Source organism: Dermacentor albipictus, chromosome 2, assembly GCF_038994185.2.
Source record: "Dermacentor albipictus isolate Rhodes 1998 colony chromosome 2, USDA_Dalb.pri_finalv2, whole genome shotgun sequence".
NCBI lineage: Eukaryota > Metazoa > Arthropoda > Arachnida > Ixodida > Ixodidae > Dermacentor > Dermacentor albipictus.
In genome coordinates, this window is record NC_091822.1 from 133160034 (window position 1) to 133232122 (window position 72089).

At 47.3% G+C, this 72089-nt stretch overlaps 1 protein-coding gene across 1 annotated transcript; it reads right to left on the reverse strand.

The window, feature by feature from the left end:
• Positions 1 to 19892: 19892 nt before the first annotated feature.
• On the reverse strand, positions 19893 to 40588 carry LOC135917933 (transcription factor HES-4-B-like). Its single transcript, XM_065451575.1, has 4 exons — positions 40374 to 40588; positions 32945 to 33049; positions 24074 to 24164; positions 19893 to 22656 (listed from the first exon to the last, which is right to left on the reverse strand). Exons 1-4 carry the CDS (start codon positions 40452 to 40454, stop codon positions 22034 to 22036), a joined length of 900 nt encoding a protein of 299 aa, XP_065307647.1. The 5' UTR covers positions 40455 to 40588; the 3' UTR covers positions 19893 to 22033.
• Positions 40589 to 72089: the final 31501 nt, after the last annotated feature.

Below are 72089 nucleotides of genomic sequence, written 5' to 3' on the forward strand. Positions count from 1 at the left end.
ACCCAGAGCATCGTGAGCACACGGCACCATTTGTGCAAACAGCACTAACGTGCCCTATCTTTTGACACTTCCGGCACTGAAGCGGCTTTGGAATAAAAGACCGTACTACGTGTCTGAAGTGCCCGACCTTGACATGTGACGGTATGCTGTCTCTCTTAAATGTTAGCTTCACACAGTGCGAACTCCCCAGGCGACGGGCTTGCAATATGGCAATTCCCTCTGTCGCTGGCTTAATGAGTATATGCAGGTCAGCATCGCTAATGGAATTGTCTACATCATACACCACACCGGCTGTAGAGGCACGATCGTCTTGTTTGTAGCAGCGCACGTTGACGCTATCCAGCACCTTAACGATACTCAGAACGTCTAGTGCGCTGCGGTTTGTGACATCTATAGCGAGAATGTTCTTTCGGGCGTTGATCCTTATATGTTTGATCTGACCCGGAACAAGCGCCTCGAGCGATACAGACGTAGCTTGGCGGTTGAGCCGGTTTAGATTGTCGCTAGGAGCCAGAGGCACGAATAAAATTGTGTGGTCCGATGACTTTCGCCTCGGGACCACAGTTGTCTTACTTGTGGATGGAGACGTCCTGACGAGTCTTCTCTTTGCTTTGCGTTTTGCTACGGGCACGAAGTCACTGTCATCCGAGGTTTCATCACTGGTCGTTGAATACATCACAGTGTCCTCGCTGTCGGTTTCACTCGGACGACTAGACCGCTTTCTCGGAGGTGCCGCTGTTGACGTGGAAGGACCCGGCACCCCTCCAGGTGACTCCACGTCCGTCGCCGTAGTGAAGGGAGCGGCGTCTCCCACAAGGTAGCTTGAAATTAGCAGAGACAGAAAAGCAGCATTCCACACAACACACTTCGTCGTCTTCCACCTCAAGAAATACAACATTTTAAGAAAAATTAATTAGGGGTGTACTTGACTTTTTTTCTCCATTTGTTTCTGAAAGCCTGCCATGTTTATGAGTAAACGCTACAAATTATTATGTATTATGTAATTATTATGTATTATTATGTATGTATTGCAGGTTTTCTGTATATCTACAGAAGCATCTGTGAGGTATTGATGTACCTCTAAGATTATGTACCTATCATGGTGTAATCCAAGAAAAAACAAATTACACGAATCTGAACCGATCCTCTGTGGTTCTTCAGCTGTTTCTTCTTGAATTTTGAACACTTGACTTTATTACATTCATTTGCTATAGAACTGGGAGAGCTTGACGACAGTGCCCAGCGAAAAATCTGCATTATCGCGTTCAGATGGGAGCTGGGTTGCAAGTTCTCAAGCCGTGTCAAACGAGTACCTAAAATCTGAGAGTTTACGATTTTAAAGTTTTCAGACTGATCTCAGAAAATTACGTAAGAGAGAGAGAGAGACAAGGGAATTGGAAAGGCAGAGAGGTTAACCAGAGGGAAAGAATATTACGTAAGGTATTACGATGTCCATATACAGTTGGAGGTCCCATGGTTTAGGAACTGTAGGCGGGACCTTCCGTAATAAGGACAAAGGAAAATAAAAGCAGGGAACATTAGCTATAAAGCTTTTGCAAGAGCGTTTGCAACGTAAGATAATAAATTGCAACAACACATCAAAAATAGAAAAAATTCAGAACCCTTCCACTATGCGAATATGGAAGACCAGTGAAGCTGTACTGCTCAATAGCTATATAAAGTTCTACATGGTGGTCATGCTGTCATCATCATCAGCAGCAGCAGCCGCCTATTTTATGTCTTCTGCAGCGGAGGCCTTTCCCTGCGATCTCCAATTACCCCTGTCCTGCGCCATCTGATTCTAACTGGCGCTTGCGAATTTCTTGATTTCACCACCAGCACCTAGTCTTCTGCCATCCTCGACAGCGCTTCCCTTCTCTTGGCACCCATTCTGTAACCCTAATAGACCACCGGTTATCTAACCTACGCATTAAATGACCCGCCCAGCTTCATTTTTTTTCTCTTAATGTATATTAGAATATTGGTTATCCCCGTTTTCTCTCTCATCCACACCGCTCTCTTCCTGTCTCGTAACGTTACGCCTAACAGCCTTCCTTCTATAGCTGTTTGAGTGGTCCTTAAGTTATTTTCGAGCTTCCTTGTAAGTCTCGAAGTTTCTGCCCCCTATGTTAGCACCGGTAGAATGCATTGACTGCACAACTTTCTTTTCAATGATAATCATAAGCTTCCAGTCCAGATCTGACAATGTCTGCCGTATGCGCCCCACCCCATTTTTATCCTTCTGTAAGTTTCCTTCTCATGATCAGGATCCCCTGTGAGTAATTGACCTAGGTGAACGTACCCCTTCACATAATCTAGAGGCTGACTGGCGATCCTGAACTTTTGTTCCCTTACCCGGCTATTGATCATTATCTTTGTCTTATGTATATTAATCTTCAACCCCACTCTTACACTCTGTCAGTTAAGGTGCTCAATCATTTGTTGTAATTCGTCCCCAGTGTTGCTGAACAGGACAGTCTCATCTGCAAATCGAAGGTTGCTGGGATATGCGCCGTTGATATTCACTCCTAAGCCTTCCAGGTTCAATAGATTGAGTACTTCTTTCCTGGTTGCTGCTATTCCTGGTTGCTGCTGGCAACCAGGAATAGCAAGACAACATGCCGGCACTATCAGCACTGGATACGCAGCTTATAAGCAATCATTCGGCGCCGCCCGGCTGGGGCACGACATCGTTTTAGACATGGAGCATTCACCGATGCTTCTGTTCCAGGTTAGTTACCTGAATGGTTGTTCTTGCCTGAAGAGCAGCAATCGCTGTCTTTTTGTGTTGTCGTGCCCCAGCGAGCTGCCACTTGCTATCAAACGCTGTAAGAACTTGTTGTGCTTGTTCATATGTCGGGTACGCGTACTTCTTTCTGGAGACGTCGAATCAAATCCTGGTCCCGTTGACCTAGCTACCATTTTGGAATCGTTGCGACGTATCGAAACCGGTCAAGATGAAATCCGAAATGACCTGCGAGCCCTTAAAAGTTGGCAGGCATCTGTCGACGGTCAACTGAAAGAGTTATCCGTTAGGCTTCAGACTGCTGAGGGTGATCTCGAATCGATTAAAAGCTTTGGCAATAGGTCATCACCCGAGTCTCCTGAAGAATGCCATGCTATCTCGAGGCAGCATAAAACAATAGAGATGCGTTGCGCGGATGCCGAAAACAGACTTCGGCGGTGTAATTTACTCTTCTTTGGCATCCCTGATGATCGAAACGAATCATGGCCGTCATCTGAATCTAAAGTTATCAACTTGTGCAGTGAACACCTTGGCATCACCATGGAACCCACCAAAATAGAACGCGCACACCGCCCTGGTCAGTTCAACAGAGAGAAGAACAGGCCAATAATTGCTAAATTTACGTTTTTTAAAGATAAACAAAGCATAATAGAAAATGGCTATAAATTCAAAGGCACGGAATTCGCTGTTCGCGAAGATTTTTCCCTCCAAACGCGCATCGCCCGACGCAAGCTCATTGCCTTCGCGAAAACCAAGGGCGTACCGTTGAAGTTAACCTTCGACAAACTGCGAGTAGATAACACTACTTACAGGTATGACTCGCTGTCCGATACCGTGGTACCAATTTCGCGATAGCTAGAACTTAACCCGATAACATGCGCGTCTGACAACCCCTCTGCTGCGCAACATACACACATCGAGCCTTCGTACCTAGCTTTATCATTTACTAACATTCGTAGTATAATTTCTAAACGCACCGAAATCGTATCGTACTTGGAAAATAGTAACTGTGATATTTTGGCACTAACGGAAACTTGGCTCTGTGGCGGCGTGAATGACAGCGAAGTTTTTCCTGATACGGAGGACTATGTCATTTATCGCCGAGACAGAAATAATCGAAGGGGAGGTGGTGTCTTGCTGGCAATAGAGAAGCACATCACTTCGTTTGTAGTACCGATACCCTCCGCTATTGAGATAGTGTGGGTTTGTGTAACATCGACACTATGAAAGTCACTTTACGGAGTGTGTTACAGGCCTCCTGACAGCACTGATAACTTCATTTCTAACTTGCGTGAGAACCTTACTGCTCTTCGTTCTAAATTCCCTAAAGCTGATATATTCATTCTTGGCGATTTTAATTTCCCGGACATAGATTGGCCTAACTTAAGAGGCAATTCGCGTGCATCTAATGACTTTGTCCAGCTCATCCTTGATTTTTCTTTTGAGCAACTAGTCCTCCAACCAACGCGCATTACTAACGTCTTAGACCTTGTGCTAACAACAGCACCTAATAGAGTTAGCACCATTTCAATCACTGACGGGTTCAGTGACCACTCGTTATTAGAATTTACAGTTCGCACACCTTCATGTACACGTAATCTTACAACAAAACGAATATTTGACTATAAAAGAGCAGACTATAATGCTATTAACCGAGATTTACAAAGCTTTTCATCTAGATTTATCGCAACATTTTCTCAACGATCAGTCAACAAAAATTGGTGCCTGTTTAAAGAACAACTACTAGGTTTAGCAAATAAATACATACCTCAGATCTCATTTCGCACCAACTGCTCCAAACCATGGTTTAATAAAACTTTGAATGCGTTAAAAAACAAAAAGAAACGTTTATACAGGGCAGCCAAAAGTGTCAACACGTTAGGTTCGTGGAATAAACATAAAGCCTGCGAAAAAGCCTACTGCAGTTCCCTTCGTCGTGCAAAGCATAAATTCTTTTCCGATGACCTTCAGTCACTGATAAAAAGTAATCCTAAGAAATTCTGGAAAACGATATCTCCTTCAAACAGCACTGACACTCCCACACTCGTGGATAGCACTGGTCTTCCCATACCGCGAGAGCGCTGCGCATCTGTATTTAACAACTACTTTCTTTCCACGTTCACAAAGGAAGACCATTCCAATATGCCAAAGATGGCAGACTTTGATTACCAATATATGACTCCTATTACCGTAACAGCCATTGGAATCGCTACTTTGATTACCAATCTCAAATTATCGAGTAGTTCCGGATTTGATGGCATCAACACGAAAATCCTAAAGAATACAGTAGTCCCTTCCAGTATAATCCTTAGTCATATATTTCAGCAGTCACTGTCAACAGGGGAGCTGCCGAATGATTGGAAAGTTGACAAAATCATACCCATTTTCAAGTCAGGTGACAAGAGCAATGTGAGTAATTACCGTCCAATATCACTAACCAGCGTTCCCTGCAAGTTACTCGAACACATCATTTTTGCTAATGTCGTTCATCACTTAGAATGTAATAACTTCTTTTTTAAACATCAGCATGGATTCAGAAAAGGCCTTTCATGTGAGACACAACTAATTTAATTCACTACGGATCTTTTTCAAAATATGGACGACAATGCTCAGACTGACTCAATATTCATCGACTTCTCTAAAGCATTTGATCGCGTGGCTCACTGTCGCCTCATTTCTAAACTCTCATGTTTAAACCTTGACGAACTAACAATTTCTTGGATAAGAAACTTTTTGTCTTTTCGAAAGCAGTCCACTGTCATTGACCAGTACTCTTCCCCTTTCAGTAACGTAACATCAGGCGTACCTCAGGGAAGTGTCCTTGGACCCTTACTCTTCCTGATTTTCATCAATGACTTGCCATTAAACATTACATCCAGTGTTCGACTATTCGCAGATGACTGCGTTATCTACCGTCAAATCCGCTCCCCCGCTGATCATATTGCTCTTCAACGTGACCTTCAATGTGTCACTAACTGGTGTTTGGATTGGCAAATGACCCTAAACACTAACAAACGCAAACTTATGACATTTACTCGCAAAAAGTCCTACTCCATTTTCAGTTACTCACTTGACAATAGCATCGTCGCTCGCACGTCTTCATACAAGTACCTTGGAATTATTCTAACGCCTAGCCTTTCATGGTCATCCCACATTGAGAAAATAACGGCTTAAGCATCGCGCACTCTCGGATATTTAAAACGTAATCTTCGCAGCGCTCCTTCCCTCACAAGAAAGATAGCCTACCAAACATTAGTCGCTTAGATTATTTACTGCAAAAGCCATAATGAAGGTGCACACTTGAAACTTCGCACGCGTATCAGCCATCACCAGTACCAATTGTTGAAGACGCAACATCTTTAAGAGTTTGTGAGAATAATTGAAATGGTTTTTATTTGATGTCTAGATGTCTTTTTACAGCGAAGCTATCTAAGGCTAAGATCTGGAACAAATGTGTCCGAGATGTTGACAAAAATAAATCCTGTGGACCGATCCTGGTGATAGTATCAGAACATTCGAATATACCATCAGAATATTCGCCGACGACTGCATAATTTATCGCCCAATTAAAAACTCAGATGATCATCTCATTCTTCAGCAAGACCTTCAACAAATCAATAACTGGTGCAATAAATGGCTAATGACATTAAATACCACAAAATGCAAAGTAATGTCTTTTACCCGGAAGTCGGCAACCTCACAGTATCCCTACCATATTAACAATTACACTGTTACAACAGCTACACAATATAAGTATCTAGGGGTTCTATTCACATCAAATCTTTCTTGGACAGACCATATCAAGTCCATTTCAGCTAATGCCTCCCAATCGTTGGGGTACTTGCGACGCAACTTAAGAAATGTTCCTTCAAATGTTCGCAAGCTAGCCTACCTAACTCTCGTTCGTCCCAAGCTCGAGTATGCATCTCCCATTTGGTCCCCTCACCAGAAATACCTAATTGAAACGCTAGAACGGATCCAGAATAGAGCAAGCCGCTTCATCATAAACGATTACAGCTACCAGTCTAGTGTTACACAAATAAAACTTAAACTTTCATTACAATCCTTGAGCACTCGCCGAGACATTGCCCTTTTAACACTGTTCCACAAATTCCTTCACTCCACTCGAACACCCGCATGCTTGAAACGACCCTACTCCACGTCACATAGGCTTCATAATCATTTCAGCTATGCCCGCCTTTACGGGTCTATAAAGGCATTCCATTGCTCTGCTCTTCCTCGTGCTATCAGAATATGGAATTCGCTCCCTGACAGCATTGCAAGCCAATCCAACTACGATTCATTCCGTGATGCCTTGACTGAATACATGACTAACGAAAAGTGAAGTTTTACGTTTGTCGCACAATGCTTTCTATACTTGCACTATATTTACAGCTTATTTTCGCATTATTGCTGTTATGTCGCTATGTTTACCGCTTCGTTGGAATGTCGCGTCCGTAACTTTTCTGTCATTGTTTTTCATCATTACTGTTGTTATTAATTACATGACTTCACTGAAAAATCTGTGTGATTTATTCCTTGTTATTATATTATGTTTTTTATGTTTCTTCTTTTCCCTAGTGAATCGTGATCTAAATAATTCTTTTTTCATCTCAGTTGTACTTTGGTTGTAGGTTGTAAACAAATACGGTTTATAGATGTCTTGTATTCAATGTATTTTCTATGTACTGCCCCCCTTACTCAATGCCTCACTTTGAGGCCTGTAAAGTATTTTTAAATAAAATTAAAAATAAAAATAGTGCAGCTATCATAGGTGATAGTGCAGCCAACCGCAGCTCGAATTCGCAGCTTCTATATGGTCACCTCATCAGGCATATGTAATCCATCTTCTCGAGTCGATCCAAAACCGTGCTGCACGTTTCATTGCCAGAGATTATAGCCCATTTTCGAGCGTAACTAACATCAAGCTGTCGTTGTCGCTTTCATCTTTGGAATCGCGCAGGAATATAGCATTACTTTGTCTTCTGCACAAAATCATGCATAATGTACACCCATCTACTTTACCACTCGTTCGTCCATCCCGCACATCTAGACGCCTGCATAATCATCTCAGTTTCCAACGCATCTTCGGTCACACCAATGCATTCAACTGCTCAGCATTGCCACGTGCGATTGCACTGTGGAATGGTCTTCCTGATAACCTCGCTGACATTAATGACCCATTAACCTTCAGACAAAAAATCACTGCATACTTGGCTAGTACTTAGCTAAAAACAAGTATCTGTTCAGTTTTGTTACTTTTAACTACATTGTTATTTATTTATGTAAGCATTTGTTCTAAGGTTGTTTGCTTTACTGTATACTGAAAAGCTAACACCTGTTCGTTTACCTTCCTTGCTTTTTATCGTTGTTTACTACGCGTTCTTTGTTTATTATGTGATTCTCGTTTTGTTCATACTTATGTAACAAAATCTATGTTTTTGCTCCGCATTTGTTATCTGTACCGCCCCCCTCACGCAATACTCCTTCTGGAGCCTGTGAGGTATATGAAATAAAACAAAATAAAGCACACAGTGAGTAGCATTGGAGAGATTGTATCTCCTTGTCTGACTTCTTTCTTTATAAGTATCTTTCTAGTTTTCTTGTGGAGAATTGAAGTAGCTGTGTAATTTCTGTAGATATTTTCGAAGATATTTACGTAAGTGTCCTGTATTCCTTAATTACTTAATGCCTCTATGACTGCTGGTATCTCTAATAAATCAAATGCTTTTTCGTAATCTATGAAAGCCATATAAAGAGGCTGATTGTACACTGGGAATTTCTCGATTACCTGATTGACGACATGGATGTGATCTATTGTAGAGTATCCTTTCCTGAAACCAGCCTGTTCCCTTGATTAACTGAATTTCAATGTTGCCCTTATTCTATTGGGGATTATCTTGGTAAATATTTTATATAATCCTGGAACTAAGCTAATATTCTTATAACTTTCTGTTCCTTAACGTCTCCCTTTTTGTGGATTAGTATACTGTTGGCATTCTTCCAGTTACCTGGGACCCTTGGAGTCGATAAGCAGTTCGTATAAAGGGCCGTTAGTTTTTCAAGCATTATGCCTCCACCATTCTTTTTATTAAATTGACTGTTATTCCATCTTGTCCTGCCGCTTTTCCCCATATTGTGTCTTGCGACGCCCTTCTAACTTGATCGCTACCTATAGAAGGAGCCTCTGTAACCTTTTCATTACTACTTCAAATGGAGGCATCGTGGCGGCTCTGGGTAGAGTACAGGTCAGTACAAAATTCCCCCACTGCTTTTACTATACCTTCGAAATTGCTGATGATATTACCCCGCTTATATTTCAGTACATACATCTTGGTTTGTCCTATGCCAAGTTTCCTTCTCACTGATTTCATGCTGCGCCCATTTTGTACTGCTCCCTCAGTCCTTCTCACGTTTTAATTTTGAATCTGATCTGAATCTGATCTCTTGAGTTGCACTCTTTCAATCTTTGTCCTTTCTTTATTAGGTCTTTTGTTAGTCGGGAGAGCTTGCATACTGGTTGCCTTGGTGACTTTCTTCCTACTTCAATAGCTACTTCTGAAGCCAGCCTAGATATGGTTTCATTCGTTACCTGTATGTCATCTTCATCTCTCTGTTCTAAGGCTGCATATTTGTTTGCAAGTACTGCCCTCAATTGGTCTGACTTTACCCTTACTTCGTCTAGGTTGGCCTATTTCTTCTACACTAATTTTACTCTTTCTCTCTTCAAATTGAGATGAATCCTAGCCCTCACTAACCTATGATCACTGCACTTTACCCTACCTTCACTATGCTGGGATCGGCAGAAATTATGAAGTCAATTTCATTTCTAGTTTCACAATTAGGGCTTTTCCAGTTCCACTTTTTGTTCCTACGCTTCTTGATGATGTTCAGTTTTCACAGCTTATTCCTTTCCGCGGATTCTCACCCGAATGCTCCTAGAATCCGCGCCGTAGTTGCCAATTGCTTGTTCACCAGCGTGCTTTTTTCCCGCTTTTGCATTGAAATCTCCCATGACTACAGTATACCAAGTTTGCACTTTTCGCATCGCTAATTCAAGATCTTCATAAAACTGTTCTATTTCTCCATCGTCGTGACTGGAGGTTGGAGCGTAGGTTTGTCCTACCTTTATTCTATATCTCCTATTCAGCTTCATTACAATTTCTGCTGCACTATCATTAACGCTGTAGAATTCGACAATGTTGCCCGCTATGCGCATATGGATTATGAATCCTACTCCGTACAGCTTCTTATCTGGAAGTCCTCTATAGCCGAGGACGTGACCATTTGTCAGCTCAGTATAAGCCTCACCAGTTCTTCTAACCTCACTAAGGCCAATGATATATCAAACTATGCCTGATAGTTCCTCAAATATTCCTATTAGGCTAGCTTCACTACAGAGAGTTCGGGTGTTAAACGTTGCCAGGGTCAGTTCCCATTGGCGGCCTGCCCGGGTCCATAGATTCTCAGCCCCGTCTGCTGCGTTACAGGTCTAACCGCCGCCTTGGTGAGGTGCTCCGCAGATGCTGGTGACCGAGGCCCATTGGTTGATCGAATGAGTCATTTGGGAGGGAGTGGCCGAATACTGCACCGGAGAGGCCAATTCATGTTCTCGGGAGGGAGTGTCTTTTGTTGAAGCTTAGTGAATTTTCCTAATTTTGTTGTACCTGTATTAGAATAGCCTCACTGGCTCTCAGCAGTTTTGCTGGTGTCAGGCGCCGCTCCAAGCCTGGAGATGTAGTGTACTGGAGGAGGTGAGTTCGAGCTTGCCACCTTGAGATTAAACAAGAAGAGCAAAGATTCGATCTTTTGACTCTGGCAACCGAGCATCTAAGTTGGTTGAAGGGCATTCTATATAGGTTGAATAAATTACAAACATAACTTCTCGCGTATCACCTCTGTTATTAAATGCATCCGTCACGAAAGACGCGGCCTCCCCTTACGACGGCAGAAGTGAAATCCTAAGCAGGAATGACGAGCGGTGACGGAGCCAACGACGCTCGAACCATTGCTAACGATGATAGTTTTTTGTACAACGGAACCAGCTGTTGAAGAAGACGACGACGACGAACACGCGAGCAGTGACACTAGCGCGTTCCTGCGGTTGGTGCGGTTAATTTTTTAACAGCCCTTTTTGAAAAAGTTGTACAAAACATTTTTTTTCAAAAACATGTGGCCCTAGCCTTTTGCCTGGGACCTTTGGGTACCACGTATTACAAGTGCAGTTCAAGAGTGCGTTACAGGTCCCCGAACCCATAGGAATATATGCCATTGAGCGTGGACCCTTTCTGCACTATCACCAGGATCGGTCCACAGGATTTATTTTTGTCAACATCTCGGACACATTTGTTCCAGATCTTAGCCTTAGACAGCTTCGCTGTAAAAAGACATCTAGACATCAAATAAAAACCATTTCAATTATTCTCACATACTCTTAAAGATGTTGCGTCTTCAACAATTGGTACTGGTGATGGCTGATACGCGTGCGAAGTTTCAAGTGTGCACCTTCATTATGGCTTTTGCAGTAAATAATCTAAGCGAGTGCCGAAAGCTTCGTGCAACCTTCGCACAACATATTTCCCATTGTCCTGGGAGAACTAAATGAGGCAGCGTCATCACATCTAGTGTAAATGGTAGGCCTGTTGAGTAACGTTCCGCCAAGGTTGAAATTCGAAGGCTAATTCCGGACTTTGGAGATATTTACCTGTATACTCATTTTTTTCTTATTTTCAAGGTGTAACAAAGAAATCAGAATGTTTTGCCGATGTCCTCGGTGAAATATCTGCGACACTTGCTTAATATTTGTCGTAAATATAAATTAGGCTACATTTGATGTGTATAGCCAAAGATTAAACTACAGCGTTTAATTACGGATTTAGAAGAATAGTTATACAACCATTCGAAAGAAATGACTTCGCGGTGTATTGGGCTGCGATTCTACAAGGTCGAACAAGTGTGCGGTTTTGTATTTCTTGTTCTTTTTTCTTCTTGTAGAGTGCTCGTGCCCCACAGCCGTTCTTACTTCGCCTTTTCTATCCCTACATGGTGTGCGTTTGATGTTAGACCACAAACTTTAATTTGTCCCTCGTCTCAGTGCAATGTCACCTGTGCAATCGACTTGGCCAGCCCATTCAAATTATGGTGGCACGGAATATATGAGTTCAGCTCATCGTGGATCTTAGCTCTGTGACCACGCGGGGTGCACTGATTCGGAATGTTTCGTAGGGCATGGTGTGCCATCTCGTTGCATCGAATACTCTCGTGCGGTCGAGATCCAGTGGATGACGACTTTTTTGTTTACCACTGAATTAATTGGTCGCCTTTTTGTTTGTTTTGTGAGAAGTCTCGATGTTAACAGTTGAACTGGAGCTGTAACGGTACTTAAATTCACGATATGGCCTGCTGCGAACCTGCATAGTTGTTGCTAGTCATGCCACCGTCATTGATCGTGCTGCACGGACGATTGAGCTGGTCGTCTTAAGTCAATTTCGCATGAGCTGTCAGTTACTGTGCAATACATGTAGGTTTTTGGCTTACACTAAGTTTGTGACCCTAAATTCCAATTCATTCGGTGGTACCATACTAATATTTTAGTAATAAACCTTTTCTGAATTGATATTTGTGTCCTTTTCCGTTTCGTCTCGTTCTAGGTAAGAGAGCTGGTTTGAGCGTATTGGCATTTTATTGTGTTGACGTTCCTTTTAACTCATATGCGTGCCTGACTCACAATTTTTTAAAGTCATGCAGATTCGTGTTTGCCAACAACATTCGGCTCAGTCAACGCATCCGAGAAAGGTGTAGGAAACCACTTCCTTTTCGCCATTGCCGCTATCCCAATGTCTAGAACAGACGCAGCGGGAAAGCTCCATGCGCTTGCTCGCGAGCTTACGTTGACCGAGCGGAATTCGGCAGACTAAAAAGCAGCGACTTTGGTCCCTGGGTCCTCATCTGAACGTTCGCTTTCCACATGGCTTACCACGACGAGGGGTAACTCTCAACATTCATTTGTGCTAGATGGTGCATACTTGAATTAGGAAGGAACAGCGCCAACTAAGACGATCACGAGAGGGAGAACGTGATCGTCTTAGTTGGCGCTGTTCCTTCCTAATTCAAGTATGCACAATCTAGCCCAAATGGCTGTTGTCCAGAGCCATGTTGGCGCTTGTCCTGAGTCGTTCTCCCTCTCGTGATCGTCTTAGTTGGCGCTGTTCCTTCCTAATTCAGGTAACTCTCAGTTGTCTCTTACGGCTTGGAGTAACATTTATTATTGCGTACTCCTACCTCATTGGAATGGCCACAAACCCACAGTGTGAAGTTTGCGGGTGCAAAGAGACGATAGCTTACCTTCTGGTGGATTGACGTCGTTTCAATGCACAAAGTCTTCAGCCCGACGCTCGACGACATTGCCAACTGTCCCTTTACGGAAGCCACAATTCTGGGACCCTGGTCCCAGCAGACGCTGGCGCGAAATGTTTTGAGAGCGCTAGAGTGCTTTTCAAAGGAAATTGGATTCATTGAAAAACTATGGAAAGTGCGAACTGATGCGTTCCTTTTTTAATGTTTCTTGTTTCCTTATTTTTTTTCTCCTTACCCCATCCCCTTGTGCAGAGTAGCCAACTAGACACTTAATCTGGTTAACCTGCCTTTCACCTCTTGTTTTCCTTCCTCCCATCCACTTCTTTTTTATTCTTAGCGCAAGAAATACAATAACCATAGAAGCTTCTGGCTTGACTCTTAAAGCGGAAGAGAACTTCCTGTTCGTTTCCGAAAACGGGGAACCGGGTCAATTTCGACCGTTTCCGTCTTCAATTTTGGCCGCATTGTAGCGCGGCTTCTCATCTTCTGTGGGCGGGGAGGGGCACATAAGACGTGAAGCCAACCACCACTTCATTCAAATAATAAGGTTGTTGTTGGTGGTGGTGCCGATGTTTTGGTAAAGTTACAGAGAGCAACCATATATTTTAGTGCTCACTACACACACGCATTTCTAAACCGTACATACTGAACTCGTGAACTATACTTCCAGTTGTGCGTTACTTCAAGTCCGAAGTTTGTACAGATTTTTTTTTTTCGCATTTCTTGAGGATCGACAGTGGGGTCAGCGAGGTGAGGCGGTGAAAGCGATCGCCGATACACTCCCACCTCACTTCACTTGGCCGCGTAGATTGAGTCCGGTCGGCACCACCTCGACAGGCAGGCTCACCGACAAAGAGGCTGTTGTGACTGACGGCAGCGAGAGGTTGATCTCCGGGAACGGGAAACGGTTCCACGTGCGTATACGCAAGCAGGCAAACAGCTTTCAATTTCCGTGCTGAATCGAGGCCATCCGGGGCTAGCAAACTGAGGAAGGAACGGCCGCAGAAAGATTCCCGCTCTAGCTTTGGACGAAAATAATGTGGGGCAGTGGTGGCAAAGCTGCGGCCGGTCACCACCCCTGAACGCAGATTGGGCGGCGTCCCGACCTATGGCTTGGAGACGCCAGCTTCTCTTTACGCGGCTCTTCACCCGCACAATGACGTGACGTGCAGATCGCCGCACAGCGCGGCTTTGACGGGGATAATCCGGCGGGTGATACAGTTGGGTGCCTTGGATACTGTCGATTGAAAGCCGAGTGGAAAGCCTAGTGATGTTTCTCAGCGTGGAGTGGCAGTACTCTCGTGCTCTCTTGCGCGACATATACGAGTCGAGCGCCTCGTTTGATGCTCAGTGCCAAACTTACGAAATAGATAGTGTGAGGAATGTGCGAAAGATCGCGTGGAAAAATAAAACCGAAATGTAGGTACCAGCCCTGATGCAGTTCAACGCGTCACTCGTACCAAACAGCTTATTCTGCAACAACGTATCTAAGAACAGATTCTAAAAATGACTTTTGGGACATTCCGAACTGATTATTATACCTTCTCACATCACTTTGTCTTGATTCCATAGATTTACGCGCCCAACAAGGCTGACTTTCAAGACCCGTATCAGCGTCACAGAATAATAAAGTTTTATTAAAATGGAGAATCAGGTGGGTCTGTTGGGAGTACGCTGTTAGCAAACTGTATTGAAGCGAAAACATCTGGCATTTCGAAAATGTTAGTAGAAGCAGTAGAATTTTCTCTTTGAAACCAATCACTGCCCATCCATTCCTACACCGGTGTACTACAATATTCCCGTATACTAATCATGCATACGCTGCGAGCCGAGTCCGCGGCGACGGACTCTCGCTGACGGCGGCGCTTTCTCCCGTGCCGCTCGAAAAACGTTGAACGGCGCGGGGTCGGAAATGTAAATGGACAAAAAGAAAACAAATAAAGAAAGAAAGAACAGCCGAGAGTGTGAAAAGAAGCGCTTGCTTACAAAAGGAGAGGTACCAGAATGGCAAAACACCACGTTTCTCCGCTGGTCAGTCAAAACTCTCCGGGAGCCGAAAGCTGGCCCACGGGGGAAGAGCGAGCGTAAGCTCTGCGGGGTGCGCGGTGCTGAAGTGAAAAGGTCCGCACTGAGAGTGGAAGCGAGCCAGCACTCTTCGGCACCTGCGCGTGTCTCGTGTTTGCCTCCATTCCGTCAATTCAAAAGCGACGGTGAGCTGTGCGCGTAAAAAAGAAAGAAAGAAAGAAAGAAAGAAAGAAAGAAAGAAAGAAAGAAAGAAAGAAAGAAAGAAAGAAAGAAAGAAAGAAAGAAGTGGGCATTGACGTCGCGAGAGAAAGCCACTGTAATGCGTCGCACTGAAGCTGGAGAAGGAACAAATTACTGCCCCTCGGGCGCTCCTTTTGCTTCCATGTATGCGCGTGCACGGAAGACGATGATGGTGGCTCGCTACACAGCTCTCCCCTCCCACTTTTCTGCAGTGCGCGAGTGCGCGCTCCGTGCTGATCTACCGAGTGCAAACCAATGCGAGCGTACAGTTCAGTGTACACACCGCCCAGTGTATTATGTGTGCTTTTACCATCGTATCACGGATGAACGGTCGGCTGGACAGCGAGCGACACCCAATCAGTCCCAATTCCTACTGGAAACTTGGGAAAGGCCCCCATAGTCATGCTAAACGCGAAAGAGCCATCGAATAAGGCTCGAGGAATGCGGGGCGCTCCTGTGGGTTCCTTCTGGTACTGACCCATGTCTGTTTGGCTCATGTATTGATATATAAAGATGGACTTGTATTTTCGCTGAGCAGCTGTAGCTGTGCACTAGCTTCTGCTTCTGCGCCTCAATGCCACCTGTGCTCAATGTCACACTTACCTGCTGCCGGCTGTGCGACGGAAATTAGAGGTTCTGAGCATCATTACACCAGAACAAAGTTGACACTATATTGTTGTACATAAAAAGGAAGCTGTACTCGACAAATGCAAGCCTGTGAATGTGCGACTAGGGTCGGAATGGCAGGGCATCATGCAGTAATGCTGATGGTAGGCACTATTGGCTGAAGGTATAGCTCTACATTTGGTTGTACTTGAAAGTTTTAGGCGTCTCTTCTTTTTTTTACCCATGTTCCTTGGTGGGGCATGAACGGGAGATGGAGGCGTGTTCGAGGCACACGAGAGAGAGGCTCTTCGTCACTCTCACTTACTAGTATTGAGTCGCTGTGGGTGAACAAAGGAATTCGCGGTCCTTTATTAGTGCCTGCAGCCAACGTCTTGGCTGTGAGACTTGGTAACTCGATCGCGAACGTCTGTTCTGGAAGTCAAAAGGACGCATGTATCCTACGCCAACATACCTGACAGTCGGCTTTCTTGCAGGTAATTGCCAAATTTGAACAGACTAACTGGAAGCTTCCTTTCCCGTATATTTGCTCTTGTTTTCTAAGGGAAATGAGTGACCGGAGTCATGGCATCGAGGGTCGAAATATCATTCGAAATATGACTGAATCTATTGCCTTGGCCCGGCAAAGTTGGTAAGGTGGCGGCGGTCATATTACAGAACACTGTCCGGCAAGTTCTCACTCAAGTAATTAGCGTCCAGGAAAGCCCTAAAAAACAAAGACTTCACTTTGAAGTTTCAGTGCATGGATTTCCTCCAGCATCTATATCACTGGGGTAAAGCTGTTGCTGTTGTAAACTCGGCATTCTTACATCGGACTAAAGTAAATTTCTCAAAGAGCGATGAAGTGACGAAATCAGACACACATACCTCCAACTTGCGCACATTGCAATTCGTCAAATTCGTTCGGGTACAACACGGGCAGAGTGTGATGGTGGTAGCACGTATTTATTTAAAGCTCGCTTTGAGCACGCGCCTTTTGCGGCATACGTAAGCAATTCATTGACTATTGTTAACTTTAGAAAAAAAAAACACAAGCAGGAGCAAATTCGGAAGAGCTGAAATGTTCAAGCAAAATATTGGTTTTGGTATCACAGTAAGTATTTCGGCAACCTTACTGTTGAAATTGCTCAAATATTATTGCGCAAGAAAAAAGACACGGACGTAAAAGAAGAAGAACACACACCAAGTGCAAACTTTCAACTAAATTTATTGTGCCACTTTATCGGTTTATATATACGTGAAGCACTATCGACTGCGCATGCGCACATGAAGAAAATGAACTGCGCATTCATGTAACATGGTTATGAGTCATGTGATGTCGCCACCAAGAAACTTGGTTCTTTTTCTGTGAGAGCCAGTGAAGGGAAACTAACACACTTATCAACAAATTTCGCAATCATCTGTGCTTCAGTTATTTCACAGACGAGCCGCGTCCTGCCAAGGGACACAATCGTGCAATCGTCCTCGATTGGTCCGCTGACATGATCGCAACAATGAATCGCCAAGAACCCAACGGTGCCATTTTTTACGTTGTTGCGGTGTTCGCGGAGACGATCATTGAAGCAACACCCGGTGGCACCGGTGAGTTCTTGGCGATTAATTGCCGCGATCATGGCTGCAAACCTATCGAGGACGATTGCACGATTGTGTCCCGTGGCAGGACGCAGCTCATCCGTGAAATAACTGGAGCACAGATGATTGCAAAATTGGATGATAAGTGTATTAGATTACCTTCACTGACTCTCACAGAAAAAGAACTAAGTCTCTTGGAGGCGACATCACATGACTCATAACTATGTTACACGAATGCGTAGTTCATTATCTTCATTTAGGCGCATGCGCAGTCTACACTGCTTCACATATATAAACCGATTCAATGGCAAAATAGTTGAAAGTTTTCCCTTGGTGTGGTGTTTTTCTTCTCTTACGTCCGTGTCTTCTTTGTTGCGCAATAATACTTGAGCAATGGATTACCAACTTGCCCAGAATGCTGCTTTTATTACTGTTGAAAATATCACCTGCTTCAGGAATTTGTCTGCATCAGCTTTGCCCGACGTAACCGGCCCTCTTGCACCCTCTTACCATAAGAAGACTTACAACGAGAGTTTGAGAGACTGATGAGCGAAGCGTTTTCGCGAGCAGCAGTTTTTGTAAAAGTTGCCAAAACATTCGTGCAATCATAAAACGATCGCGAATTTGTAATTTATACAAAGGATAATGAAGAGTTGGCACGTATGGACATACTTACACTCCCTTTCAGCCGCTTCGGTTTCTTTCGCATGCGCTTTGCATAACCCAGACGTTTTGTCGACAGTAAACATCACTATTGCGTTGTATAAGGACCCGACGGGGCGTACTGATTGTCTAGTCCGTACTTCACGCAACGATACAGGACACATCGAACGCATTCTGTTGTCGTACTCAAGCACGACAACAACATTCGCACACGTGTCTGTATGAACAACACGTTGTGTTTCAAACGTGACTCGCTGTATACCCCGCAAGGGAGCTTCGCATTTTTGTTCCTGCATTCCTAAAGAACAGCGTTTTGTTGAACGTGTGGTAAAATAGCCTACTGGTATTGCAATTGCTGCTCAGAGGTAGCAGTTGCCTGCCTCGCTCACCAGGGTAAACACGTCTGTTGAAAGGGAAAAGCTACGAACATACCTGCACGGATTTTTCAGAAAGAATACATCGCAGTTGAAGATAAGTTTTTTCCAGCGCCCTTCCGCAGGACTGATTTGCCACATGCATTGCCCTTTTGCCTAAATGACTGGAAAACATAATCTCTGAGAAATCGGCAAGGGTATCCTTTGCATAGCTTTCTGACAATCGAGTGGATGACAATTTTTCCTTTCATGTGCCTTGTTCCATCTCGCGGGATATTGCGGAACTGATTTCCTAAAACGCGCGTTGCTATACAATTCGCCATCACCACCGCCATTTTAAGGGGTAGGATCTCAGTGCAACGCTTATGCTGGCTGAATTCTTGGAATGGAGGCCCTTTCTGCGTGGCCCTTTAGTTGTACCTTTCCGTATCTATCTTCAGCTCAACAGAAAGTGTTGCCCATATGCTCTTGTTCCTATGCTTTACTCTCTGGTCATCGATGTAGAATATCCGGTACCTGGGATTAAATAAACGCTGTTCTAGTGCCTAATGCTGGGGAATGAAAGGCCTATATGTAAGTGCAAACTGCGCGCAGGGTTTACATTCAGCATTTTGCCAAATACTTTGGAAAACTGCTGTTTGGCACGGGGTGTTTGAGCCCAACTCTATTCGTTTCAGTGTCTCTACGACAAAGAACGCGCACGCTTAGCACCTCCTGTGTTACAGTTCCCACGACATATTACACTAAGTGGAGACTTAGGGATAGTTTAGTGGTACTGTATAGCCAACTGCACTAATTTTCTTATTACAAAAAGTCTTGGCACTACAAGGTCAAAGGGAACTCATATTGCCTTCTCCTTTCTTGTGCATTAGTGCACTGATCACGTCATCAGTTCGCAGGGCAGCAGGTTATGCGCAAAGTAGCCGATTAGAGCGCATGAGATCAGGTGGACCTCTCTGCCTTTGTAGAAATGAAATCTTCCCTTGCTCTTTCTGTGTTTGCCTCCAAAGCCAGTTGCACAATGTACTTATCATCAGGAATAAATCTGTATGCACCAGAAAAGTTCGCCATATTGCAAGTTTTTGCTGCCATATTAGGCCTGATGACCTCACCGTTAACTTAGAGACTGTCTGCTTCATATTGTTGATGTATCAGTCCACTTTAATCAGACGCTTTCAGATTGTTATATGCACAACCTTATTCTTCTCGATGAAACACATAAGTTCCAGTCCGACGGGTCTTTCTTTTTAAATAATATGCACACACACAACATTTTCATTTTCTTGTGCAGAAACACTTGTCGTTTATTCAACACATGAATACTTTTTTTGTGCGTATTTTCTTTGTGACACAAGGTAGATGACATTCAGTGAAAAGGCACCTGTGTTGAGGCATGAGTAATGAAATATGAGACGTGATTGACTTTTATAACTTAACGAATACTTAACAAGCACACAAATCGATCGTATAGGAACTCTACACATCAAACGTAACGTATGTACAATCTTCGTATAAAATTAAGTTTGGTGTGAGCATTTGAAAGAGACACTGTACATATGATACAAAAGGCATCCTCCAGTTCATGGACGGTTGTCATGGCTGTCCAAGAAGGAACAAGTCTATTAGGTTCTGCTCATATGGAATCGACAACCATGTACACATGCAGAGGATGCGGAGAGTTGTCTTAGCAATGATGACTACATAAAAAACAAGGTCGTGCAAGTGAATTCTTAGAGTTGCGCAGTACTCGTAACTAGGAACATGTGTAAAGCCTCTTCTGTACCTGAAATAAAACATCCAGGCTTAAATATGTACACCCACTATCACCTGACGCTATCTTCTTTTTTTTCATTTACAATGACAGCTATCAGGGGACCTTTCCTGCCTCTAACCAATGTGCGGCAGATATCAGCCAATACTAAAAAAAAATAATTATAAAATTTGTCCACTACACCGGAGACAAAATTTGGTCAGCTCCGTGTCGTCGGAGAGCAACAACTACTCAAGTCTCCACCGTGGTTTATAGACAACCCAACGTGTGAACATGGGTTTCAGGACTGCTGCGGTTATTACACTTGCAGGAATTTTGACCACATTGTACGGCTATCAGCCAGAACGAGCTGACAAATTTATCAATGCACGCAATTGTTCAGGATCGCCTGTATGCACTGTTACATCCTCCTCCTATCCGGCAATAAAGATATATAGGTACGCACTTCAGATGTGCATTTTACTGCAGGTAAGAAAGACATGCCATTCAAGAAACCACGAAACGCACCATAACGCCCACTGGCAGGATGATTGAAGCATAAATAAGGAATGTAAAAAAAAATAAAAGAAGGAAAATCAAGAGCATTGCTTGAATGATCGCATGACCAAGCAAGTATTTCACACAAAAAAATAGGCAATTGGGTTTACATCGAGGTTTCAGAGAGGCTGTTTCTAAACAACAACAACAAAGAAAAAAGACAAAAGGCCAACAACAGGGAAAAAGGTGTTGAAGAGAGAGCGTATGGAACTTTTACACTGTGCATCATCTCTACGGAATGTCGTGAAAGGGGCTGTGGCCTAGTCGGCCATAGAAATTTTAGAGGAATCTCGAAGGGTGTTCAAATCTTGATAAGAACGTTCGGAATGTTATACGAAGGCCAAGTATAAAAGGCATCAGTACTGACATTGATTTTACGGCCACCGTATACAAGAAATATTTCTCACTCCCGTAAATGCTAAGAAGAAATATCCTTAAGCTACCATCTCGTCTAGGATATTATCTACGTGTTCAAATACAGCAGTATTAGCATATTAAATATTAGCCATAGTCTGCGCATATCTTTGGCATAGTCGCATTTCAACAGTGCTAGTCACCCCAGCTCGGTGTTTTTGTCCTTCATGCTGGACAGGAGACATAAAAGTCGCGGATTCAAGTCGTTCTGTGTTCTATATTCGTCGTGTAAAACACTAACATGTCTGCTCAGAGAATTTTCGACAACTTGGCGCTCACAACCACTGAGCGTAACACTGTTCTGTGTCTCCATGGATGGTTTGTTACTCCATGGAGGAAGACAGATTAAACCAACATCTTTGTGTCGAACAGGGCAGCAGCTCTACGGGATTCCGCTTGATGACAGCCGGAAGAAATTAGTATTGAGCAATATTCTAAACCATCGTACAAATGACTCTGTTGACAACACCCTATCTTTCCCCTGATGTCTTGAGGACATGCTTGAGCCAGCCTAATGGCATCGAACCATTTCAAGGATTGAAATGGGCCTCGCAAGGAATCGGGCACATCGCGTCATAGCTGTCGCGACAATGAATTCTCTACGTAAACACAGTAGAACCGACCAGATGCACCGATTTCGGTCAAACGTAACAGACACCTCCTATAGTAAAGTATTTGGCACACTGCGCTTAGTGCTGGGCGAGCCCTTCACTACCAGGGCCTCCAGACGGGGTCACCGAACATCGCTGCCGGGGCCCGGCGTATGACGCCGAACGTGTGCTGTTCGAGCTCGGCCACGTAGTTGTCGTCACTGGCGGCCGACGTGGTCGACTCCGAATCGCTGAAGGGGCTCGCCGGTGCACTGACGCCGGAGGAAGAGGAGGTAGAATAGGCTGAGGAGCGGCTCCCGGTGGCCAGGTTGAGCGGACTCGACACGGACAAGCCGGGCAGGTCACCGTTGGTGAAGCAAGGATGGTGAGTCGCGACAGCGTAAGAAGCAGCAGCAGTGACATCGCCGTCTGAGATCTCTTGCTTGACGATGACGCGACTAGCAGCCATAGTGACGTTAGACGTGCTGACGTGGGAGGTGGCAGCGGCGTTCGCCGCAGAAGTCGACGAAACGTGCGAAACGGCCCTGGCGGTGCCCGTCTCCTCGGTGTCCATGGCCTCCGCTGCCTGAACCGCCGGATGCATGGAGGCCAGGCAGGAAGCCAAGTGTCCCAGGAGCCGAGACCGAAGGGAGTCGTCCACGTCCGAGTTGCACACGAAGCGGGACACCTCACGGGCGCACTCAGCAAAGCCTTCCTGGAATCGCATTTCCATGGCAGGCGTCGCTGTTGAGAGAACAAAGAAAACAAAAAGGTGACATTGAGGTTACTTGGTTTGTTCACGGATCAATAAGCTGACTTTACTATGTGGGACAATTGGAACAGGTTTACCTAATTCTTTTTAGTTAATAGTTGTATATAGTCATGCAGTTGTTTGTGGTCTAGATCTCTTTTATTTTACAGCGAAAAGCCCTTAGATGTTGTTTGGATGCTACATGTGTACGTAAAGGTGGGGAACACACGAAATTCCGCAGACACTTGACTGCTTACATGTGTGAATGCGAAAACGGCTTAGTCCCTTTGGTGAAAAAGATGTTTTCTGGGCGTTCCTTGTCCAGCTGAAGCTCTCGCCTTCGTTTTTACTGTGCCTCGGTAAGAACAAATGCGAACGCGCTAAGTGCCTCAACGCGCTCGCTTGTCCGCGAGCGGCTCGTTACTCGAAGGATCGCTTAGCGGCATTCAATTGGATATTAATTATTTTTATTGTATACACTCATGACGTGGCGCCACCTCCTACCAACTGGCTACCCCATCACGTGCCCAGCGACGCACGCACTAGGCCACACGTTTAGTCAGCCAGATGGCTGCGACGTCACGTGCCCAATGAGGCACGCACTAGGCACACATTTAGTCAACCAGAACCACGGAGCCGCCGTGGCGTTGGAGCAACGTGCTTGTCTCGCCCCCTGGCAGCCCGGGTTAGATTCCGACCCAGACCGAAATTTAGGTAATTTACAGGAACTTCCCTGAGAAACTTGACGTCAATTCGAGCACGTTTTTATGTTTTTATTGTTTGCCGTCGGCCATTTTTGGTACCATCATTCGGTTACGCCGCCGACTACAACGCCGGATTGTCGTGTAATGATTTCGCATTAGAAACAACCCGCCCTAGCAGTCGTCGTCACTAACACGAGAAGGAGAAGTTATTCTCTGTGTTACATATCTATAGTTTGCTGAATGTATGCGCGGATCCGGGTAGTGCTTATTCCCTTTTATGACACACATCAGCCACTTTTCTTTTACAAGGTGCGTCGGGACATTGATTCGTTGTTTCATAAAAGTACCTTCCAGCGACAAAGTAAAGCAGTGTTTTGGTACGGGCTAATTGGGATTCTATTGCAAAGATCACTTACAGCGCTTACAGCGCTTGTCTTCGTCGTTCTTTCGGTCTCTCTGTCTATTTACGCGCTGTAGGTGATGTTGACAAAGTAAAGAATCAAATGTAGTAATCGTGTATCGGCGTTTTTTACACTATTTTCAGCTTGGCACCAAGAAGTAAATTTCTAGGACATTGGTTATACGATCTACGCAATTTCGCAAACATTGCCCGCTAAGATGGCCGCCAGTGCGTAATTACGAAAGGACAGAACTTCGCTTCAATACCGGAAACATTTAATCATTTGAAGGGTAAACTACGACTTACGAGGCAGATGGTGACCCTGGTGAATGCCCTGGAGGTGTCGTACGGTCATTTCCAATATGTCAGCCTTTTCCAATTTGGCGTTGCGGGGGTTCTGCACAAAGAAAACGAAAGTGACGATGAGCAAACATCATTCAAATACTCGTCAAGATGCAAAAGCGGCGGCGAGATTTGCTCGAGGTGATAGCGTGATCGATAGCCTATGGCTTGCACGGATTTCATTGCAGGTATTAGACCCCGAGGGAACAGAAGACGGATCGACTCATTCAATCAAGGCAACAGAGAGTCCTGTCCAACAAAAATAAACTAATATAAGCACACAAAAAAACATATGAAATGCATTCAGAAAGTGTACCACACCATGGAGGATCATTCAAGGCTGCTCAAACAATTTTCGTGGCCGTCGTATAAAAAAGCCCGCCTAAGTTCTTTCGCTTTCTTGAACGGAGCCTTAGCTTTAAGCTCCACCCATATTTATGCGCAGAAGCGTGCGAAAGGGTCTTGATGTGTGCGCAGTCCCGGAGGATCGACCCAACGAAAGGGTAAGGAAGCGCGCGGCCCAACACAAGGGAACGGGGTCAATGCATTACGCAATATGTCGCCGCTGGGTGGGTGGGGCAGGCCGAGCTGCCATAGTAAAAGCGGCAAAGGCACACACGCAACAGGGCGCTCTGCCGCATATATATCATGCTCGAGCGTACGACGACCGCCGGGCGACAAACGCTATCGCGCGCCGTCAGAGGTCAAAGGGTGATACGGGAAGAGCGAGACAAGGTCGTGAACCCTGAAGCCACGGGTGGGGTTACGAGGAAGGCGCCCTGCGTGTCGTGGCGCTTGAGTCACGATCAGTATGCCGAGCTCGCGTAACCTGTCGACCCCTCTTTATGGTGGATGACTAAACCGAGCACGGGAGATCCCGCTTCTGGGCTGGGGTGTGCTCCTTGCTCTCGGAACGACGCTTCGAGAGCGTAGATTTGACGAAAAAAAAAAAGGAGTGGCACCGCGTCAGAGAGTAGAGAGACGTAAAAAGAAATGCCTCTGCGACTGCGAAGCATCCCAAACAACCCCCCTGTCTCTCTCCTCTCACAGCACGGTATAGAGCCCGCAGTTCCTGAAACGAGACGGGTAACCTTGGCTTCCTCGCGTCGGGGTCGGGTTCACCGCGCGCCTGAATGGGGCAACGGCGCATAGAGGTCGATGATCAGATCTCGGTCGTACATACGCGCGACCACCCGCGATATACGCGTTTACGCACGCCCAACGCGGCCACGGGGCGCACCCCTGTCGGCCCGTGATGCACGACGTGCGGTTCGCGAACCTTCACCCCTGTCTCCCACCTCGCTTCTTGTTCTTCTTCTTTCTCGCGAGGGTTTAAACGCAGAAGGCGCGCACGCATTTCACGTCACGTGTGTTTGCGAACTAATAACGCGCTCCAAAGTGCCAGCTGTAAATCAGCATCGGTCCAGCCCGCAGCGTCTCCCAGGAGCTCGAAGCGTGTTACGAGATTGAGCAAGGCGGCGCATTTCGGGGGATCTGGTAGTGCTTGGTGTATGTCGCGAACAGCTGTCGAGCTCGTCGTGATGGGAGACTTTATTCTTTTTTTTTGGGGGGGGGGGGAGAAGGGGATGAGCAAGGGCTGGTGCTTGCGTGTCTTCATTCAGCCACCAAGCGAGATGGAGTTGAGGAGAGACGCACGCCTTAGCAGTGACGTTACTATTCGTCCCCCGCCCAAAGACGAATTCGTAAGCAGAAGTGCTGATGGAATAAGTGTTTGACTCGAAAACACGAGCAAATGTAAGTAGACAAAACACCTTGCCGGTTGCGCGAGATACGGGATAAGGGTGTCGCCATTGCATATGGCATTGCGCAAGTTTCCCTACAAGCATACTGAGGCCAACCCGTTATCCGAGTTATACTACTGTTTCTTGCAGCCATCCTCACGTTTCCTTTTCTTTTTTTTCTCTCTAGGACAAGCTCTTGCAAACTCCAGCCGCATTATGCAAGTTGTGATGACGAAGGGATCTTTTTTTAGAAGTCATTGCTGAGTGCGTCCACAACTTCATCCTCCGAGAAAAAAAAAGAAGATTGTTGCTTCTACGCGGAAAAGCACGGCGTGCTACCCGATACCGACAGCACGCTCATGGCCCGGGGAGTTTCGTGCGCGCCATTCGTGTCAAGCCTTCATTGACCGCAGGAAGAACGCGTCGCCGACAGGCTCCTCGGCTCCACCGCCAAGTACGCGCGTGACGATTCGTCTTCACTTCTCGGTCGCACACGTGCGTCCCGCGAGCTCACCGCGATAATAAATTCGCAATAAAGAAACGCGCCTCGGCTCGTGAGGAAAGTATCGTCCATTGTGGTCACTGAAAGGAAAGAAAGCGCGCCAAAACCTACGCGCGCGACTGCACGCGCCGCTGCTCTCCAAAGGAAGCAACAACGGCGTAAGAAACGCGCTGAGGAGGAGTTGGCGCGCTTTCAAACAGCGAGCTGGGCGCGTGACTGACCCACATGTGGAGGACGGGAGCAGGCGCGCGCACGCGTACGCAGCGGCACGCCACCACCTTTCAGTCGGGGCCAAGCGAGCCGCGAAACATCGGACACTTTCTCCATTATTTTCCCTTCCACCCGTTGAGTCCAACACTGCCGTAAAGAACGGAAGTAAAGTTTAAAAAAAGATAGAAGAAGATGCCGGCCCTCGGCATAAAGCACGCGCCCGGTTGCCCATCGCTGCCGCACAAAAGCCCAGCAGCAGCAGCGGAGGGCGAGACCATGAGAAACGCATTTTTCCGAGTCCTTTCCGCACCACGCCTGAAGAGCTCGGTGTTTCTCTGCCGCCAGCAAACGCGTGCGCGGGAAACGAGGGGCTTCCGGCCAAGGTCGCACGCGGCGGCCACGCGGCTCAAAGACGTATAGGCGCGCCCGACGGTCAAGCCCGTGGCCAACCACCGCCTCTCTCTTCTTTTTTTGGCTGCTTTTTTCTTAGCGCTCCACGAGCGGTGCCCGAAGGAGCGCGTGGCGTGCTGGCGCCAGCGAGGAAGGCTGCCACGGCGGCGGCACGAACCGTTCAAGAAAGACGCGTTCCCGGTAGCGTGTCGGAAGCGAGGAGCCAGGTTTCAGGGAGTGGCTGCTCGTCCCTTTCCTTCCGTCGCTCGATGCGGGACCGCTGGTAAAGACTCCCCGCTGGAGCCGCAGCGGGGGGCGTAACGCGCCGGGGCCGCGGGCAAACGGGAATCCCCTTACCTCTAGCCCCCAACCAAGCCGTGCCAGCTCTTAAGCTACCGGCGGCTTCTTCAAATTAGTGCTGCCATTAGTACCTGACCATACCGTCTCCACCCCTCCCCTCGTCTCCCGCGGCGGACAAGCGCGGGGGCACGCTTCTTCTGGGAGCCGAAAAACTGGCGCTCCCTTGTGCACGACGCGAACGAAGCAGGAAGCGAACGAGCCAAGCGACGATGGTCACGTCGTTCGTTTACACCGGGGCTACACTAACAGGCTAGCATGGCCTCAAGTGTCCAGAAGCCTCCCATTTGGGAAGCAACGCGCCCTCTCTCTTTTCAGGCGGTAAAGGTCCGTCACAATGCGTTCGATCCACTACGCCTGCGGCGCACGGGCCTGAGCTGAGAGAGTACTGAAGGCGCCGCCGATGACTAAGCCTTACGCTGCAAGTAGCGGCTGCAGACAAGAAAAGCCGGCCAGAGAGGGGCCCCTGGCGCCTCGGTCCAAGCTGTCCGTCGGGCTGGGCGCCCGAAGTCGTATAAGTGCCCTAAGAGACACCGGGCCATCTTCCTTTCTTGTCATCCGCGCCCACCGCATTTGATGACCTCGCCAAAGGAGAGGCAGAGTGGTCGCTACGCGAGCGAAAGGGAAGCCATTGTCGCAGCGAAAGTTGTTATGCCTTAGCTTCGGGGCTGTGTGTACCATGGGAATGGGGAGAGGGACGTGCGCGGACAGCGGTGTCGATGATGAGTGCGGCCAGTCAGGGAAAGAAAAGAACGAGACGGGAAGTAGAGGTTCCTAACCGAAGCGATTCGTCTTCCTTGGCAACTCGGACGGCCGGCCTGTCCCGGCAAGCGAGGTCGATAATCACCGCGCCTGCCTTCTTGCTAAAATTAACGTCGCCCTCTTCTTTTCGAGGAAAGAAGCAAACGACCGAGGGAGACGGGTGTTCGCTCAAAAACGGTTTTGTCGCGATCGGGCTCGGCGTTTGCCGACGCGCGGCTCATTAAAAGAGCGTGGCGAGATTCGTCTGTGCCTGTACTGCTTTGACTTTTTCTCTCTCTCTCTCTCTTCTGGACCCCGAGGCGAACGCTCTTCACCTTGTCTGCGCAGGATATGGTAAGGCCACCGGAAAAGTAATAAAGAACGTGCTAAACAGAAAAGCACGCTAACGAGTGTCAAGCGCAGTAGAGTGCGCTGCATGCTTTGCAGGTAGGCGAGCTGACGACAACGCAGGTGCTTAGAATCCTGCCTGACCTTTCTTTTATTATTTCCTACAGTCGCCTAAAGGCGGGCTTGTGCTGACACGTATTCTCACGTGTCAGCACAAGCCCACGTCTCTACCTCGGGCATTCCTGAGGTAGAGGAGGAATCGTAGTTTTTTTTTTCACAACGTGCCTCTAGTAGTTTCACAACGTGTGCTTGCAGCTTGCTAATATGTACACGTATTTGAAGCGTTTCTTTCTCTCTCTTCTTTTTTCTTTGCTGATATATCTTGAAGAAGTTCTTGGGAGCTATCCTTATTTGCGTAATGAAAGAATGAGGCGTACGAAATGATGAGAGGCAAGCAAAACGTCTTACTGGCAGGTTCTCTCAAGGTCGTATTTTACTGAAGCTCACAAATTCTTTCGTCGCTGTTAACTCCGAATGTGCGCCACGCAAATTGAAGGAAGATTCGAGTATCTGTCAGAGAACTTACTCCATAGAACTGCGACTTTATCGCGCGACTATCGATCATTGTAGAGAACGCGCGTGCAATCTTGTGCATTGCCGCGCGCAGAGAGTGATCTATTGATTGACTGGCCGGGTATGCCATCGTACATCAAATAGGTTGCAGTGGTGGGCTGTAAAATAATTTTCACCCTCTGTAGAAAGTGAAAAGAGAGCTCTTAACGTGAAGGGTTAAGCAACGTTAAGCAATGTTAAGCAAGGTACACAAGAGTGTGTGCGAGCGTGCGTGTGTGCGTGTGGGTTCAACACTTCGCCCCTCTCAGAATGAGGCTGCCGGAGACGGGAATCAAACCCTTGACCTCGGGATCAGTGGCAGAACGCAGAGCCAGATGAATGGGTCGCACGCAAACAATAGGCTGGGGAACAGGCAGGACACGACCAGAAAGGGGTCGAGAAAGACTGGCGCGGCAACACTGAGAGACGCCCGATTGATAGCGGCATAAACTTTGGAACAGCAACAACATCAAAAAACAAGATTAGATAGAGGAAACGGAATCGAGCATGCCAATTTACATCGTTAAGGACGCGCCGGGCTCTCCACCTCACCCCTCAATTTCGGGCAAATTTAGTGTTCTTTTTTCGTGACACTGGCTTCCCCGTGTTAATAAGACGGCAGAAAGGATGCAGCAGGTACGGTTTTTTTTTTTTCGCCAGAAAGAAACGAACACTGCACGTGTCGCAATTCGAGAGGCGCATCGTCCTTGGAGAACGGCGAGGAGAGGGAGGTGCTATACATAGACAGGAGCTGGAAGGAATCACGAAGCCGTTCAAGAAATGAGAGAGAGAGAGAGAGAGAGAGAGAGAGAGGAGGGTGAGTGCGAGAAAGCTGTCAGACGTATAGACTGGCCAAAGCACCGCACGCGACGTTGATGATGCACGCTCTTCGCTTTCCCACACCATTGCGTTTTGTCACTTTCTTTAAAGCCTTGCTTCCTTTCTTGCTTGCTTTTCGTGGAGCCACGGCTTCGCGAGCACCTGTAGACGTGGTAGCTGGCGTGACACGACGGCAGGGGGCTGGGTGTCGGCAGCAGGTGCGACGAGAAGACACGCCGCGCAGAAGATGGTGACGTCGCGGTTAGTCACGCGGCCGTCAGCAGCACCCGTTCCCTTTGGCTCGGACATTTCGGAACGCGGTCTCGCCACTGCGTGGACGGTTCGGAGGTGGGAAAGGTCCAGAGAACGCGACGCTCCTTCTTCCGGCGCTGTACTATCGAGTTGTGTGGCACGCCGTAATTATACGGAGGACGGGAACTGGCAAAATAAAGAGGCGGCCGGGGAACCGAAGTTCTAATCTTGCAGGGCCCGAACAAAATAAGTAGCAGGGTGCGGGTACGTCATTGCCACGTCGGCTGAGTTTACGGATCAAGGCTTTGTGATAGCTGTTTCTGTCGCTGTCGCATCCGTTGTGCATTGTTCGCATCGGTACGCTCGAGTAAACTGCATAAGTGTCGCCGCTGTGGCGTAACCGCACAAATGACGAGAAACATAAGAAAACGTCAGCAAATTATATATATATATATATATATATATATATATATATATATATATATATATATATATATATATATATATATATATATATATATATATATATATATATATATTATAATTTTGTCGTCGCATACCAGTTCGCAGGCATGTGCCGGCTAAGTAAACAGTTGCCGCTAGCAGATGATAATACAAGCAAAAAAAAAAAATAGAGATCTTTAGAAGATGTGCAGCTATCCGTTGCTTTCAATGTGCAGTTAGGTGTGGAGAAACAACACCGCAAGGGATTTGAAAAAAAAAAGACGTAGGAAGAAATGAAAGCCAGCCAGGAAGATGGGAAACCTTTAGCGATCGCCTTTTTGCATGCTTCACTTATGCCCTTTTCTTTTATCCCGTGAGTTTACGTCGTGAAGCCCTAAAGATTATGATATGCGATTATAGATGCGCTTTCTCCAACTTCGACTGGCATAGGAAACTGCCGGCGTAGCATGTTGCATCGGTCGACTGGTGGCGCTTAAAGTTCAAAATCAACACGTGGGCGATATGATTCGACAGCGGAGCCCCCTCCTCCAAACAGCATAGCGGAGGGGCCTGCGGATTAATTACAACTGCCCCTTTTTTACGGTGCACCTAAACACACCAACACGAACGTGTACTACGTTCATTGATTCGGATAATGGCACTGTATTCGAACTCACGACCTCGTGGGTTCGAAAACAATATCTCCTGAGCCATCGTGACGAATTGCCGCTCGGCCTCTCTCTCTCTCTCTCTCTCTCTCTCTCTCTCTGGTTCTTCTGTTGTTCCTCGCAATAAAGCTCTCTCTCTCAACAGCAGAACCCTCACTTCACCTCGGGCTCCACCACACACCCACCGGTCACGATCAAACTCGGATTACCCGCTCCGCCAGACGGGTGCAGCGGCAGCCGCACAGAGAGGGAGCGAGGAGCAACACCTGCTTCCGCACTCGGCGAGGTGCCGGTGCTTCCGCCCCGACCGACAGAATGCGGCGTGGCCTAATCAGCGGCGCAACGTAACGAGAACGGACCGGGCCGCGCGTGCTTCTTTTTGTGCGCCGGAAACAACAACGGCCGCGCGCTCACGAGCGGTGGCTGCAAACGGTGGCTTTTCGCCGTAGGCAGGGGCACGCGGTGAGAGTGAAAGGGGAGACGCATTGAGGCGAAATAGCCTTGACACTTGACCCGTTGTTGCCCAATCCCGCTGGCTAGCAGCTGAGGGCCCACGCCGACGGGTGAGAGAGAGAGAGAGAGCGGTGGAACTCTGGTGAGAACAAAGGCAACGGTGCGTTGGAGATTACCGGTATAGGATGGTTGGAGGACGCGGAGGGCGAGGCTAATGGTGAACACAGGTGGAGAGTGTTGTGCGGGTTAGAGGGGAGACTTGAGCACCCATTTAGAGAAGCAATGAACGGATGGGTGGTATCCATTGCGCGCTGTGGAGAGCGAAGATGGGTCTGCACATCACTCCGGTCGGCGGGGAGAGAAGTGTGGGTCCACTGTCGAACCCCGGTTTCCATGTCTGCGAGCCTCCCGCGCACGTCTAGGCGTTAATTACGTGTGATTCTGTTTTTTTTTCTTGTTTTTCCCCTTGAGTAGTCGTGAAAGAAAGGCCGGATTTTCACCTACGAAAAAGCGATTTGCGAGGAAGTCGATTAATTATCCCATGGACTTGATACTAGATCGTCTCGTGAGTGTAAGGTATATCCTCATTTAGCTGGTTTTGTTGAACTGTCCTTTCTTTTTAATCTTTCTGCAAGGTAGGCAAAGCTTGTTTAGCTTTGCGTGTATAATCGTGAGATGAGGAACCGTTTCCGTGCGAGATTGCACAAATTGGTCGCGACCGCAGTGTAATTAGCGCGAACGAAAGAGTGGTCATCGTTTCAGAACCGCTTATCCGTCACGTTGCGCGACGCTTACGTGCGGAAGGAAAAGTTAAGCTTTTGCGGACAGTGAACTGGTGTAAAACCGGACGGCAATTAACTAAGCACTTCTAAAGCATGTTGCTCTCTCCTGTTCTTAGTCAACAGGGACGCAAACCTCCCCGGAGTAGCGAAGCAGCGCTCCGTGCTCGTGAAGTCCCTGTCGTGTCGAGCTTAAAGCCGTTTCGTTTTCATAGGCTCTTTAAGAGCTGCCCGCCGCCGTTCTTGATGTGACAAAAATTCGCGCGTCGTCCGGTCCTGTAACGTGAAAAACTAGCGCGGTAGCGCAAGGGGGGGGGGGGGGGGGGGGTGTCGCATCTGAGAGAGAGAGAGAGAGAGAATGCAGAGAAAGACAGGGAGGTTAACCAGAGGAAGTTCCGGTTGGCCACCCTGCACGCGGGGAAGGGTTAAGGGGGAGATAGAGAGAAAGTGAGACGAGCAATAAGAAGGCGCGTACACTATGTAGAGCGGTAGTGGGCGGCGTTCTTAAAGTGCCGCACCTGAGATTCCTTCTTGCTGTTTCCGTCCAGCAGTAGACTCTTGAGTTGGGCCAGGCTGTGGTTGATGCGCGCCCGGCGACGCTTCTCCATCAAAGGCTTGGACGCCTGAGAGAAAAGAGAGAGAGAAAAAAAAGGGGGGGCGCCATTTAGTTGCGGTGGCATTAGCCGTAGCTGGGAGTAAGTGGGATTAGTAACTGGAAGCGTTTGTAATGAAAGCACCGTCAGCACGATTGTCATCATCGTCAGCCTACTTTGTGTCCACTGCCCGACGATTTAGGCCTTTCCCGCCGACCTCCCTTAACTCGTTAGGATGTGGGTTATCGCGCTGCTCTCGACTGTGAAATGCAAGGAGCCTATGACCTCGAAATCGTTTGTCAGCATTTGTTCCTTATGGGTTTTGCAGTCCTGTGACTCTTGTGACTGATTAACAAAAGCAAGCGTGATCTAATAACTTCTACGGAACTTGTACCGGCGTGAACCTCTCCCTCCTTGGACCAGAAGGGAAACCCACACTTTGAACGCAGTATAAGCATGTAACTATGATTCGCATAATGCAAGCATCCTATTAAAAAAAAAGTCTTCTATAGGGTGGTTGGTCTTGCACATATAAAAGCTACATAAATAAACATTTCTCGCTTATAGTCACTTCCGGTACAGAATACAAATTATACAGTTCTGATCTATAGTTTTCTTTCTCATCTGCCTGCTTTTGTTAAAACTTGTTCTTTACTGCTACGTGCGTCATCCGCATTCGTGCAGGTCATGCGTTTCTGACGTAATGTCCAGACGGCCACAAAATTATGGTCAAAGCAATCAGGATGCAAAGTCACTATGGTCGTATATATGCTTAGCAGGGAACAAGGTCATCGGCGCTGTGCGTCTTTCTAAGACATTTTCCTCTAATGCATGCTGGGCGCTACTCCCAAGAATGATATAGCAAACTCTCATATTCTAGAACGGCAATGACGCACGAAAACGAGTACCAAAAAAAAAAATCGTATCGGCAAAGGCTTCTCCAATATTGGCATATCTATAAGCCCATAAGCCGGTGAGTGAAAAAAAAGAGAGAGAGAAAATGGCGGATCTCAGAAAGGTGTTTTACTAATCAGATCCTGTATGCGCACGCAATACAGTCGTATTTGCATATGCATATCGAGTATATATAGAGCCGGTGAAAGCGCATCGCACAGAGAAATGTTTTAACCAGATGCCCTCCCAAGCACTGAAGGTCGTCCCAAGGCTTCCTTGAGACAATTCTTACGGAACCGGTTGCCATGGGATCGTCTGTGAAGCGAGAGATGGAACACCTGACGCAAGCTACAAAAATGCCTTAAGCGAAGGAACACATTGTCATTATCCGTTGCTTGCTCAGCAATAGCAGAATCGTTGAATTTTCAGTGCTGACAGCGAGCTGACTGCGTTGGCGAACTGGGGCGAGTCATTTCCATCGGAATTTCCTGTCACGAACAGCCACGTACAGTTTCGATCAATAATCGATATCTAATGGAAGGAAGAGGCTTCTGAAGTGCAGTCCACGTCTTTCTGCCACGCAAATGTCCAACATTAAGATAGTTCTTGCTATAAGTTGGAAGGAGAGAGCAATCGACACTATCAAATGCGGCCAGCTGTTGCACGAAATGTAACAAAATGCTATCGATGTCGTTTGCGCAAAACACAACACCGACGCAGGCAAGCGAAGGACTTCATAGCTCGGTGTCTCTTTTACAAGGTAGTGCTTCTGTATATATACATACAGCGCACCACAGCAAATAATGAAGACTGCCTGCGAACTCAAGTGGTTGTAGCAACTAACACGCCTTCGTAACCATCTTGTATACCGGACCGCCACAGGAAAAAGCTATATGACGCACTATACGCGAGGCTTACAAACAGTTTGTGGATGTGAAAAACAGACGCAGCTGTATGTTTCACGGCGTGCAACATGCACTGATATGCACCCAATATAAGCGAAAAAGAAGCGATAAGTTGTCATCGTCGCAATTATCGTGGCGAGCCCACAGGGTGTGAAAGTCGCGAGTATGGCGCATCAATTACGCACACAAAAAAAATAAAGGAAAAGCATAGAGAACTGCAAATAGTCCCCGAATCCACACGGGTGAGTTGCAACGAACGGATGACGATATTGGCTTGACGTAAAGCCAATGCCCCCGTGGAATTTGTAAGCAACATGCTTGCGCGCGCTGCATCCTCATATCGCGGTAAAACATGCTGCGCCGTTCTGCCATAGTTGGATCAGTTCGTTGGTAACCGCGGTGAGATAGAACAATATAGCAAGACACACTGAAATGGGGCAGCACTTTTAAAGGTCAGCGTGACATGTTGACGCCATGAGTGTACGTCACCAACGTATGTCGGTGCTCGTCGAATACTTGTCTAGAGTTGATAATGTTTTGAGAAGCTTCGGCTGACGGCTATTTTCTTTCCCCAAGCCAATCCCATGATTCAATTTCAGTGTTCTGCTAATCGGTTCCAATACCTTTTTCATGGGTGCCGTTGGTAGTGGTAAAAGGGGAGCGGGGAAGGGGATGTGTTTATCTGTGCACATCGTCTTGTAGGTCTTAGTTGTAGTTTAACAACTTAAAAAATGAAAAAAAAAACGTAAGTCAACTGCGCTGGTGAACATCACCATCCGCTGCGTTGCGGTGGGGTGCAGGTCCGAATGAAGCGTTACATTTGGAGACGTCATTGACGTAAGGTGGTTTCAAATGAACTGTACGGAGGATTGCACACGGTCTCAATTGTCTCACCGTTATCGTCTATAGCACGCGATAAGCTTGCGAGTAATTCCCCTGCGTCATCATTCCATGGTTTTCAGCGACAATGTGTCTCCATTGATGGCGAGTGAAATAATCAATAGGCTTCGCCTATCTCTATACTACGTATCCCTTTATTTAACGGCAACAAAGCTGTCTGCAGCCTACAGAGTTCTGCGCCGTTGGAAGCTTCTTATCGAGGAAATTTTCCGAGCACATCGTCTCGGTCGCAATGAAAGAATTCGTGTTATCGGCGCCCGCTTCTCAGTTTATATGTCGCTTTCACGGTCACAGCAGAGAGGGTGTTTCCTGGGGAGTCGGATGGAAAGATTCTGTTTGAGATACTGCGTACGGCATCTTTGGGACACAGAGATGGCGATGAAGGTGGATATCTGCGTTACAGCGCTTATAGCTTCCAGAGAAAGCTTGAAAGAATGTACACACAGCCGCATGAATGACGCGACACTGACGAGTATAGATGCTCAAGAGCAGGAGGAACCAGAGTAGGAAACACATGAAGTATATAGGCCAAATAGAAATTATACAAAATGCAATAGCTTCTTACATGCATCCCCACTGGGTATAATCTACGGAACACGTACTAACTTTTCTTTTTGAGTTACATCTGTAATTCTCAACATTGCTCTTTAGCGACATATTGCTGGACCTTGATAATTACAAGCACATGAAAGGCAATAAGAAGCATTGGAAGTAAGGAAAGAGAACAAGAGGTGAAAGGCAGAGAGCTTGGGTACTCTACACATGCGGATGGTGTAAGGGATTAGAAAAGATAAAAAAAAAAACAAGATCAAAAATTTAAAAAGGAAAACATCAGTTTGCACATTCTATATTTTTTCAATGAGTCCTGTTTCCTTTAAAAAGCACACTATAGCGCTTTTAAAGCAGTTCGCCTGGGACCAAGGTCCAAGAATTCTGCCTTCCGTAAGGGGACGGTTGTCAATCCTGTCGAGCGTGGTGCTGAGGACTTCGAGCACTGAAACGACGTCAATCACACAGAAGGTAAGTTATCGTCTCTTTGCAGCCGCAAACTTCAGAAATTGGACTTATGGCCACTCCGATGAGGTAAAAGTGCGCGTTAATAAAAGCTACTCAAAGCCAAAGGCGAAAGATTAGAGCTAACTCACGTCGTGGTAAATCATGTGGAAGGCTGGAGCTGCCTGCCAGACTGGACTGTCCACTCGGAATATCACGTACGCACATTTTCGTGTGAAAATTACCTATCGGAAAGCACATGCGTCAGTGCCAACGTTGCGCGTGGCAATTAGTAGAACGTGCGTCATTAAGGCGGAAAGCAACCCCTCCCCTTCTCCTCACCTTCTTCCTCTCGTTGAATATCTGCGTACTTCGTAATTTCAACCCATTCGCTTCGTAACTTAAATATCAGAGGGAGTACATTATCCAGTCAGTGAGGCAATGGTGGCGAATGCGCCGATAAAGGAGTTCAATTGTCGCTGAGAATATTGCGATGGCCACAGCAAAAATGGCTGTGGCTTAGCTAAGGTTAAGCCCAGGATGCGAAGCATACTAGCCTTTATTTTAGTTGTTGAACCACTGTTTAGCCTGGTGAACTGCTGTTGCTTGGCTATATTTGGTTCGGCTAGACGAAGAAACAACTCATGCAGGCGAGCGCACGAGCTGAGACCCGGCTATGTAGCTACGCGGCCGCAAGCGAGCGCACAAGTTGAGCCTCCGCTTTTGCAGCTGGTATGACGTCATATGGTAGCTACGCGGCCGCGCGCGGCGCAGCAAGGAAGAGCGTGGTTGTGCGGCTAGTATGTTTCGCATAAAAACAAGCAACAGGTGGTACCGTTATGTCCAGTTCTCTTATTGCCACTGAAAGCAGAAAGCCGATAGCGGTATCTTGTAACGGCGGTTTCAAGTAGCGCCGCTCATGAGCAGAAATGCCTCTCTTCCTTATTTCCATAATGAAACAGTCGTCTCTTGATTTTAAACGGCTCACGTTGAGACCGTGGCTCCGCTTTCGCGACAGCCTACGGGCGACTCCAGATGTATACTGTTCGGTAGTAAGCCATATACGGCGAGAGGCAAGACCATGAGCAAGGCTATATATCCTCGGAGTCTTTGCGGGGCTCGTTGCTTATCGGCCAGGCCGCCGTTGGCTCGCTGAGACGCTTACCCCCTCCCCCTTTCTCCGTCTTTCCTAGGATAGCTTTCGCTAGACGGACACGTCCTTCCCTTCTTATCGGGACCGTGGCTCCTACGTCATCGCGTCTCGACACGTTTAGAGCTCCGCATGAGCAGCGGCGGCGAGGTGGGGCGATCCCCCAGTACGGCAAGTGCGGCCGGCGTGTATTGTTGGCTCCTTTTCTGGCTGAAGCGGCGCGATAACGATGGCACGCCGAGCGGCCGTTGATAAAGAGCCTCACAGATAGAACAAAGGAAACGCAGAAGAAAAAAAAAAGCAGCTAAAGTGTGTAGCAGTCTGCCCACTGCTCGACCAATCGGAGGACGAGCGTGGTCGCGCGCGCGCGCGCGCTGGGCACGTGCTCGGCTGACCTATCAGGCGCCGGACCCGGTCGGAGGCATGCGCGCCGTGCCTCCACGGACCACGCTCGGCGCGTGTTTCGCCGCGCTGACGCACGGAGTTGCCGCCGCGCGCTTGTGTGTTCCTATTTCTCGCCCGGGCGGCACTCTCTCTCTCTCTGTCTCTCTCTCCCGCCCCTCTCTGTTTGCTCAAGACGCAATCGCGCTCAGTTGCCGAGTTTGTCCCCCGGGCGCCCACCGAGGCTCGCGCCTCCGTGTCACCGCGCCGAGAGTTTTGTCTCGGGAGAGTGGATCACCGTGCCTTCGTTACGTGTTTGCTTTTTCAAGGGGCGCACAATTTTCTATTTTTGGAAATGTTTACGTTAGCGAATGGCCCACGCACAAGTAGGGGGCTCAGCGACACTGCGCAGAAACAACTTTCCGTTAACTGCGCAGAGCGCGCTCCCTAACGTGGAGCTGTGGAAATAATGGTCGTCAGCAGCGCGATTATTCGCAAGCCGTAGGGTTGAACAGCCCTGAATTGACATTGGCGAAGGAAATGACGAGAACGCGGAGCCATGATTCGTGTACGTCTCCCACATGAATATCTAAATAAACTCCAACAATTTGAAAATTTTAAAGAAACAAGATCAAAGCTATAGGGTTCGCTATCCCCACAGCACACACGAATGATAAAACCACATTGGAATTGTGTGCAGAACAGAGGACGTCATTGCTTAGATAATCTAGAACATGCTGAAGTATATTTAGATCACGCAATCTGCTTGCGTCTGCGATTTCCGGTACTGTGACTTTTCTCAGTGAGCACACTGTTCGCTGATACGAATATTCCACTGATCGTCCCATCTTCGTCCACTGTTCGATACCTGCCAGCAGCATGCAGCATGGAACTGCCTAAGCACATCAGTTGGTCACACTTGAGTTAGGCGAGAGATATCCTCCATCTACCATCCCACCAACCGATCCTTTCTTACACGCACGTTACAACGAGGGGCACGTCATAACAACCACATACTTACGTCATAACGACAGGCACATCGTGGCAACCTATGGCATAGTTGTTGAGTCTAACGAATGTTTCATCCTCTTGTGAGTGGATCTTTTCACAATTTCACGTAAAATACTTATGCAGCAAATAACACAAAATTTGCGATCAGGGCAGTGTATTTGACATTGTGATAATAAAGCACAATTATTCAACCAATTTATTGGCTTAAATAAACAAGCTGAAGAGTCTCTGGTGAAACTCGATGTTTTATGGCGCTTTCCACTTGAAATGCCAACACAAACGAAAACTTGAGACACTGTAGTTTTCAAACACACTAGCTCTTGCCTTCTAAGTGATATGGTTGATTTGTCAAGTGCTTTCAATTGTCACACACACGAAAAAAAAAATTATGCTGCTTCAACGCTTGCTTTGGTAGAAAAAAAGTCCACCACCAGCGCAACAATTTCTATGTGTAATGCGAAATATTTAACGGAAGAACGATGTCAGCTTGTCGCAGTAGTTCGTAAAGGTATCTCAAAACTTAGGCCATTGATGTCCCCCCGGGATTTGCTTCACAGAGATCAGATGAGAGCAATGACTAGCTCTTTAATAAAACTAGTAAATGTTTACGGCAGCCTTCGATGTAGCTCGGGAAGTAGCGGTCAACAAACTGTATAGACGAGCGTAACTGCCCAGTCGTATGGTATTCATCCATTAACTCGCCCCGTGCGTCTTGTTAGTGCGTTTCCGAAAGCGAGCAATTTCAGGTATGCACTCCTAGGCCACGCCACTCAACTCTACTTATTTCCGTGTGCGTGTATATGCGATGCTAGAAATGGCAACGCCGAAACGACATCAAATGCACAAACTGCAAGCCGGTAAACGTTATGCTGTTCCACCACCTGCAGACAAATTTAGTGAGAGCACTGCTCAAGATGACTGCGCAACAAGATCTCAAAATGTGACTTTAGTAATCTGCATAGTCCGTACTTCCGCATTGAGCCCCTCCTTGATACAAGAGAAGTGCGCGTGCTCGAACAGGTTGCCTGCTGCCCCGCCAATTCTTCCAGGACGACCGTCATCGATCAAAGATTATGATCAGCCTGCAAACGAAACAAGGAAATTGGCCTGGTATTCTCACCCTCCGAGTCTCCGCCTTGCTCTGGTGCAGCTGGTGGTGCACGACGAATCCGAAACTGCGCTCGGTAGGAGGCATGGTCATCGCTCGGCGCGTATCCTCTTTGCGTTCCGGCGGCGGCAACGTCAAACCGTCGGACACGAGCAGGTTGAGGCCAACTGTTCGGCACGAGGCTCTCTCTACTACTAACTACTACTAAGAGTCCGTCTTTCTGCCGCCACGCGCACTCGCGGAGTCGCGTCCGCTACTCTCCGCGCCCTTCCCCAACGTCATGTCTCTCCCCCAATCCGACGCCCAATCGGGCGCGCGTGTCGACCCTCTCCCGACTCGTCCTTCTCTCTCTAGACGCCATCTTCTTTTTCGCGGCACGGTTCAATTCACGAACGTGCGCCGTCGCTACCGGCGTGTGCGCGCGTGGCTGCCGCTTCGGAAGCCACCTCGCGCGCCGTTTTTTATTTGTGCAGTTTGCTACTGCACCCCCTCCACCCTCCCGAACTCCAGCTTTTGCCATCGCCAGCCTCCGTTTTTCTCTTGCTTGCTTTCTTTTCACGGCCCTGGGACCGCCGTTCCGCATGGCGTCCCTTTGCACGTGCCGACCACCGACTGACTCGAAAGTAAAATAGCCCCAAAGGAGAAAGTCCCCAAGGTAGGTTAAGGAACGCCAAGCAAGGGAGGGGAAGGTGGATAGACGAGAAGAGTGAGGGCTGCACAGACGACCAGGCTGCGGAAGGCGTCTCCGCTCACGAAGTATCAGCACGGGCATGTTCTGTGACCCGTTCTGTAGCGGCCGTTTGCTTTTATCGCGTTGTTTGCATGCATTCAACGCTTGGGGAGTGAGGGCTAAGACGATGTTTTTAGAAGACGGTCGTTTGCTCCTCTGTACGCTTCACTCCCGGCAATTTATTTTTATATCTCGCGTGGTTGTTTGTTCCTCTGCTCGTATCGTAGATGACCTTCTCGCACTCTTTTCTCTCTCGCTCGGTTTTCTCTTTCTATGCTGGCTGACGCCGTCTTATAGGCTGACGGATCCGTGTTTGCTTGGCTTTACCACTACCCCATGATGTCACGAGAATAAAGGTAGCGTATGCAAGTGACAGCAAACGAACAAACACTATGCATATAGGTCCGTACAAGAAATGTGCATATAATCTCCATTGATAGGTTTAAGGTTCCGCTATAGTGTTTGCCTAGAAAAGCTAGCACGCCGTAATCAGCACTGAGTAAGTGCATCACGCACAGGGACAAAATAAGTTGAAGATGTCACACCACGAATCTTATGCATAGCATAAGCCAGTGGTAGGAAATCTGTGCAACTCTAGATATGTCAGGAGATCTCCTGTATACGTTCTTCTTGTAGCGCGGAACAAGGTGGCTTCTGATCCAGAATTTCCTTTTTTTGTTTCCGTTATCAGCCTACGATAGCCACCTATTGCTGACTTGTCTCTTTTGAAGAATTACATCCGACATAATTAGCTACACTCACAGATAATGATAGTAGTATCTTCTTTATTTAACCCCACATGCCAAGAATTTTCGAACTGTCATGTTACTTCTCATCGTATAATATATATTTTTATTATTGCTGCTATTAGGTGAAAAAGAGTAGCAGTCACCATTATAGGGTGACACCTATTTATTTAATTTTAATTTAATAAGAAACTTGATTATTTCAGGGTATAAAACTATATTTATAATAAAATGTATTTGGAAAGGTGTGCAACCTTTAGGAAACACACATCACTGAAGTAGCGCATCTGAAATTAAAGTTCTCCTCACACATCTGCAGGTAGAAGGCGGATTGATATTTACTTTCGCACCGATGTTGTGTATATTCTGCACCGCCTATCATGGGCGAAGACCACAACATTTCCCCATCTTCCACTTTTTCTCTACGGTCGTCGTTGCAGAGTTTGCAATACCTCACCCATTTGCTACTCGTCAAGTGCGTTGCACTTGCTTCTGAGCTATTGCAACCGTGTACCAGGGTAACGTTTCAAGCCGCTTTATCTTCCACATTATATTGAAGTGCTCAAACTGTTGCTTATGAAAAGAGAAAAACAAAGAGAGGCAAATTTACTTTGCAGTTATTAGATGTTCCCGATATAGGTGGAGGGTGATATGGGGGGGCATTCCTGAAGGTTTGCTGACAGGATTATCTAAATTATCAAACAGTTTGTCAATAGAACTTGCTTTCACCAATATGCAGCACTCTTCTCGGCCATCATCATGCCATTACACTTTTACGTCCCGGTCCCCCCCACCCTGTGCAGATGCGAATGCACAGCAAATTTATTATATGTGCTTTGAAAAACATTGCAACATATGGCCTTCAAGAAACAAATGACTTTAAGCATTATGTTTCCGTGAAAAAGATGATCATGCCAAACATTCACAAGAGTTGCTTGTTGGGCTATAGTTAGTACATGGTTATACTAGGGGAATGCCAGCAAACTTGAAAAAGGTAAAACATCGAGAGGCAGACATAGGCAAAGCGACAAGCGCCAGCCACCTTCCTGTCGCTTCGTCTATGACTGCCTCGCGATTTTCTTCCCCTTTTTCAAGTTTACTGGCATTCTCCTAGTATAACAATGCTAAGTTTTCCTGTCCTATGTTATTGTCCTGTAGTGCCGCTTTGAAGAAAAATAAGATGATGCTGTTGGCTGCATTTAATCTCGAGACACTTGCCGGCAGAGGCTCTGCTGGAGTGCTGTGTTTCAACAGAGTTTACGAAACAGAGTTTACGATAGACTTAAGTCTGCAGTCTATATATAGTCTATACACTCGGGGCTAGTATATGAGTCCCGAGTATAGAGAACGTTCATGCGCAGGCACGCTCAGGCGTTGTTGTGCGTATGAAGGCCTCCTACGTGAGTATAGTCTGCGTGGTGCCTTCTCGCGTGTTACGTCAGATGGGGGACTCGGCTTCTGCGCCTTACGCGTGCCCGCCAGGTGAAGCTTCTTGGGAGTCATTCGGACTCACTATGCTCGAGCTGTCGAAACACCTAGAATCAGTAAGATTGTATTACAGCATACGATGATGATGATGAAAAACTTTATTTATCCCTCTTTAAAGGGAAGGGGGCAATGGAATAGAGCATACGAAATATTATACCGTTTGTCCCAGCTAACGTTATAGCCAAGATTTTCAACGAAATAAAAGATTAAGAAAGAAACGTGGAGAAAGATATAAACATAAAGCCTACGGTGGGTTGTCATCAGAGCACTGATGACGGAACACCGTACGTCTTGAGATAGCATGTTTCACCGTGTTTTCAATTAGTCTTTTCTTTTTGTTTCTTTTACAGCGAAGCTGTATGTGGCTAGGCTTCCGTGCATTCTTGTTCTCCGTGAAAAAAAAAGAAACTATAGTCATCAATGGCTCATACCCACGTAAGTATTCATGTTCCCGTAGGCAAGCAAAAAAATGCAATGGCCCATAGCCCCGTAAGGCAGAGCTTACAAGCACTCAGCAGAGTGAAGCGAAACGCACTTAAATTCATTACAATCACGGAAACGCATGTCGAAAACTGTCATCATCAATGGCTCATACCCCCATGAGCAATGGCTCATACCGCGGTGATCAAGCAGAAAATTCAATGACTTAGAGTCACGTAAGGTTCATGGCTACTCACTATGAGTGAATTAGCTGCGATGACACTGCCCTTGTAGTCCTTGTCGATGATTTCAATGTAGATTTGCCGGTACCGAAAAGGGAGCGGCTTACCCATTACGTGTTGCAGATATATCCCTTGCAATGCCTCGCCGATCCAGTCCAACCGACCACCAAGCGGCGTACGTGCGTCGATTTGACATTATCAAAGAATGTGATTGCAGTTGCGAGTGAAATAATACCACCGATCAAGACAACAAATGAGTGCGCGTACCTTTTGTCCCGATGACAGCCCATCAAGACAATAAATGAGTTCGTACCTTTGTTCAAAATTATTTGTCACCTCCGTGTCGTGTGCTCGCGCCACTTCGCTGGTCAACCGCCTTCACGGAGTGTAATGGCTCATGATTTCTTTTCTTTGTTGTTGTTGAAAAGCTTGGTTAACGTTAGCAGGTGACACATTATATAGTATACACCTTCGATACGTTGACTTGGATAATGATGAAGAAGCTTGCTGCTCGATCAGTACGGAGGCAACGTCAATTATTCGTAAACATTACTGCAACAAAAAGAGAATATACTTAAATCCCATATGATTATGCTTCCACACACTATGTAGCTAAATTGAAATCGAAGCTTTTCTCAAGCTTAAACGACTGCGTCACACAACTCATATTATTTGAAATACAATTGCTTGGTGTTTATTTGCTCCAAATAAATCTGCCGATACAACATATTTCACATCAACAACAAATACGTGCAGCTAATCAAAGGCATGAAGATTCTTGTGGGAGACTAGTAAGAAGATTGTAAGCAAAACAAAGTTACGTAGTAATGCGGGCTGCAAAGCTGAACAGCTGAAGGAAATTAAACTTGATTACTTCCACTAGACCACTCTAGCTACAAGGGACAGCGTTAAGGACGCAGCTAGGCCTCTCCCCTGCTCGGTCAGCCGTTCGTGTCAGAAGCAAGGAATACAAGTTCCAGCAACCTGGCCCATGACGCAGATTTATTTGCTAATACCTTACGTAAAGTGCCGGAAGAGATTTTACCAACGAAGCTAATAAACGCTGAATTGTGTACGAGAGCAGGTAACATCAGCCAAACACATGCGGAATGTGCTATACGTAATGTGTTGTGTTAAATATATCCTTTTGTAAGTGTGTCATGCATTCTGAAGTTCAGGCCATATAACGTAACCCGTACAAAGGAGCCTTCAAAGGAAGTTTTTTGTGCGTTTGTTTTCGACGAATAACACATTTTTGTTCCACCGCTGACAATGCGCGGTTCTACGACTGGCCGACGACGTTACATTGCGGCGGCGACGAGCGTGGCGTCATTCCGCATACGTTTCTCGGCAAGGCGCACATACTTTGCAGCTAAAAGCCAGAGTTTCAAAAACTAATTAGCAAACAATCGTTAATTGACATTCTTATTAGAACCTTGGGAGTAGTTCTTTATATGAGATATGTGGAGAGTGTCACATTATAATACAGCCATTTTTCTATTTACCTACAATATCGCACGTAATTCGAACCTGTTGGTCGTTCAATTTCAACGCTGAATCCGAAATATCGAAACCGAGTGCGGCAGCAATGCAGAAAAAGCGGCAACGCTGTTTATACATCAGACGGAAACGCCCCCGTACGAAAGTGCGACGAAGTTTTGAACTTAACGTCGCGGCAATCCACGGTAGAAATTGATAGGGCACGTTTTGCCTGGCAAGCATCTATCACGACTGCCGTATTACTATTAGCCGGGGCATGCCATCATTCGGACTTCGTCACACACTTCGTCACGGGACGTTTCCGTGTGACGTGCAGTCAGGCGCGCTCGGTTTCGATATTGCCTAAATGGAACTTTGAAATTCGATTATGAATATCTTGAAAAAGGTTCGATTTGGAAAATGTAAAAAAAACTGACATTAAAATGTGACCGACTACAAATTTGCCATTTTAACAACTGCTTTCAAGGCTCTAATAAAAAGGTATTTGATGAATTTTTTTAAATAGTCTTCTGAAAACTACGCTATTCACTTTGCGTAAACGACATGGTTACTACGCTCATAGCCTTTTTGGGAAAAATCTGTGTAGACTAAAGCGCGCGCGCACGCACGCACGCACACACACACGCACACACACACACACACACACACACACACACACACGCTCACACACCTTGTGTATAGTTTCAATGTGACTCAGCATTTCTCTGGCAACGGTGGCCCGAAAAAGACCGCAGTCAACAACGACAGTTTTGGCACTGCGAAAACGAACGGTGTGTAATGACAGCTCGACAACAACTGTTGGACGTGACATCGACGGCAACTGTGACGACACCACGACGCGGACGTCTCAGACCGGCAGCATGGGATTTGAGCTGGAGACAAATAATCAAGGCTACGAAATAAGCAAGGACCCCTGATAATCATTACACTCATACAGGAGGCAAAACGCAAGCCAGAGGAAATAATTTTATGAGTGATAAGATGTGAAATTCTCATGTAATGGAAACTTTCAGGGCCCATTAACGAGCTCCGTGTGATCATAACGATTACGGAGCCCTCCAATCCACCGTCCCGCGCCGTTGCCTCTGCGCGGCCACTGGGGCGTAAAAATTAATTAATCCTGTGACGCGTACGCGTTCGTCATACACTTTTGTTTTGTCAGCGCTCCTGGCGTACGTGCGAGACGGGAGCGGTGTCATGAAAGCCATACAGTGGGGTCGCGTCCACTCGATATCTTGTCACCCCAGCCGTAGTCGCCTTCTTTTTTATGTTTCCATTTTTATCACAAAGCGCGGAAACTGAGTCACACGAGCAAGTTATCTGGCACGCGTCGTGCCTGGCACGTCCTCTTTTCTCTCGATCTTCTTCTCACTTCCGTTTTTCACAGCCAAGATTTTGCAAGAGCGTCGCTGCGGCGTCGGTTATCTATGCACAGTCTAGCACGCCGTGTCAGGGCGTGGTTCGGAGCATGCATGTACATGGAAGAAACGTGGCAGAGAGCAAAAGACAGGCCGAGAAGCTCGTTTGGACCTTTCCATCCCGTCGTTTATATGCATAATGCCCTCTGCAGCTCCGTGGACTTCGTCACATTAGGCTCTTGAGAACTGTAGTTGTGCGTGACCTCCCGCAAAAAGCATTGTAGAAACTGCAGTGCTTACACTTCTACTAACGTGCAAGTCCTGCGGAGAGATAGATGGAACGGTGGCGAATCTGAAGGCATAGTACTGTACATTTATGGTATTTCTGAAAAATAAGCACCATGCAAATTTGTCAAGTGGACAACAGACACAGGGTGTGCACATGCAAAGCCGCATCAAATCAGACGACACTATTGAAGCGGTCGCACATAAAATCAACACTTCTGTCCTCGCCGCGGTGGCTATGGAGCTATAGCAGTGCTCGATATCGCGGGTTCGATCCCCGCCGCGGCAGCCTGATTTCGACGGGAGCAAAATAGAAAAACGGTCGTGCCCTTAAACACTGCTCCGGGCCGCAACAAACTGGTTGGCAGCGGTGAGATCAAGGAGGCAGTCCTCATGATATGGACGGGCAGAAGAAGGCAGTCCTCTCGATCTGGGATCGATGTACCTGGGAATGTGGCTCCGGGCGGCACGGCCTTCACGAGCTCGACGTTGGGTGGTGCTTATGTGCCCTGATGCGAGCTCAGATATTTAATATGCTCCTGCGTGGAGTGGGCTTCCGTATCTGGAGCGAGTCTACATAATGTAAAATAAACTCTTTTTTCTTCTTTCCCTCTGCCGGACGAATTCATCCTTGTGCCAGGTGGAATCTTGGCCTACACGCTACCTTGAATCGCGACAAAGTTTATCGAAATTAATGCGGAGTCCGTCACTGCGGCGTGCTTCACAATCCGATTGTAGTTTTAATACGTGCAGTGCCATAATTCTGCCAGCACTTCTGCTGCGATGCGATGTTGCCATGTGAGACAATGACAATGCTCAACCCTCTCGTAGGCCATAAACAATGGAGCACAACAACGCTTCAATCAAACACGACTCCCTGTGTGTTCTGTGTACTACTCAGACAAACAGCAGCGGTGCACGCAAAGTAATCTTTACCATAAACTCACTACTTTCGTATAGCACCAAACGCCGAAGAATTTTAACATTCGCAGTCAACATCACTGTTAATTATCGTCAATGAAAGCAAACAGAATGGAAAGCTTCGCTTACATCGATTCTCACACTGCGTGGGATCTGCATAGTTCATTAAAAGAAATTTTCCTCAATTATAGCACATTCACGCCAAATATAATTGAATAACAGTCGCCGAAATCACATGCTTCCAAACTGTCCACTTATTATCCAGCTGAATCTTATCCAACCTAACACACTGCAAAAATCTGTCTTAACGTGTGTTGTAGGGGATGAGGGACAGACTTCGCGGAATGAAAACCCAAAACTTGGGACGGATTTATTCTACATTATGTACAGGGAGGTGAGACGTCAGGTAACAGTCGTACAGACATTACGGGCCGGTAGCAACTCGGACGCTGCGGCCCGCGGCAAGAAGTTCGAGAGAGGTGAATCAGGGAATCAGGGCATGTCCCAGCATGCTCAGGTCTCTCTGGAAGGCTTCTTATAAACCCTTCGAGCACTGTAAGTCACGTCATGTTTGACCAATGGGAGAGTCCGCTCCGATGACGCCACTTTCAGCCAATGGTAGGCGCCCGTGTCGCGGTGTCACACCTGGCGGCTCTCTGTGGTCTTGCCTCGCAGACTGGCAATGCACTTCTAACGAGGAGAAGGTGAGGGCTGCTCATGCTCCATTGTCCGAGGCCCACCTGCTAATCCCGGCGGCGCACGAACTTGTTGGCACGTGAACTTGTTGCCTTAAACTTGTTTGCTCGGCCGCTCCTCTGGAATGTGCTTTCCTGCTTCGGCATTCCTCAATTAGCTGTGCTGCGACTCGAAGTGGTTTGGGGAACTCGAAGTAATCGCAGGAAACAGCTCCATATCTAACAGCTCGTCCTCGCCCCGGTTGTTCTGAATGGCCGGTGAACTCAATTCGCTGGCCATGAGGAACGCTGAAAGAAGCTGCAGGGTACTGGGGTCGAGCCTCGTTTGACAACCCTCGGGATCCTGGGCCCTGGAGAACAAACGTCAAACAAACCAAACAACACAGCGCTGCCCCACGCGTAAGCGCAGGCTCTTCACCCCTGACTCGCCAGGCTATTACTGAGTCAAAATCAACCCTGATCTTTTATTTCCCCAATTTTGACAAAACAGTTCCAACCACCCTTCCAGACAGCTATGCATTTCTCCTCGATTGCCGACAAGACCAGAGTACTATTGTTGTTGCAAAACAAAAGAGTCGTTGACGATGCAAACAACAAATGAAAACAGCCGAACATAACTTAAGTGGCCTAACTACACGAACAGCATGTTTCCAATCTATCACAGTGGCGTACTTATAGCACGTATTGGTGCCACTGAACAATCTGGTCAACCTCACAAGTACGTAATCACAAGCGCGCTAGCCTTGTGGTCACTATTCAGAACGCATACTTGTGTCATAGGCAAACTCTTCATTGCGCTTACTCACGTTTCTTCCTTTAGTCCCTCTAGGACACGTGACTTAAACGAACAATTAAACTCGCGGGACTTACACACTCCGCAGAACTCTTAAAATGATGCGTCTTCTACTAACTCTTTCCACGCACGTTCACAAAAGAAGTCAGAATACGGCTGCCCTCACACGCACTAGCAACCCAGTCATAAATCTGCTTCCTTCCGTCCACACAGGACACGCGCTAATGGAACTAAGAACGCTCCTCCGTGCAAATCATGCACTCACTGAAAATCTACGCGCTTAACCTTAGAAAATTCAACACTTAAATAGAAAGAAGGTTAAATAACACACGCGCTTTACCATAGGCCTTTCGACGATAACCTTGAACTTCAGGTTACTCACACACACACAAAAAAAACCTATCTACTTATTAATGAGCATCTCGCGAGACTACATATTTACTTAAAACGCATCTTTCAAATCTCGAGCTTTTCAAACGAAAACATAAACAAAGCTCATACCTTACACCTTGAAAGAAATCCTAGTCTCAAATCGCGAAAACTTTCCGATGTTCAAAAATAAAACAAAATAACACGTTTTACTTCTACGGAAGCTCTCTTGGCTTCCCGTTCCCGATTGCTTACGACTGACTCATACTTTCAGCCTGACCCGCGGTGGGCGAAGTTTCAAAGCTACTCTGGCTGCCGAGAGACAACAAATGGGCTGATTCACTATCAGCTCCCCCAAGACGTTACGGTCTCCTGCCAATTTGCGTCCTCGCGCCCCGCTTTCAACACAAACTCGATTGACCGCGTCGCTACTCCCCACCTGGTCTCGTCCTGCCACCTTGCGTTTCTTCGAACTGCACGCTGAGCTATGAAAAGAACTACGGAACGACGAGGAGTTTAACAGCCTCGTGCCCTCTGTCCGCGTCCGTGCAGAACATTCTTCGCGGTCCCCCTTTGACCTGTGGCTCGAACGTTTAGGATGCGTCAACATCGTCAGTGACGACCGCACCTTTCTTCTCCTCGCGCCCTGCCCATTTGGGTTTCTCGCCACTTTTGGCGGCGCTACATTAATTACCGACTTTCGGTCTTTACCGCGCTTCTTTTTACGGCGCTTTCTCTTTGCACTCGCCTTCATGTCGCCTCGTGCCTCGTGCTGGCCGGTACACATTTCGTCGGCCCGGATCGGTCTCTTACCCGCACAGTCTGAGTGATTCTCACTTAAATCAACACTCTCTCTGCCTCGACTGGCGGACAGCCCAACCGACTCTGGCACAATGCAGCAGGCTTTACTCGAGTTAGACAACTCACACTCTTGCGAACTGCCCTCTGCTACATTGCCCAGCTCACGCTGTGCATCGGCACACAGCCCGTCGGTATCGATCGCTGTCTCACGCGCACAGTCCGAATGATTAACAACGGAATCATCCCTATCTAGGCTATCTAGACTGGCGGAGAGCCGCACCGATCCCTGAACAATGCAGTTGTTCTCTCGTGGACTACGGAGCTCGCCATCCCGAGAACTACTCTCAACTGCATCGCTCAGTTCGCACTTCACTTCTGCACGCACATCTGGCTCTACATGGGTGCTCGCTTCTGTCGGGTCAGAAGTACCCTTTTCTTCGCCAGCAACCTCGCTAACATTACCAGCGACGCACACGCTCGGTAACTGTGCCAATTTGTTCGCAGCTGGCCTAGCTGTCTCCACAGTCATCTGTTGGCACAGCACCTCGTCGCTCTCACTACGGCCTTTAACGGCCTCTGTTGCCACTAAGGCATCGTTAGCAGCTAGCCTTTTCCCTTCACTTATGACTCTGCAGCTAATCTCACAGGCACTACTTTTTTCGTCGGCTTCTGGCGAAAATCCGCTCGATGCTGCCTCATTCTTTCGCTCTGTACTACCTACAGAATTCTCAGACAGCCGTTGCCTCTGTGCCAATAACTGATCACAATACTGTATCTCTTTGATCAGTGCTGCCTTCTCTCTGTCATACTTTTGCTCACACTCAAGCTTACGTTGGTTCTCACGATCGTGAAGCTCACACCTAAGAGTAAGTTCTTGAAGCTCATGCTTCCGTTCATTCTCGCGTTCTTCACGCTTATGCTTACTCCTAAGTTCACGACGCCCTCGCAAACGTACACGACGCACACGCTCCCGTGGCTCCTGTATCACCTCCCAAGCAAGCTCAATGCTTTTCTCATCATTGCCACTATCATTAATCGCCTTTATGATAGCTGGCGTTTCCATCCGTTCGTCCGCCTCAACTCCCAAATCGTCGCACACCAACAACAAGTCTAACCTCGTCAACCTTCTAAGATCCATGGCAGCTGCCCCGACAGGTGGTTAAAACTGTTTTCCTTAATTAATTTGTGCAAACACACAATGCAACAAATTCCCGATTCCCAGAACTATCAAAATTGAACACACAACCTTTGAGTCTGGCGAATCATAAGGAAAAAAAACCACGCGCTCACTTACGGTTGCAGCACCCTGCCATCCGGTTCATTTGTCCGCTGTTCCCGGTTCCTCCGGACTCCCTGGGTCGAAGGCTCGCTCCTTCTTCGCTACTCCCAGTTTCTTCGGACCTCTTTCGACGAAGGCTCTCTCTTCTTCGTTCTTCCCGGTTCCTTATGATCTTTCTCGACGAAGGTTGATACGTAGCGCTGCCACCAACTGATGCATTCGGAGGCGATCCTACCGCTGCCAACCAGATGTAGGGGTTGGAGGACGGGACGTCGGGATGAAAACCCACAACTTGGGAGGGTTTATTTACATATTATACAAGGAGGTGAGCGACAAGTACCAGTCGTACAGACATTACGGGCCGGTAGCAACTCGGACGCTGCGGCCCGCGGCAAGAAGTTCGAGAGAGGTGAATCAGGGAATCAGGGCATGTCCCAGCATGCTCAGGTCTCTCTGGAAGGCTTCTTATAAACCCTTCGAGCACTGTAAGTCACGTCATGTTTGACCAATGGGAGAGTCCGCTCCGATGACGCCACTTTCAGCCAATGGTAGGCGCCCGTGTCGCGGTGTCACACCTGGCGGCTCTCTGTGGTCTTGCCTCGCAGACTGGCAATGCACTTCTAACGAGGAGAAGGGGAGGGCTGCTCATGCTCCATTGTCCGAGGCCCACCTGCTAATCCCGGCGGCGCACGAACTTGTTGGCACGTGAACTTGTTGCCTTAAACTTGTTTGCTCGGCCGCTCCTCTGGAATGTGCTTTCCTGCTTCGGCATTCCTCAATTAGCTGTGCTGCGACTCGAAGTGGTTTGGGGAACTCGAAGTAATCGCAGGAAACAGCTCCATATCTAACAGTGTGCAATACATGATTGTGTGCCTTCCTTTTGCAGACTTTCTTCAGTTGGCAGGCTTTCTCCAAGCAACTGAAACAACTCAAGGGGCAGCTTTCCTGTACAAAGACAGTTTCTTCACCATAATGTCGCAGACAGTTACGTGACGTTTTCTAACATGTGGCCGCTCCTTGACGAGAGCGGCTTCGCTCGTGGACAATTTCGGCAATGCTCCGTAAAAAAGATGAGGCGAAGTGCTGGGGATCCGAGCTCTGTTAACTACATGCAATGACCACGCACGCATTTCTTAAAACGTTTATTTTCATCTTTTAGGACCACGCGGCAGCCCAGTTTACAAAGCAGCACGTCAATGGGATGACATACAGTCGGGGACAATAGTCTGAGGGTCACGCCCATAGAGAAAACACTACATTTAGCACTAGGTCTATGCATACAACTTCCAACTAACAAGGGCTAACTAACGTTCCCGCTTGAAAATTGTAGTGCATCCTAGTGGCGCGTGCTGAATTTGACGACGTTCAGTGTTCCTCCATGGGGAAGGTTGAGAAGGGAGAAGGGGGCGGTTGGCGACCATGGACCCTGTCAATGCCAGAAGCCGCCAATCTTTGCGTGCAACAAAGTCCAACGAAAATCTTTAGTGCAACCACGTCGCGACTTACATCAAGAAAGAAGGGGCTGTTTAGTTGCTTGACTAACAAGTATTCCGATAAGAACAGAGCTATTGTGAACGGTTAGTGCCTGCAACAGGACTAGAACTACGCCGAAGGCGGAACTGCCTTCCTGTTTATGACAATGCAATAAAACACGAAAAGGAACGATTTGCAAACTAGATGTCCAACATTACAGAAGAATTTGGCCTATTATTTGTTATCCGGCCGAAAAAATAAACACACAGGGAAATTCGGTACCTTTGGCTGTCCCGACTTTTTCAAGTTGGGACACGGGACATTTACTCCAAAGTCGGGACGGTCCCGCTAAAATCGAGATGGTTGCAAAGCCTACGCACACATGACTTTTAGTATGCTTTCTGCCTCGTACTATGGACACCAGACTTGTATGTAGCGAATTACATGTTATTGCTTGTAATCAATTACGTATTTTTGGTAATTTCCTAATTTAACGATTATCTTGTGAACTCAGTAAGGCTTAACGCGTATAATCCAATTACATTTCTCAGTTACCAATTACATGTAACCACTCACATGTTTGTCAAAACTAGCTATAACAGTTAGGCGACGCAGCATTGAGTGTAAAATTTGGCGGGAACAACAGTCTCTAAAGGGACAAAAATTGGTACACACACTATGCCCTTTGCACAATTAGCGTACTGCAGCTGCTCCACAATCAGCTAAACATGACAATCTTGCAGACTCGCAAACCCCTCCTGGAAATCCAACTACCGAGCTTTCTTCTCATAACACATTTCTCTCTCTTCCTCTACCTCCTGGAAGCGCTTTCAAGCAGCCTTCATTGGTACTGAGAGCTGCTGCTTAATTATTCATGCCTTAGCACAGTCTATGATTTCACTTATATAAACAGAAGCTTTCCGGCGATTAAACGCACATATTTCCGTCTGATATATACGTTACTCATATACACCTATTCTTGCAATTTTGACATATGAACAATATTATTAGGGCTGAATAATATGTGAATTCATATTAAATTACATTACATATTTCGCAGCCTTCTCATTGGATGTGAACGTTTATTGGCTTCCAATACTATTAAATACAATTAATTAATTACAATTACAATAAAGTTTCAATGGTTAACGAGTGAAGGGCGCCGAGTGGAGGTCCGTGAGATGATGGCCGGCAAGTAGATAGCGGCGCTTCTGCGGCCACTTCGGAGGTTGATGCCAGGTGAGTCACAATATAATCGATATTCCAGTTATTTGCTTGCCTTATCGCGAGAACCTTCTCCCAACTCCAGCCACAGTGAAGCGCTGCGCCATCATAGCAGAACCGAGACCCGAGCACCACGGCATTCGGCAACAAAGCACAATCTTGTCAGCGAGGTGTTCCTAGGTCACGACACATCTCTCCGATGCGCACATCGGAGGAACTTATGGTGCTGCTGCCCGCAAGATGTCTTCACAAGAAAACAAGGGAAGATTCCCGAACGAAATTTTGAAAGCAATTGTTAGTAAAAATAGGCAATGGGTGAAGGGCAATAGAGAACGCATTCAAAGAGCCGGGAAAGCTAGTTTAATTACATGTGTTTGTGAAACGTTAATGAAAGAAGAAAAGTAACGTTAATGTGGTCGATTACCTTTTAGTAATTGCATAGTTACTTTCGTAGGGCAGTTATTGGCAATTGTATCCAATCACATTTTTCAAGGAACCAGTTGTAATTGTAATCGGTAACTTTTTTTTCCTGTGACGTGTACAAGCCTGGTGGAAATTGCTGTACCAAGTATTTGTCATGTGTTGGTCAGGAGGCTATTTGGCAGTTCAACATGGCACACCGCACTTATCCAGCCAATGAAACAGCAAAAATACCGCGAGTAGCGTCATCAAAAGCTACGCAGTTGCGAAATCTCCGCGCTGCAGTACTCGAAGAGTTGCGTACTGGCATATCTTAAACGATAAAAACGATGAGACAAAAGAAAAAGCTACAAAACTGGCTAGTAGAGCTTGTGACGTGTTATGTGCCTCTTCCGTGTACTTGTGTCTTCGCGCTACATGTATCGGCAAGCAAACACCAACTAGCTCAAAAGCAAGTCCTGCTACAAAAGATGGTAATACATGGCTTGTATCCGCCCCTAAGAGACACAATGGCACGTATAAAGCAGCCTTTTAAGAGCCGGGGTAGGAGAGAGAGAGAGAGAAAGGCAAAGAAAAGACAGGGAGGTTAACCAGAGATTATCTCCGGTTGGCTACCCTGTACTGGGGGAAGGGCAAGGGGATGCAATTGGTGAGAAAGAAAGAACGATAAAAAAAAGGGAAAAAGTAGACCTAAGCACACACACGCACGTACACACGAACTATGTCTGTGGGCACTGTCACGGAGCCCGCAAAGGGGAAGCTGATTAATGAGTCACATGTCACGACACCCGCACGTGCACCACGATATGCACATCTCATCGCGTTCAGAACCCACGTGATATTTCACGGTTATCTCCCCCCTCTGCGGTCGCATTCGTCCGAGAAACTTTCGCGACTACGCACTTTCCGTTTTTGGAAGGTTGCGGATGCAGCGGTGGGATGCTTATCACTTGCTTACCCGTAGGAGATAAACGGGAGATGAAATTGGGAGTGGCATAGTGACTATAGAGCAGTTACATTTTTGTGCCTTTGTCGTAAATAGCGGCATTCTGAGTAGTTCAGCGTGTTGCTCGTGATGACAGCTTCCACGAGGTTCGACCGCTGAAAATCTTTATCGCCGCTGTTGACGCAAGCTTGACTTGGTTTGCAGCTGTGCTCTGGAGTGCTTCTATACGAGAAAACTAGTCTTTATTATTTCTCTGCACCTTCGATACGATGTCACCCTCGGCAGAGCTTTCTCATGGACACGTACAGGGTGTCAATATGAAGACTCCAAGTATTATTTAAAAATAGCCTATTGAAAAAGAAAAGTCACTTTTGCATACGCCAAAGAGCATGACAGCGACAACCTGCATGTTCATGAGACATTAATTAAATTACTTGACATTCTCATTCGAGTGCGTTGTTACTTCCTATTACTTGTTGTATCTTTACATGTTTTAATGTGAACACATTATATGGCTCCGGTGGCCGAACACCGAAGGTTGTGGGTTCGAGTGCCTTAACTCTACTTTTATTATTTATGCCTTAATTAACTTCGTCTTAATTAACAACGAAGGTCGTGAGTTCGACTTCCACCAAAGGTCCACGGTTTGACCCCCAATTTTGATGCCACTGAATTTTGGTGCTACAACGCCGGATGGCCAAATTTTTGTCCCATGAGCCATCTAAAGCTTTCGCCTTATTAAAGGGCGGTGTCTTCGGAGACGTGCCGTCAGAGGTGGCGATCACGGGGTATCGGTTGAAACGGGTTAATTACTCGCGAATTAACAAAAATACATTAACTTTCAAACTTTTACTTTCAGCGGGCTCATCGTAATCGGGAGGCAGAAACGAGCTCTCCGTAAAAGCCATGCCAACTTTTGGATCTTGAAAATGTCCATTATCAGGGGAGCTGTGACACGACCAATTTGGGCTATCAGAGGGCGCGAAACCGAAACTGGGAGGCTGCAGCTAGGGCTAAAGCCCCTCCATCCGCGCGCCACCGCCGCTCTCTTAAGTACCGCCAACCGCCTTTTCCCCTCACACCAAATCCGGTTCCGGCATTTCCGCTTCCGGCGTTTCCGGTTCCGGCATGTCCGGTTTTAAGATTTCCGGTTCCGGCGTTTACGCTTCCCGGAGTTGCGCTGCGAGAATTTCCACTGTGATTGCAGACGATGGTGAGACGCCCGTGCTTAGCAACCGGTGCTAATTTGAGTAGTTCGCTCTAGCCATTCCACCAATCGTCATTCGTGTGCATCTACGTGCTTGTTTGCGTACGCTGCGCCCGCACGCTTTGCCTGTCGTCCCCTTTCTCTGACAAAGTGCGGAGAGCCTTGGGCTGGGGCACAACACATGAACATAATTCGCCGGACACATCTGCTCGCGTCACAACACTAACACAATTCGCCGTACACCTTTGCACGCGTTACAACACGCGCGCACGCACCAATTCACTGCAAACCTCCGCGCATATCGCACAGGAAAAGCACACTTGCTTTCACCATGTCACTGAATGCCTTCCACGCAAATTTGAACTTGTTATATTTCATAGCTTCACGTCATTGCAGTTCTTCACGCAGTGCACGCACTTGGGACGTTCGTAACCTTCGATCTGCCGTACGAGACAAGTTCAACCTCAGAATCAACAGCATAAACTCTATGCGTCTGCCGTACAAATTGGCGTCGCGAACTCTTCACTAAAGTCCCTCCGTACGTGCTGGCTGAAGGGGATGTATGCTTCAAAACAAGAATTCAAAGGGGACAAGCTGTTGTATTCCGCTGAAGTAGTAGTTTGCGGTTGCTGTTTTCCAAATGCACGAAAAACGGGAGCGGTCTCCAAGCACCCAGGCACTGCATTCCACTGTACGTTGTCTCTCGTGGCATACATAACCCGTCACAGGTTGACGCGAAGCAGCGAACACGACCAGATCGCCGATTGCAATAGGCGGTGGTTCTTGGATGGAATCGCAATAACAGTTTCAACCGCAGCTGGTGCAATTAAAGCCTCTCCGTAGACGCGAAAGTACACAACGCTAAAAACATAGCGTCACTTCCACTCGGAACAGGAAGCTGAAGCTACGTAGGTTCCGCTTGACGCCGGAAGCCGAGGGGGTGAGTGGGAGAGGAGCATGGAGGAGGAGGGTAGGTTGGCGGTACTTAGCTTGGTCGGCGGTGGCGCGTGGATGTAGGGGCTTTAGCTAGGGCTAAGCCGCGTCCGTCAAGGCGACTAGGGTCTAGGCTCGAGGAGGAGGAGGAGGAGAAGGAGGAGGAGGAGTTGCGCATTGAGGCGCGTGACCTTGAAGCGACGTTCTGTGTACGTCACCCAGCAGCGGGCAGCCAGCGCCCGGCGATAGCGAGGAGCACGCAGCCGCAGCACGCGTGCTGCTCGCTGCTAGAACGTCGCCTCAATAAAGCCCCTTAAACTTCGTAAAGTAGTGCCACGCTTTGAAGAATGCCGCCTCCTCCTCGCGCGCTCTGGTCGAGGCCGACGCCGCGTCGCTATTGGCCTAATAGCATCACGTGGGCCCTCGCACCGTGCATCAGCGCCATTTTTGCTCGAGAAGCGTCTACGGAGTGGCGAGGAGCGCATGTTGGCGCCGTTGCTACGCTCGAGCACTGTAGGCGTTGCCACGGTCGAGGAGGGAGCGTGAAAGAGAGGAGAAACGAGGAGCAGGGAAGGCGGAGGAGGAGAGTGTCACTTCTTTACGAAGTTTAAGGGGCTTTACGCCTCAAGGGTACGCACCTCAATGCGCACCTCATCCTCCTCCTCCTCCTCCTCGAGGCTAGACCCTAGCCGCCTTGAGGGACGCGGCTTAACCCTCGCTGTAACCCCCCAGTTTCGGTTTCGCGCCCTCTGATAGCCGAAATTCCTCGTGCCACAGTTCCCCGGGTAATTGCAATTTTTCAGATCCAAAAGTTGGCATGGCTTTTACGGAGAGCTCGCTTCAGTTTCGCGATTGCGATGAGCCCACTGAAAATAAAAGTTAAAAAAGTTACTTAACGATATTTTTTTATTTAGCGACTAATCACCACGGATTGCTCTGTTCCGTGTGCTGCAATCGATTCATGCACCACCGATTTGTGACAAAACGAAACCTGTCGTTGCTTACTATTGGTAAAGAGGGCTTAAAATCTGATTTCACCGAACGAAAAACGGTGATTGATTTGAAGAGCTCTCTACTTGGCTTTGCTTACAGTCCCTACCGAGCCTAGCAGCAGCCCCACTACATTTTGCGCGACTCGAACTTGGAGCTGCGGGAGATACCCCGCCCGTGAGCAAGCACCACTAGCGCATTGCCCTCTACGAAAGCGCTCCTGGTTTTTCTAAAGTCTACACGTTTTCACAAAAACTTCGGGAATATATGTATTGTGTACGTGCGTGTCTGTGGATGCATACGTACAGTTTGTGTGTGTATATGGTGATCGATATGTATACCACAACAATCGCCCAGCCCTTGGCGCAGCATGCCGGATGATTACTCAGGCTAACGTATCCATTCGATTTCTCATTTAAGTCAGCATCTCTCTCTCTCTCACTCTCTCTCGATCCTATAGTTTTTCATGATACTAAGAAAGTAGCGTTTTACGGTTAGTTTTGTTGTTCACAGGTGGCGTTACACCCAGAAAGCTCTCTAGGCTGCTCACTAATTATTGTGCTGGAGTTTTGAAACCTGTGGGTTGTGTGGAAGTGCCACAACTAGTACGGTTGAGCAGCTTCAAAACGATCGGTTCCGACGCCATTCAAACTTGGAAACTAATAGCTCAAGTTCACGCGTGAAGTTACGCGCATACATATGTAGTTGTCTATCGCTCGCCGAGCCCGCATATCATGCCCTTTATACTTTGTCTCATTGCAAATCAACTTCGATATCAGCGTCCGACAACTTTCCATTGTGCGTAGATTAACCCATCCTCCTTTGTTGCACGTGGCATTACGAGACAACTATTCTCGTTGCTTCCTGGAATGCCGACCGAGCTTCTGATGCAATGTCGCCTCATGTTTCAGCAGGTGCTCTCTCCTCCGTGGAGGCGACGAATATCAGGAGTGAGGCGCATTCTGGCAGGCGATAGCAAAGTGGTGTCAGTCAGACAGGCAGGACGCATATCGCAGACAAGTGGCTGACTCAGGAACGCTGTCTACGTTTGCAGGAAGTGCACACGTGATCATGTCAATGTGTCGAGGTCGAGGGAAAAAAAAAATCCCCGCACTCAACAATTTCACTCCAGGCTGTATGCACATCTAGCAAGAAAGGTTGAGAAAACAATTAAGCTTGCATAAAACTCTGAGACATGGAGAATAAAATTTATCTGGAAGTGCACGCGGGTACAGCTTCTCCGCTCTGCGGTGGGCGGTGTCCTTCTCGCTTGCTCGACTAGTTTGAGCTGGTCCGTCGAGCTGGAGCTGGACAACTCTGTCACCCATTGTCGGCGGTGGGATGTGCTGGGCGTGTGAACATTGATGTGCGCTCCTTGCGCATGTCCGTACCACGTGGTGGAGCGTTCCACATTCATCGCAGTGTGGGCATCTGTAAGAATACAGAGGGGGGTGTAACGTGAGCCAGACTCAAGTGTGGATGTGTTTGTTCGTAGTTTCCGCAGTACTGCGGCTTCGTCTCTCATGAGGGCATTGTGCGACAAGAACAAAAGAGCAAAAAAAAAGGTTGTTTTTTTCCAGCGCATTGTCCTTATTTCTGCTGCTGTTGATCATTTCTTTCTTTTCTTTTTGTCTTACACACGAGGACTATGCATATTAGTGCTTTGTTGCAGATACGCAGGAACCATAAGTTTATTCCGTCTTTGAGGTTTTGCATCTTCTGGTAGTATATAAACGTTTGTCCTTTCGACTATAAATAGAATGACAGTTTTTCTGCCTTCGCCACTGTGGAGCCATACACTATATACGTGTAATAATTGCTGTTGGACGCGCACGTAAAGTGCAACCTGATTGGCTAATCCAGTAGAAGTGAACGTGCTGAACCGAATTACAGGTCTTCAACCAGCGTTATGTTTACCTGGCACGTCGAATGCAGGCACTGACTGGATGCCCGTCGCTACAACGAAACGTGTCACGCAAAAGCAAAATTATCTGCGAAGCTGATCGATATAGAATATGGCACTCTCTTTTCGAAGAGAGTGAAGTTTAATGCAAAAAAACAAGACTTTGAATAGCACTTATACATCTCGCAATGTGTGTGTCATAGAGAAATTGTTGCCGTTCACTTTCAAAGAAAGACGCCAAACTTAAGATGGTGAGGCAACGGCCGCAAACTACGCTCCGAGCTCATCGAATATGGGTGCGGGCATCTCTAAGCTGGTTACAACCATCCGCATTCACACATGCATAACTGAACCCATTCGTAACCCAGCGCTGCGGCTAAATTTCGTTCGCGTTCTGCCACTGATCACGAGGTAACGCGTTCGATATCCGGCCGCAGTGATCGTATTTAGATGCGGATGGAGGCGAAACGCTAAAATGCTCGTGGCACTTAGATCTAGTCGGCTGCTTCAGAAGCTCAGGTGGTCAAAATCATTCGGTGGGCCCCCACTGCGGAGTCCCTGATAACCCTCTGTATACAGTTTTGGGCAAAGAAAGGCTTGCTTTCTTTGTCCAGACAGGGAGACTTTGCGGTATCTTACGTCCGTTGTTTCACTATCTGACATATGTTGCGCACGCGCGAGAAACGTGGTCGCTCGCAGCCGGAAAGTCGCCGCCAGAGGCGACTGCATGACTGAAGGTCAAGGCTCGTGCTTGCCACCTCCCGTTCCGGTTTGGCCCAGCTCCGTGCTTATCAGCATGCGCGCTGAAGGCCTGCGTGAATATATAATGTCATGCAAAGTTGGCGTGGCGAGCCGTGTTGCGCTGTTCAGGTTTCGCGTTGGGACACACAGCGATAGCCCGGTGTCGCTTCTCGCCAACGTGCCTTGTTGCAAAACTCGCAAGTGCTAACTCAGCTGTTGCAGCGGCAGCCCCGCGCGGTAATTTGAACGCGACGCGAGAAAAAAGGAACCTCTTCCGAGAATATGGTTTACCGCCAGAAGGAACGAACGGCTCACACCAAGTGACCTGCTGAGACTTCGCAAAAACGAGTATTATGTGGCGGATGTTAGAACACTCAACTTTATCTGCGAATATTGAAACACAACGTAGAAGAGGAAAAAAACCTACACCCTCCAGAGTCCACGCCCCTCCGCCTTTGTTTCTTCTTTTTCTGGAACAGTATTATTCTCTTCAATGCGCAACTCAAAAAAAAATTTTCCGCTACATTTGCGGAAAATGTGACACTCAGCGTGAAGCCATCACCGTTCCAGCTTGATCCTAGAGTTTGTTGTGTGGTATCATTACCGGCTGTAGAGGAGATCACGAGGTGATTGCTGCTCGGAAAGCTGACATTTAACTGGGTAGCGGCAGCATATTTATATGGCTCCTCGAAGTCTTACGACTGACGCTTCCTTTCATGTAAAATCACTGTTTGTACACTGAATACCGTGGGGCTAATGAATTTTGCAGGTAGGCCCTCTCTCCAGAGCAGTAGAACTCACGGCTAGGTGAATATTAAGGCACATGAAGGAATCGCCGCATTTTGTGCCGCATCACTTGCTGCAAGGACTCAAAATCAGCGCGCGAACAATCTGCACATCATCCCCCGTCCGAAGTTGGGCTTTGTCTATCTACAGCCACGCTCGAAACTACTCACTTTTGCCCGTAATGAATTTCGAAGACAGACGAGAAGTGAGACATGAACCGAGAGACCAACCCTGGGGTAGAGCCGGGGTTTCAGGGAGATCCCGAGTCCGTTCGGATGCGTTCAGAGTAATAGTTCGTGCACATGGCTCGGTGCTTGCACGGGATCACCGCACCTGGAGATAACCGTAAACTGAGCGCTATTGCGCGCAACTTGCTTTCTACGCACTATCTCACAAAATCTCACAAAGCAGCTCAGCAATATTCCGGGCCGGATGTTTTATGCAGCAAATGTGAGCACTGCGTAGGATTCGCCCTTTTCGAGAGCAGATTTGCTACTGCTATGATAGCCTGTATGGGTTTCCACCGTGAAGCACAAAGTAACAAGAACTACAATCTGGGACTTAGTGCATTGAAAAGGGAGATGGAATGGGAAAATATATATGAAAAAGAAAAGATAAAAAGGAATTAATGATGAATTAAGAGATTGAAAGAAAAAGAAATAGACAAGAACATTAAAATAGAGATGAGATAGAGATGACCTGGCGGAGTTTACGGAATACTAATGCGGCTATGCGCTGACGCCCGCGAAGATACGGGAGGGTCCATCGCAGCCGTCGTTGTGAGCATTTGTTAATTTCCGGTTCAGTCGGATATGACGTCTATTTGTCTTGTTAAATAAAAAGCAGATAGAAGAACATGGGTAGTTGGGCATTGCTACTCATTAGAAATAGCCACGTCTGCCGAAAGAGGGCCTTCTTTAAAGGCCCTGCGAAGTCGGTGTTTGAACACCCCGGCACTTTGAAAAGTACTTCGTAATCGACCGCGTACTCCGCATCAGAACGCACGTAGCACGGTCGATTCGCTGAATGTGACGAGCCCTGTTGACAGATTTGCCTGACCGGCACAGTAAAGTGCAAGAAACATGATACGAAGCGGTGCATCGGAAGTGCATACGAAGTGCATCGGAAAGATGGCTGCACGCTTTGTACTGCTGGGTATTTGTCTCGATAATGTACCGATTGCGTCCAACTTTTTCCTGGATAACCTTTTCTCGTATTTGCCTGTGCATCCTACAAGCGTGCGTGAGTTGCGAGAGGGAGATCTGGAGACTTGCGCGTCATCGGAATCGGCCTTTCCCTCGCTTACCAGGGAAGGGGACACGCTTCGCTCAGTTTTTCCGTCCCCGGGATGCATCGCTCCGCCAGCCGTTCGCATATCGTGGTGCCGCGTCAAAGCGTTGAGCTCATGACTGGGAGGTCCTAACTTCGAATTCTGTGTTTGATAGATTTTTTGTTCTATTTAAGAAAAATTGCATTATGATGTAATTATGATGCAAGCTCGCGTATAATTTTTTCCCTTCTCGTGCTGGTCGAAAGGTTCAAGTGACACTCCAACTAAACGGTCGCTAACATCAACCATATTTTATCGGAGGATGACAGCTATGGAATACAATCGAGAGAAAAACATCGTTGGGATATGGTGGCCCTTTTCGAGCCCTTTATTGGGCGCGGTTGCTTGCTAGTACGACTGGTCGCATGCCTGATTGGATAGTTTGTGTGCGTGTCTCACTTAATATGATGTGTTTCTTGCATAAGCTTACAAACCAAGCGGTAAAAAATTGCGTTAAAAATAGGGTACTATGCTTGACCGCTATAAGCCGGTAATGTGATATCCATCTCGCCGTACCCGAAACAAACATGGTAAGTTGCTAAATGTTTCTTTTACGCACAACGGGATGAAAACGCCATAGAAACCAAGCGCTGCCTTTGTTCTTCTAACTGACCTTGTCTGTTTCTGGGCTTCTAAAGCCATAGCTGCGGTAAATTAAGAACGGACGTTGAGAGGCACAGCGGAGCTAGCTTTTTAAAAAATAAATCTTTGGTGAATATTGAATCATTTGCAACCTGAGTCCGAGGAAGCTGGGTCAATTCTCATTCAAGTCACGTAAAGTAAGCATACGCACACTTTCCGCCACTTACACATTCGTTACTATCAGTATCAAGTCATTTGGGCATTCTGCCATTCAACAGTCATTTACATCGCTATATCGAGAGAAAGCTAATTAACTGCGATGTCATTCCGAGAACGCTTATAGAATATGGTACCGCGATTCCGGTATTCTTGCGCAGTACACGCAAGTGTTACCTATTGCAGCCAATTAAGGAACAAGAGCGTAATCAGCCTCCACATCCCCCTCCCCCACCTTCTCTTACTCATTAACAAATAATGCTAACATGGCGTGAGCTACGCGGCACGCCCGTCCGGATCTCGCTCCGTGCGAGCGAGCGGGACCGATCGGGCGATTTCGCATCGCCCGCACAACACACAGATTAGATCGAGCGCGCCACAAATTCCTCGCGCAAACACTGTCGCACAAAGTGCCGGCGCCGCGCGCTATTTTTCGCCTCCTCGTTTCGCGCCGTGCAAGCTAGCGCACGCACGCGCGTGCGACGGCGCGATTTCGCCGCTCCTCCTCCTCGGCAACTGCTCTCCCCCATCGATAACGGCTCCGCCGAGGGCACGAAGGCCGAACACACCCCCGACGGGCGCCGCGCCGCTATCGCCGTCCACGGCTCCGGCACGTGCCGCGGTGCGGTCGGTGCGCGGGGTCGTCAGGCCTCCGGGATCAGCCAATGGGAGCGCGCGCTCTAATCGAGCCCAACGCCAGCGCGGACCGACGCCGCTGGACTCTGGTCTCGCGGCGGCGGCGGCGACGGCAGCGCGTTTGCGCGCTATCAGCTGTTTTTCTCCGCGCCGCCGCGCGAGCCGCTACGCTATCTCGTGTATCTCTGGGCCGACCGGCAACTGGCAACCACTCCTCCGCGGGCCAACCGGTTTAGTTCCGTGCGGCATCTGGAGGTTTTACGGACAAGGGGCGACAGACAGTTACATCTTGGCCGAAACCAAATACCGGCGCTACGACCGGTTCGGGCAGCCGGCCAGTGGCGCATTGACAGAAGTACGTTAGTGGTGGCTTTAGGTAGGCGCAGTGTCGCGATACCGAGAATGGTGGAACCGCCGTAACATATGTAATAAAGATGGCCGACTATGGACACGGAAAATGAGGGGGGAATCAGGTGCCGTTAGCGGGGCCAAGTGTCGACCAAACATAATCAAAGCACACGAAAAGGGATTTACCACCTGAATGCACCGTGACAGCTGTCTGAAAACAGAGAAAATGCAATAAAAATGAGAGCAGACAGGGCTTCCCGTTCTCATACTGAAGCCAAAATGTACCCGTGCGCGCGTAGAAAAAGCGCATGCCTCTGTGCGCAGTGATTCCGGAACCCGACACATTTGCCAGGAGACAGGGCTCCCGGTATGCTGCAGTGACCGACAGAACTAGACATAGCGAATCCATTCCCGAAAGCAACTCAATAGCGATCAAGCCAGGATTCACTATCAGCAACCAGAAAAGCTGAATGGGTTGGGTCATCACGAGGGAATATTAGCGCAATGTCCATGATGCATTGGTCCTGTTGGCACACATTTGAGTAGCTGACTGGGCGTGAACGTAACAGTAGAAATAGCCCAGAGCAGGGAATGCAGCAAGAAGGTGGCAACGATTTCTAGAAGCTTTGTAATTATACGTTTTTTTGTCTTCTCTGACGCATAGGACCACGGCTCCAGTAGCGCTAAAGTAACCTATGGCACAGTGCCGAAGTGCGCCAGCTCTGAGATAACGTGCATAGCTGTAATGTATCGAGGCAAATTATTTACCACTGGTTCCCGGACTACGCTTCCTCGCGAGAATTACACGAGGCCGATTTGACAGCGCGAAGGCTTTCTCAGTGCTGCACGGAACTGCTGGCGCGACGTGTGTGTCCGAAGTACTATTTGCGCGCGCGGTTGTCGCTCTAGGAAGGGGTGGGGGGAGGGGAGGTGGCGTGCGTGCAGCTAAACGCCGCAACACGTGGTGTCCTCCGCGCGGAGGCGAGGGCTTGTTTCAGCTAGTTACTCGTTATCAGCCACTTGTATCTCGCTGCTCCTGCCGTGCTGGTAAGGCAATGATTGCGCCCGAATCACGCGTCCGAGGCATGCGGACGGAAGACTTGCGAGTCACGTTTCTTTCTTTGATGTGATAAGGATGTTAGCCGAGTGGAAATGCCGTAAAGCGCAGCATAAAGTGAGAAAGATAGCGAGAGAGAAAGAAAAAAAGTAGCGGCTTACTTGCATTTTCTTGCAGAAGACTTTCGGCGGCAACCTTTTAGAGCTTTTACGCTGAAACTCTTCATTGAGGTATTCTTTCCGGACTTACGTGAAACACTGGTCTTTCGAAGAGATTGCGAAATTGGCTCGTTATGTTGTAACACGTATAAGTATGCAAAAGGAAAAAAAAAAGGAAAGAGAGAGGCTGGCAGCAACTAGATACCATTTCTCGTTTTTGCTCAAGAAATCCATCTCTCAAAAAAGGACAAGTATACCTGTCGCGTCCTTTTCTAGTGCTTCGTACTTGCCAGCTATAGTTCTGCGTTGTTCATTGAACAAATGTGAAGTGAATGAGTACGAGAAGGAAGTGTAAAAGAATAAAGAAAAGATGAGCATGCGATACACTACGAACAAAGACAAATGGGAACTTGTGGTTCGCGACAGAACCGTGATTTATTTCCCTCTTTTGGTATCTGTAAAAAAACAGAGTAATGCAACATATCTTCTCTTGATACAGGAAGAGATGGATAATTACTAAAAACTGGAAACTGACCTTACAATTTGTATTCCCGCAGTAAGCATGACCCAGACATTACCTTTTGCTTTGGCAAACGTAAGATTGAATCCGGCAAGAAGGACCTGGAATCGGTGAGTTATTCAAGAAGTTTTGTCTGAGAAAGACGATTTTGTTCATCGTCTTAACAGTGGACATCCGCCGCACGTACACATGCCTGCGTACGTCCACCGGAATTCGCTAAAAGATCACGATATATGACCGTTACCGTCGTTGACAAAGAGCACACACTTCAGTCAATAATAGCAGTATAACGTCGTGCTCTATAGGCAACAAGGCACATGATTTTAAAATTAAAAATGAAATTATGGGGTTTTACGTGCCAAAACCACTTTCAGATTATGAGGCACGCCGTAGTGGAGGACTCCGGAAATTTCGACCACCTGGGGTTCTTTAACGTGCACCTAAATCTAAGTACACGAGTGTTTTCGCATTTCGCCCCCATCGAAATGCGGCCGCCGTGGCCGGGATTCGATCCCGCGACCTTGTGCTCAGCAGCCTAACACCATAGCCACTCAGCAACCACGGCGGGTTGCACATGATTTTAGGCACACAGTCCTAACTTTAGTGTTCACGATTGCTTACAAACGAGAAGAGATGGTTTCGTCTTTTAGGTGTACAACCTTAAACGCAACCGCGTCAATTGAACTTGAAAAACACAAATGCCAGTGCAACACTTTCAGTCTTCAGCTGCTGATTGCGTGGTAAATGAATTTCTGGGAAAAACGCAATCGTACAGCAAATGAAGTGAGGTTATTAGGCGATGGAGTATTTTTGAACTTGCAGCTAGGAATCAAGGTTGTGGATTTCGTACACTTGTGGGCTGAATCATGCCGTGAGCGCTTCAACTATATAAAAAAAAATGCGTGCACGAGGTGATAAAGGAAGTAAGAACGGAAAACATTATTCCTAAAAATATTTTTTCGTCCAACACACATGATTTAAACAAACGACAAAAATGGATCGCGCGGGTATACAAGAGTGCATCCCCAAGTCACGTCAGGGCCTATACAGGGTGTTCAGAATTAAGCTTCACGGTTTTCTTAAACTTAGGCACTGGGAGACACGCGAAGACCACTTGTGCAAGTGAGTTATGGGGCCAGGGCGCCACAAAGTGAGATGATAAATATCGCTTTCAGCAGACCAATTAACTCAATTGAATAAATAACTTTTGATTGACTGAAGTAAGTTGGTATGTTTGTATTGAAAAGTTAGAGGCAGTCGTGTTTCCACACAGTATCAGTTGGAACATGTTCCTAGGGGTGGGCAGCGCAACCCGGATGAAAGACAGAAGGAAGTACACGATACGATACTGCTCTCGCATATAGTGTACTTCCTTTTGTCTTTCGTCCGGGTTGAACTGCCCATCCCTAGGAACATGATCAATCACCAAGTCGCCCAGCTTGTCGTGTTAAATCAGTTGGAAGAATTCTTCTAGCGTGTCTGTGATCCGAGATATCAGACTCCAAATTTTAATTGTTTTTCGCATGATTACGCATGCAAGAGTTATGGTCGGCGCAAAGCTTCCCCCTGATGTGACGCGGCTGTGTGACGTGGCTTCGGGCTGGAGTGAGCCTTACAACATCAGTCCCTTGTGCGCGGGGATCGACAAAAGACGACCAAGGAACGCGTTCCAAGGGCTCGACTGGTGTGACAACGTCAAATGGTGAATGCCTGCTTTGGATGTGTCGTGGAACGCGGGTGATCAGATTTAAGAATCCAAGAAAGGCTGGATTGTAGCCAGACCTACCCGAAAACTGTGACCACTGGATGATGGACAAGTTTTCAAAGACACTGCCACACGATGCAGAGTTGACAGTCTTTGATTAACGTTCCCCTAACCTTTTAGGCCTTGCAGCGAACCCTGCCGAACAACAACAACAACAACAACAACAACAACAACAACAACAACAACAACAACAACAATAATAATAATAATAATAATAATAATAATAATAATAATAATAATAATAATAATAATATCTACATAGACATGGCGATTTATTACGCATGATTTTCCGGCTCATCTAGAAATCCAGCTGCAACGGAAGAACGAAGCCATAGATCTGTCACAGGCGATTAAATAAATTACTCGAACTAAAAAAAATTAGCAGAACGTATACTACAATTCTTGTGGTTTATAAAGGCCTCTAGACTGCCGATGTCGTTGTTTAATATCAAGTCTATCAACATCATTCCTGGAAAGTGAAAACACATAAGTCAAGCGAAAGGTATACACATGGATGAGTATGTTATGAACCTTTATGACGAAACATCTACCGATATACCATGAAACTTATGCGTAGTTATGGAATTTTTGCTTAACCTGGTAAGAAGTTCATGTTGAATAACCAACTATAGCCTGTCATCTTCGTCTGACTGTGTGCACGCTGATATGATGCTACCGCTATGGTGCTTGTTCAAGTTCGAATGAATTTAGGCTCTTCATTCATATGCACTAATTTAAATGTACAGTAATTTTCGGTGTGGCGCTCATACAAGCTTGTCGGTATATACGAACAGGGTGTTAATCTTCTTTAGCTGCACTAAAATAAGAAACAACGTGAGTGTGGCCGATAGCGCAATTTCAACCTTTGATCTACATTACTTGATGAGGCCACTATGACTCCTACGAGAAACTAAAACGTTTATATGAATAATTAACAAAATTACGCTTATTAACAAATTACGCTAATTAGTAATCAATTGTTAATTGATTACTATGTGGCACATATTTAAATGTGGGAATTGTAGCTAGTGAGTATTGTTTTAACTTAGGGGTGGATGACGAGGGACGAACTCTTGGAGCAGACGAAGAGGAAAAAAAAATTAAGCGACGATTACGATACTCTCTATAAATGCAAATTTTGAGCGCAGCTGTTTAGGTGTTTTTGAATTCACGATATATTGTGGCAAAGAATTTCATACTGAAGTACAGGGTGCTCTCGGCGGTGGCACTGAGCCTCTGCTCGGGCAGCTCGTTTAGCAGCAGCGGCAAACGAAGCATTTCCACCGGTCGCTTTGCTCCTTGAACTGCAAGAAAGCGTGAACACGGGAACACGTGGCTCGCGCGGAGCGTATTCTCTAGCGGCGGCGGCAGCGCAGGCGAAGAAGCGCATGCGCAGTGGGTGCGAAGCCCACGCCAGCGCTTTGTTTCCGCGGTCGACGCATGCCTAGGCGCCACCGGCACTCCGCTTCCTCCTCACTCTTTCGCCATATCCTCCTCAGCTTTCCACCTCAAGGTACCGCTGCACCCTCCTCTCCGGAACCACGAGGCTGAAAGCGGAGGATGGTATAGAGACAATTACTGCGCTGCACTTTACCCCACTTTTCACCTCCCTGCTTTAAGAACCTCCTTTACCCTCCTCCCCACTTTTCTCCTCGCGCCCCTCAGCTCTCGCCAGTTTTTTCATCACCTGCTGCGCGTCGCCTTCGCGCTCATCTTTCGCTGTACTCGTTCTCTCCGTTACGAGTGACGCCGACGCTCGCCGCAGGTGCGGACGCGTAAAAGCCGCGCTCTATAAAAGCTTAAAGGGACACTAAAGCGAAACAATAAATCAGTTTAGACTATTGAAGCATTGTTTGAGAACCCTGCAGGCATACATTTAAAAAAAATAGTTTGATTATTAGATGAGAAAATGAAGGTCCAAGTATCAGTATTTGAATTTAGCGCCGAAACCCCAGCGCGGGTACGTCAGCGTGACGTCGGGATCCCAAAGTACGTTTTCGCATTTGGGCCGCGTTGGCTCAATAAAGGTTCCCGAAACATGCCATGTTTAATATTTGGTTCCCTTAGAACACAATGTGGTCTATTTGTACCGCTATATATAATTAGTAGGCTCTAGAAGATGCCATTAAAATCCAAGACGTCACAGCCCCCAGGTGCAGGAACTTAAGTAGGCGCCGCCACCCATATTTCGTTCTCGCGCTTTTTCTGGCTTACTAAACGTCTTATCGTTGTAAGAGTGGTGTTTTTGGTGTTGTAGAACGGTAATTTGCTGATGCAGAAGAAATCGTTTTTCACTTTAGTGTCCCTTTAATGCAATATACACAGCTAGCAGAAAATAGCGTACAGCCCGTCGCCTCGATGTAGCCCGTTCCTGTGGCGAGGATAGCACCGGCTTCGAGATGTGCGCCGTCAAATTTGCGGTAAGGATGTACTGTTGCTCCACTTACGTTTTTAACGAGACACTGTTCTGTGGAGTAACTGGAATGCCACTGCCTTTTGTCTGACACTTTGAAAAATTAATAACTCGAAAATTCGCATGCCTTGCGATCTCAACGGCTGCTATTCGTAAATGGAAATATGTGCCGCAATGTAGGTTATTTAATTGAGCACTTTGATTGTTTGCAAACGTAGTGGGCCGCCTTGTCCAGCGCCTTGTCCAGTAATAAAATTCCAGGGCTAGAATTGCGGTGTCTGCCATTGGCAATTTTTCCAAATTTGGTGGAGCTACCGATATACGAACGTTTTACGTCGGCGAGATTTTCAGTTTTTCCCCTGCCCATCTCCTCACACTCTGTTCGATATTCCCGCGTCTGTTGAAGAGGGACTCTGAAGAAGGCGCGAATAACACCGCAGTTCTTATCATTCG

What these genes read in the sequence shown, in the direction of transcription:
- LOC135917933 (XM_065451575.1), bottom strand. Translation starts at nt 40,454, where the DNA reads ATGACCATGCCTCCTACCGAGCGCAGTTTCGGATTCGTCGTGCACCAC. An exon ending in GCAAGGCGGAGACTCGGAGG is followed by an intron (nt 33,050 to 40,373) that starts GTGAGAATACCA and finishes CTTTTCTCTCAG; the next exon opens with GCGTCCAAGCCTTTGATGGA. An exon ending in ACAGCAAGAAGGAATCTCAG is followed by an intron (nt 24,165 to 32,944) that starts GTGCGGCACTTT and finishes TTCTTTGTGCAG; the next exon opens with AACCCCCGCAACGCCAAATT.